Source organism: Oncorhynchus kisutch, linkage group LG22 (genome assembly GCF_002021735.2).
Source record: "Oncorhynchus kisutch isolate 150728-3 linkage group LG22, Okis_V2, whole genome shotgun sequence".
NCBI classification, from domain to species: Eukaryota; Metazoa; Chordata; class Actinopteri; order Salmoniformes; family Salmonidae; genus Oncorhynchus; species Oncorhynchus kisutch.
Genome location: NC_034195.2, coordinates 11799444 through 11871532, shown reverse-complemented (window position 1 = coordinate 11871532; position 72089 = coordinate 11799444). Strand labels below are relative to the sequence as shown.

The window sequence follows — 72089 nt, the reverse complement described above, 5'->3', positions numbered from 1 at the left end:
CGTCCATATATATGTGTGTGTGTGTGTGTGTGTGTGTCAACTATTTAACTGTACTAAAAGGCCGCAAAATATTTTAATATCGATATCAGTTTTTTTTGTCAAGGAAAATATTGGATATCGGATTCGGACAAAAATGTCATATCGGTGCATCACTAGAAATGTCTGCTCTACCCAAAAGTACAACCAACTAATTGCAGCATTACTGCAAAAGTGGAAGAGGCAAGTGGCAGGGGGAAAAGGTATGTTTTCAAACTCTTATTTTTTACAAGGGCTATTAGCAGGACAATAGACACGATGTTGTCCCAAAAACACCTGAAGTAGGGTCCAGCATATCTCTTGAAGATGTCATTGAATGTCTTGCCAGCTTTGTTTAAAGTGCGTGTGGGCCACCTCATGCAACCGCAAAATGTTAGATAAAGCAGTGTACAGAATTTCTTCATCAACATCTTTATGCTTTCGTTAATAAAATTATGGTAAAAAGACTCTTTTCAAAATGCAGATGTTTATTTCACTATGGATCCATAACGAATTACAATGCAGAATAAAGTAGGCTAATGAAAGTAACAAATTGTTGCTTACTGGAACACCCAAAGTCATCCAATTGTTATAAACTACAGAACAGTACAGAACAAGAGAACACACCATGGTTAATGTTCTGAATATATGTGTGTGTGTGTGTGTGTGTGTGTGTGTGTCATGGCTCCCGAGTAGCACAGCGGTCTAAGGCACTGCACAACTGGCCATGCGTCATCTGGGTTTGGACGCGGTAGGCCATATTAGAAAGATAAAATTGCAATAATAAGGTCTGAAGATACAAAACCCTTCAAGGAACCTTGGACCTCAAATGTAATTTCCATGTATGAGCGCACCAATAGACGATTTCAATAGACTCAATTTAAACACGTGTAACTATGTATTTTTGATATAGCACTGAATGAAAGCAAATTTAGTTAGTTGGGTAGCACTTTGTTTGACACCCACGTCATGTCATAACAGCTGGCATAACGTGTCATAATATGGTCATAACACTGTCATGACCCATATGTTTACACCTGTTGTGACATACAGTGCATTCAATAAGTATTCAGACCCCTTGACTTTTTCTACAACTTGAGTCAACTTTTTGGACAAGATGGATCCTATTATGTCTGGTAAACAGTCAGAACCTCATACCAACGGTCAAGCGTGGTGGTAGTGTGATGGTTTGGGGATGCTTGATGCCTTAGCACCGGGAATACCTGCCTTAATAGAGGAACCATGAATTGTGCTTTATATCAGATAATTGAGAATGTCAGACTTAATGTAAAGGAACTGGATTGTCTCGTTGTGGTTCCCTGACACACATAGGTTGATGGGGGGGGGGGGGGGGGAGTATTGTGGGTGACGCGGCCTATAGAGCACCCGTCCAGTGCTCCAACGTCCATGTGAATGGAGAGGGGCTGAGTGGGATAGACTGTCTATTCCACAAGTTACCACCGGCTAAATCTATGACGTTAAAATGCCTATTTACTCTGTTCCATCTGACTGCGCAATCCACTGTCTCATCAGCCCAGCCAGGCAATTTATAAACTTGATCTCCACTATAAAATGAAGCATCTAGACATTATCTCTAATTTCTTTTAGACTAACATTTTGTTTTCAACAGCGTATAAAACTTGCTGTCTGTCTCTCCGACATTTACATTGTTTCTATATTCAAAATCAATCTCCTGCTGTCCCATAGTAATGAACGTGTCAGGATGAGACAGGCACGCAGCGTTTCTCAGCCAGTCGAAATCATGAATCAGCTGGCATCATTTTTATTGCTATATATACACACAAATGTCAATATAAAAGGGGCAAAAAGAAACACAGCTAATTTGCAGTCTTTCCAGCTTCAGTTTGAAGTGATTGTGTTACTGTAGCTGTGTCGTTGGCTAGCTCCTCTGAATAACAGTGTCCTGACGAGAGAGCACATTTTCTATGCCAGGCGAAATCAAGCCTCATTAGCTCATTGTTATGGATGTATCCAAATAAATGTCTCTACAAGCTTATGCAAATGCCGCTACTTTTGCAGTTATTCTGGCTATACTAATTTACGTGACTGTAAGTTATCCGTAGTTGGCTAGCTAGCAAGGGATAAGAATGTTGACAGCCAGTATGGCAATAGAACATCTAGAATGAACGACTGAGTCGCATCCATAGATACAGAACAAAAAGACTAACCGACTGGGTCGTGTCCATAGATACTGAACGACTGGGTCGTGTCTCTAGCAACCCAACCCTATTTGTGTCGGGACTATATCTTGTGGAACGATGAAATAGTATGAAAACATTAATCAAAATAATGATTTGAATGAAAATACGTCTTTATTTGAATATGTTTGAAACCTGTTGTATAAAAGTGATAATTCCCTCGAAGCCAGTGTTTGGAGGAAATGTTGGCACGGTTTGCCGGCCCGAGACGAATATTTCTGAATATGTATTGCACCTTTAAATGATTATACCAAATTCTTGCTACCAACAGAATGTTGTATGCCCCATATACTGTGTGTATATATAACAATCTCAGCTCTGCAGATTTTTTCTGAGGAGAAACAATCATTTATTCTGCTATTGTCCCCATGCATCTTGTTTCTGGTCACAGGTTCAGGAATGGCTGAAAAATCACAACAATACCTTAAAATGAACCTTACAAATAGCAGTTTTGGAGTGATTTGGAAAGCCATAGTCAATCAATTAACAATATAATAATACTCTAGGAAAAATGTACGTTGAAGATTAATAATCTTTGGATACTGTTAGGTTCTAAATATCAGAGTAAGAACTCGACAGACACTACAAAAGCTTAAACCAAGTTTATTCACACCAAAGGATCGAACAGCTGGACAGACAAAATAAATATTCACACAAGCATTGATATTTCACCCTTTCTCTTATGCTGAGTCTCCCCCTACACATCTGAACAGGCAATGTATCTCTGTTGCTAGACAGAACCTTAGTGATATCTGTTCTTCCTCACTTCATCTGACTTGACCTCTGCCCCAAAGTGCTCACTCCTCCCCAACTCACAGCTGTCATGTTGACTCGTACCAGACGGTGTATTTCCTCCTCCCATTGGATCCCTGATAGCTAACCATAACGTCTCCTGACATGTAAATAATATAAATGACCCCCTCTCCCTCAGTGAAAGGAATACGTATATTTCATAAGTCTAGAAATCAGAACCCAACAATACTATGCGATTAGAAAGGTTCAAAATTAATGTAAGACATCACTGGACAGTTAAAATATATGGCACATGGAAATCAAAAGAGCGTGGTCTATGGAGATGGGTGTGATGTGCTAAGAGTAGCAAAAAACTCAGGATCAGTAATACTTAGTTGTGTTACTTAGTATGTTGTGTTTTCAGTAATGTCTATCCAAAATGTATATATTTGTTTTGTAACTACTGTGTATAAAAGTACAATATATGTAAAAATGTATATTTAACAAAAAAAGCTGTAAAAATATATAACAATGTTACTTTTGTTCTCCAAAGGTGGTGGATGGGCCAAAAAAGAAATACAAAATAAGTCCATGTTACCATGGAAATGGACTCCACTACATTTCTGCTGCAGCCGTCTTATGTCAGCTGTTTGTTCCACAACACAAAATTCTTAAACGGTCTAGTTTTGCCTCCTCTAGTTTCCTTATCAGCTGTCGGATGTAAACCAGACTACTTTGCTGCGTTTGGGGAACATTTGTTCACTTGAATATGAAGTTAATTTTAAAAAGCTTATGAAGGTCTTCGAGAAATAACCACTTTCCATTTACAGCTAGGAGAGATGAAAAAGGTTAAAGGAGGTTGTTTCTGCTTTGACGCATGTGTGTTTGTAGCATCTCCAAGCCCAGTGTGTCCTTTCAAGATAGCAGAGGTGATGCCAGAGGGACTCCATAGCTTGTAAGGATATTTTTATTTATTTGACCTTTATTTAACTAGGAAAGTCAGTTAAGAACAACTTCTTATTTTCAATGACAGACTAGGAACAGTGTGTTAACTGCCTTGTTCAGGGGCAGAACGACAGATTTGTACCTTGTCAGGTCAGGGATTTGAACTTGCAACCATTCGGTTATTAGCCCCACGCTCTAACAACTAGGCTACCCTGATTTATAACTGGATAGAAAGATACAAAATAATAAGAGTGCATTCTACAAGATACAAACAGTATTCTAAAGTAAGGGCTTCAGCCTGTCTTAATGTAAAGTTGTTTGAGTGAATAGCTCACTTTTGAATGTTTCTGTGTAATAGCTGCCTGGAGAAGCAAACTTGTTTGCGTATACTCTGTCTCTCACTTTTCTCACAGTAGAGCTTCACTGAGGTGTGATATCAGTTATGTCCAACACAGCCTCATTGACTGTTTTCTTGAGGGACTCTTTGTCTGTGTACGACTGTGTCTCTCTCTCTCTCTGTATGTGTGATTCCCACTATCTGTGTTTTTATGGAGGAGCAATCTGCCCAGTCTCTGTTGCCATAGTAAGCGTCCCTCCCTGATGTAAAATACTGGTTGTGCCCAATCGCCATCCATCCCCAGTCTGTTTATACCCATCAACACTGAGAGACCGTGGGCACTGGCTGTAGGTTCTGGAAGGCCTGTGCAACAAAACATAGTGCAGATGGCCCTCTGTGTCTGTGATGACATGGGATGGCCACAGAGTAATAGGCTTTTAATTGCAACACCAGATTACATTTTTGGACTTTTGACACAACAATGGGGTACAAAGGTTAACCGGCCTGGTATTAGTCGATCGGATTCAAGTCCGGGCTCTGGCTGAGCCACTCAAGGACATTTAGAGACTTGCCCCGAAGCCACTCATACATTGTCTTGGCTGTGAACTTAGGGTTGTTGTCCTGTTGGAAGGTGACAGTCATGAGAGCTCTGGAGCAGGTTTTCATCAAGGATCTCTCTTTACTTTGCTAGGTTCATCTTTCCCTCGATCCTGACTAGTCTCCCTGCCGCTGAGAAACATCCCCACTACATGATGCTCAAACCCCCATGCTTCACCGTAGGGTTGGTGCCAGGTTTCCTCCAGACATGACGCTTGACATTCAGGCCAAAGAGTTCAATCTTGGTTTCTCATGGGCTGAGAGTCCTTTAGGAGCCTTTTGGCAAACTCCAAGCGGGCTGTCATGTGCCTTTTACTGAGTGGCTTCTGTCTGGCCACTCTACCATAAAGGCCTGATTGGTGGAGTGCTGCAGAAATTGTTGTCCTTCTGGAAGGTTCTCCTATCTCCATAGAGGAACTTTGAGCTCTGTCAGAGTGACCATTGGGTTCTTGGTCACCTCCCTGACCAATGCCCTTCTCCCGATTGCTCAGTTTGACCGGGCGGCCAGCTCTAGGAAGAGTCTTGGTGGTTCCAAACTTCTTCCATTTAAGAATGGAGACCACTGTGTTCTTGGGGACCCTCAATGGTGCCTTCCCCAGATCTGTGCCTTGACACAGTCCTGTCTCGGAGCTCTACGGACAATTCCTTCGATCTCATGGGTTGGTTTTTGCACTGATGTACACTGTTAACTGTAGGACATTATATAGACAGGTGTGTGCCTTTCCAAATCATGTCCATTCAATTGAATTTACCTCCAGTCAAGTTCTAGAAACATCTCAATGACGATCAATGGAATCAGGGTGCACCTGAACTCAATTTCGGGTGTCATAGCAAAGGGTCTAAATACTTATGTAAATAAGATATTTCTGTTAAAATTTTTAATGCATTTGAGAATTTCTAAACCTGTTTTCACTTTCTCATCATGGGGTATTGTGTGTAGACTGTTGAGGGAAAACATTTAATCCATTTTAGTATAAGGCTGTAACGTGGAAAAGTCAAGGGGCCTGAATACGTTCCGAAGGCATTGTGTGACAGTAAAACAAAAACGCAGCAAAAAAATGTCCTCTCACTGTCAGCTGCGTTTATCTTCAGCAAACTTAACATGTGTAAATATTTGTATGAACATAAGATTCAACAACTGAGACATAAACTGAACAAGTTCCACAGACATGTGACTAGCAGAAATTGAATAATGTGTCCCTGAACAAAGGGGAGGTCAAAATCAAAAGAAACAGTCAGTATCTGGTGTGGCCACCAACTGCATTAAGTACTACAGTGCATCTCCTCTTCATCGACTGCACCATATTTACCAGTTCTTGCTGTGACATGTTGCCCCACTCTTCCACCAAGGCACCTGCAAGTTCCCGGACATTTCTGGGGGGAATGGCCCTAGCCCTCACCCTCCGATCCAACAGGTCCCAGGCGTGCTCAATGGGATTGAGATCCGGGCTCTTCGCTGACCATGACAGAACACTGACATTCCTGTCTTGCAGAAAACCACGCACAGAAAGAGCTGTATGACTGGTGGCATTGTCATGCTGGAGGGTCATGTCAGGATGAGACTGCAGGAAGGGTACCACATGAGGGAGGAGGATGTCTTCCCTTTAACTGCAGTGTTGAGATTGCCTGCAATGACAAGCTCAGTCCGATGAAGCTGTGACACACTGCCCCAGACCATGACGGACCCTCCACCTCCAAATCGGTCTCAATCCAGAGTACAGGCCTCGGTGTAATGCTCATTCTGTTGACGATAAACGTGAATCCGACCATCACCCCTGGTGAGACAAAACCGCGAATCGTTAGTGAGGGGCACTTTTTGCCAGTCCTGTCTGGTCCAGCATGGTGGGTTTGTGCCCATCGGCGACGTTGTTGCCAGTGATGTCTGGTGAGGACAAGCCCTCAGTCCAGCCTCTCTCAGCCTATTGCCGACAGAGTGAGAACTGATGGAGGGATTGTGCGTTCCTGGTGTAACTCGGGCAGTTGTTCTTGCCATCCTGTACCTGTCCTGCAGGTGTGATGTTCGGATGTACCAATCCTGTGCAGGTGTTACACATGGTCTGCCACTGCAAGGACGATCAGCTGTCCGTCCTGTCTCCCTGTAGCGCGTCTTAGGCGTCTCACAGTACAGACATTGCAATTTATTGCCCTGGCCACATCTGCAGTCCTCATGCCTCCTTGCAGCATGCCTAAGGCACATTCAAGCAGATGAGCAGAGACCCTGGGCATCTTTCTTTTAGTGTTTTTCAGTCAGGACACTAAAGAGGACTTTCTACTAAGTTTTCAGAACTGTGACGTTACTTGCCTACCGTCTGTAAGCTGTTAGTGTCTTAACGACCGTTCCACAGGTGCACGTTCATTGTTTATGGTTCATTTAACAAACATGTTAAACAGTGTTTAAACTCTTTACAATGAAGATCTGTGAAGTTAATTCGTAAAAATCCAATTATCTTTGAATGACAGGGTCCTGAAGGGATGTTTCTTTTTTTGCTGAGTTTGTGTCTTACTCACAAATCAGAATTTTCACTTCATTTTCATGACGTTCAGACAATATACTGATCAGTTCATGTGTAGGTCCTCATCCCTTGGGCCCATGCCTCTCTACCTTAAATTGATGGATTTTGATGGGGATTTATTTATGTAACTGACGCACCAGTGTGTCAATCGATTCTAAGAGGTTAAAGTATTTTATCCCCTTCTCAAATATAATTATTAGTGCAATATTTAATTCATGAGAAAATAAGCCGACTGTTTTAGTTTTCATTCTTATGGTTAATATCTGCCAGTTAATCACTAAACTACCCATGCTGCATAAATAATGAGCAGAGGCAATTATACCCCACATTAACACCAAGTCTCCTGTGCAGATTTTTCTGTCAAACACATAATCACTTCACCATTTACATTATCTCACATAGCATCCTATTTCAGAGTGCAGACAGCTCCTAATATCAAATGTGATGAAGTTTCACCCATTTCCTTTGGTAGATTAAACATTCAACATCCCCAGCAATTCCTCACTTATACATTAATTCCCCATCTCCTCACGTCCTCAGGCCAACACTGCAGGTATTTAGCCTCTGTGGAGAATGGTGATAAATAGGGGGAGGTGGGGTGAAACGTGAGGGAAAGTGTGATGAAATAGTTGGCTGTTGGTGTAACATACGCTGGGAGTCAGGAAGCAGGTCCAGGAGGTGAGCATAATAAAGAATCAATTCCGATGAACAAACATGAGAAGCATACAGAAAGAAAAGAAAGGAAACAATACTACCTAATGACTGATGTCAACTGAAGGCTAAATAAAGGGGGTGTAATCACAGAGTAAATTATGACCAGGTGTGCTTAATGATGGGGAGCAGGTTTTTGTAATAATAGTTGCCAGGGCTGGTGCTTAGCTCATTTTTTGTATCCTGAAAAACTCCCCAGTCCTTAACGATTTCAAGCATACCCATAACCTGATGCAGCCACCACTATGCTTGAAAATATGGAGAGTGGTACTCAGTAATGTGTTGTAATGTATTTGCCCCAAACATAACACTTGGTATTCAGGACAAAAAGTAGTGCTGAGTGGTTAACCGAAATGTTTATTTTTTTGTTCATGTAACCACTAATTGACCGACATTGGTTCAATTATTTGAATTCCATTTTGTTCGGTTTTCTTCTCTGAGCTCGATGTGCAGTTTCTGTAGAGGTGCAGTACCAGTCAAAAAGTTTGGACACACCTACACATTCAAGGGTTTCTCTTGAAATTTGACTATTGCCTACATTGTAGAATAATAGTGAAGACATCAAAACTATGAAATGACACATGGAATCATGTAGTAACCAAAAAGTTGTTAAACAAATTAAAATGATATATTTGAGATGATTCAAAGTAGCCCCTCTTTGCCTTGACAGGTTTGCACATTGTTGCCATTATCTCAACCAACATCACAAGGTAGTCACCTGGAATGCATTTCACTTAACAGGTGTTGTTTGTTAAAAGTTAATTTGTGGAATTTCCTTCCTCCTTAATGAGTTGTGACAAGGTAGGGGTGGTATACAGACAATAGCTCTCGATTTGGTGAAAGACCAAGTCCATATTATGGCAAGAAAACCTCAAATAAGCAAAGAGAAACAACAATAAATCATTACTTTAAGACATGAAGGTCAGTCAATCTGGAGAATTTCAAGAACTTTGGAGTTTCCGTCGCAAAGTGCAGTCGCAAAAACCATCAAGCGCTACGATGAAGCTGGCTGTCAGGAGGACCGCCACAGGAAAGGAAAACCCAGAGTTACCTCTGCTGCAGAGGAAACGTTCATTAGAGTTGCCAGCCTCGGATATTGCAGACACATCTCAACATCAACTGTTCAGAGGAGACTGTGAATCAGTCCTTCATGGTCGAATTGCTGCAACAACAAAAAAACACTACTAAAGGAAACCAATAAGAAAAGACTTGCTTGGGCCAAGAAACACGAGCAATGGACATTACACCGGTGGAAATCTGTCCTTTGGTCTAACTCCAAATTTAAGATTTTTGGTTCCAACTGCCGTGTCTTTGTGAGACGCAGAGTAGGTGAACGGATGACCTCTGCATGTGTGGTTCCCACCGTGAAGCATGGAAGAGGTGTGATGGTGTGGGAGTGATTTGCTGGTGACACTGTTGGTGATTTATTTAGAATTCAAGGCACACTTAACCAGATTGGCTACCACAGAATTCTGCAGCGATACGTCAACCCATCTGGTTTGTGCTTATTCCCACTATCATTTGTTTTTCAACAGGACAATGACCCAACACACCACCAGACTGTGTAAGGGCTATTTGACGAGGAAGGAGAGTGATGGAGTGCTGCATCAGATTACCTGGGCTCCACAATCACCTGACCTCAACCCAATTGAGATGGTTTGGGATGAGTTGGGCCTCAGTGAAGGAAAAGCAGACAAGTGCTCAGAAAATGTGACTCACCACCTGGCTTTTGTCTTGTGAAGAAACATTTGAATTATCTTATTTTTTTTTTACATTGGATAAAAGTAGAGACTCATAGCTACAAAATGGGATATCATACACTGCATTTTTGAGGAACAATGGGAAAGTGAATTTACTTTAAAAGTTGATAATTGTAAACTCACTTTTCAGAAAAGGGCCTTTAATTGTTTTGGTACCTACTAGAGAGCTCTACTTTGTCTACACCCATTCAGCATTGTTCACACCCTCTTAAGCCAGCCCCACCCATCTCTTTAAGGATTCACATGTGAGGTCATGTGCCTAACAGTGAGTAGTGTAGTAACGATTAAGACTAAGTGGTAGTTGCCTACAATAGGGCAACATTCCAGGTAAACAGAAAGTGTCCAGATAAAAATATTTCTAAAATAAATGGCACTTACTCAGATACACTTGTCTAAATTGATGGGTCAAGTGGAAAAATTATTCAATTGTCATACTTGAGTAAATGTATAAATAATTTCAAATTCCTTATATTAAACCAGATGGCACAATTGTATTTTTTTTTTTTTTTAAACAGCCAGGGGTACAATGTACTTAAGTATCAAAAGGAAAAATATAAACCACTTCAACTTCCTTTAATATTAAGCAAACCAAACAGCATAATTGTATTTTTCATTTTTATTGATTGATAGCCAGGTGCACACTCCAACACTCAGACATAATTTACAAAGGAAGCAATTGTGTTTAGTGAGTCTGCCAGATCAAAGGCAGTATGGATGACCAGGGATGTTCTCTTGATAAGTGTTTGAATTGGACAAGTACTTTTGGGTGTCAGGGAAAATGTATGGAGTTAAAAGTACATTATTTTCTTACGAGTGAAGTGAAGGTTGCCACAGATAGTAATGTACAGATACTACTTAAGTAGTACATTTAAAGTATTTTTACTTAAGTACTTTATATCACTGCCCAAATGCCTTCACACCAGTACATTACCATACTTTATATACTGTTACACATGCACTTATCACATAGTATTCCATAAGTGAGGTGCACATGTATAGTACATAAACGGATGCATGCGCCATATATTTAAGTGGTGGACACGGTCACATGATATTGTTGCGGTATGTCACAATATCATGTTATGACCACACATCTATATTAATTTGATATATCAATATTTTGCTATGTCTTGCTAAGTGGATGGTCTCTACATAAGGTGTAAACGGTCCAGCCAAATGGTTACTTGGATAGTAGCAATATCCGATAGTGTCAATATGAATAAAATATACAGTATGTACCAGAACAATAATGATATCTGTGATAGACATGGTATGCATACAATCAGGGGTAAAGTGGCTGAGCAGCAGGACAAAAGAAATGGTGTGTTAGGAGAGAGTCGTGAATCGGGGCACTGCAGATAGTGCTGATGACTGGTCCGTATAGCCACGCATGAACAAGAAATCTATATTCTGAGAGCCTGTTTCTGTCCTGCCCTTGACTTTGGTGCAGGGCATGTGATATCCATAGCTTCTTCATTGCAAAACTCCCTGATCTTGGACAAAAAAATAGTTTGTCTAGCTGTTTCCAGTCCACGTGCTGCTTTTACAGGCAGAGAGGAAGGATGTCAGCGTTGTGCAGCAGCTGAAACCTGGTCCCAACAGACCGAATGCTTCTTGGTGACAACACCAGGCTCCAGACCATCGACGCTGTAAAACAAGGAACAACAACACAAAGTCAGAAGACATTACAAACCTGCATAACATCAATTCACCTCCCAAATTTAGATTTAAAAAAATCTATGCAATAGAACCTCATGCAATACAAATGTTTTTCACCTGAAATGCTTGATCTGTGGCAGCTCTCTTTTTGATGGGGGATTAGAGTCAGGCGTGTTCTACTGATTCATGCTGAAAGACAAATTCCAGAGAAATATTTTAGCATTATTATACAATAGATGCGAAATGGCATTCTGAGATAACATCACCACACACAGTTCATACGTGTAATGTTAGCTACTGTAGCTAGCCAGCCATCTAACGTCAGCTGGCTAGCTAACAGCAAGCTTTAATTAGCAGTACAATCCGATCGTCATAGCTAACTAAAGTTAACCAAATAGGTTCAATTTTAGCTAGCTAACATTAGGCTATGACTAGCAATGCAAAATGGCATTCTGAGAGATCACAAACGTTACACACAATTCATACACATAAGTTAATGTTAGTTAGCAAAGCCAGCCATCTAACCTCAGCTAACGTTAACTAGCCAACAGCAAGCTTTAACTTGGTCTTTTGTTTAGACAGGTCACGTTAGCTAGGTAGTTGAAGGAACTATAATCCCAATCCATAGAGTAACGTTACTAGCAATACAAACCAATTGTCATAGCTAGTTAAAGCTAACAGCGAGCTTTAGCTTGCAATGAAAACAACTTTCTGACCAAATTAGAAATGTATAATATCTGTAGCTAGATTCTCACCTGTATACATGGATGAACGCTTCACGGCAGACTGCAACCTCTTTTATCAGACATCCTGTGTTTCCGTTTAGTTTGCACAGCTTGTTTGGCCCGTTGTGTTCCACGGATTTCAAAACGTGTTATGCAATGGGAGTCAGCATTGCATAGCACGATCGTCGTTCAGAATGTAGTCTATCACAACTTTTTCCCACTGTCCTTTGTCGATAGTGCCTGATAAATTCAGGGCAGCAATGCCATTTTTGTATTTTTTTATTTCACCTTTATTTAACCAGGTAGGCGAGTTGAGAACAAGTTCTCATTTACAATTGCAACCTGGCCAAGATAAAGCAAAGCAGTTCGACACATACAACGACAGAGTTACACATGGAGTAAAACAAACATACAGTCAATAATACTGTATAAACAAGTCTATATACGATGGGAGCAAATGATGTGAGATAAGGGAGGTAAAGGCAAAAAAAGGCCATGGTGGCAAAGTAAATACAATATAGCAAGTAAAACACTGGAATGGTAGATTTGCAATGGAAGAATGTGCAAAGTAGAAATAAAAATAATGGGGTGCAAAGGAGCAAAATAAATAAATGAAATACAGTAGGGAAATAGGTAGTTGTTTGGGCTAAATTATAGGTGGGCTATGTACAGGTGCAGTAATCTGTGAGCTGCTCTGACAGTTGGTGCTTAAAGCTAGTGAGGGAGATAAGTGTTTCCAGTTTCAGAGATTTTGTAGTTCGTTCCAGTCATTGGCAGCAGAGAACTGGAAGGAGAGGCGGCCAAAGAAAGAATTGGTTTTGGGGGTGACTAGAGAGATATACCTGCTGGAGCGTGTGCTACAGATGGGAGATGCTATGGTGACCAGCGAGCTGAGATAAGGGGGGACTTTACCTAGCAGGGTCTTGTAGATGACATGGAGCCAGTGGGTTTGGCAACGAGTATGAAGCGAGGGCCAGCCAACGAGAGGTCGCAGTGGTGGATAGTATATGGGGCTTTGGTGACAAAACGGATTGCACTGTGATAGACTGCATCCAATTTGTTGAGTAGGGTATTGGAGGCTATTTTGTAAATGACATCGCCAAAGTCGAGGATTGGTAGGATGGTCAGTTTTACAAGGGTATGTTTGGCAGCATGAGTGAAAGATGCTTTGTTGCAAAATAGGAAGCCAATTCTAGATTTAACTTTGGATTGGAGATGTTTGATATGGGTCTGGAAGGAGAGTTTACAGTCTAACCAGACACCTAAGTATTTGTAGTTGTCCACGTATTCTAAGTCGGAGCCGTCCAGAGTAGTGATGTTAGACAGACGGGCAGGTGCAGGTAGCGATCGGTTGAAGAGCATGCATTTAGTTTTACTTGTATTTAAGAGCAATTGGAGGCCACGGAAGGAGAGTTGTATGGCATTGAAGCTTGCCTGGAGGGTTGTTAACACAGTGTCCAAAGAAGGGCCAGAAGTATACAGAATGGTGTCATCTGTGTAGAGGTGGATCAGAGACTCACCAGCAGCAAAGAGCGACCTCATTGATGTATACAGAGAAGAGAGTCGGTCCAAGAATTGAACCCTGTGGCACCCCCATAGAGACTGCCAGAGGTCCGGACAGCAGACCCTCCGATTTGACACACTGAACTCTATCAGAGAAGTAGTTGGTGAACCAGGCGAGGCAATCATTTGAGAAATCAAGGCTGTCGAGTCTGCCGATGAGGAAGTGGTGATTGACAGAGTCGAAAGCCTTGGCCAGATCAATGAATACGGCTGCACAGTAATGTTTCTTATCGATGGCGGTTAAGATATCGTTTAGGACCTTGAGCGTGGCTGAGGTGCACCCATGACCAGCTCTGAAACCAGATTGCATAGCAGAGAAGGTATGGTGAGATTTGAAATGGTCGGTAATCTGTTTGTTGACTTGGCTTTCGAAGACCTTAGAAAGGCATGGTAGGATAGATATAGGTCTGTAGCAGTTTGAGAGCAGTAGCAACATGGTTGCATTTCTCCATGGCTATAATAACCTTTTAGGAAAAAAACTGCAGTACAAGCAGCTCAAAAATAAATGTTTACATTCAAAAAGGCTCTCCTGTGAAGTCTTGACTTGGCTAGTTTCCTGAATCGGTTCACATGTGAGAACTCCTTCAAGACTGTTGGAAAACCATTCCAGGTGAAGCTGGTTGAGAGATTGCCAAGAGTGTGCAAAGCTGTCAAGACAAAGGGTGGCTACTTTGAAGAATCTCAAATATGAAATATATTTTGATTTGTTTAACACTTTTTTTGGGTTACTACATAATTCCATATGTGTTATTTCATAGTTTTGATGTCTTCACTACTTATGTAGAAAATAGTGCAAATACAGAACCCCTTGAATGACTGAGTGTGTCCAAACTTTTGACTGGTACTGTAAATCAGATCAAGCCTGAACTATGCGATATAGGAGTTAGTTTCCAACATGCCAAAATTCAACATAGTTTCACGCAGAAAATGTGGTAATTGACTACAATGAACATAATCCATTGTGTGTCTGTTTAAACTTGTCTAGTCTGTGTGGCGCACTGATCTCGTCTGTCTAGTCGCACTGTCTAGTCTGTTTGGCGCAATGTTGCTTAACAAGCCTAAAGATACATGATGTAATGCCGTGTTCACATTGGTAGTTTGAAGTGACTCATCCTATTTATTTGCATATCCGATTAGAATCTGTTATTTTTCCTGCAGTCTGAACAGCCAAAAAGCACATGGAACCGGATATTCCAAGACAATTCAAATCACCTTCATAGGGGTGCTGGAAAAATGTATATTTCAGGGGATGCAGCAGCATCCTCAGCACCCCTTCTTCCCGTTGCTATGCCACCACCAATCAGCCTACACCACTGCGCACACACACTACGTTACTATGACAACTAGTGTAGCCTTGTCAGCAAATGACTGCTGTCTGAACACACACATCAGATTTGGTCACTTGTAACTGTTTGGACAATCAGTAGTCCAAAATGGATATGAAAAACGGATTTGAGCATTACGGCCTTCAATTTGAACAAGGCTTAAGTGATTGATAATTGGGGTTCAGCAGTCATAAAAGTATTCCTTTGAACTACTAAAATTGTGATTTTTGCTACACAGCATAGGCAGCAGCTCTATAGAGATGAGATGATGACTTGGAATGAAATAATAAAGTTATCAAATAAAACAAATATATATTTGGGGGGAGGTTCTACTAAGCTATATGGAATTGTTTTAAGAAGTTCATACCAAGGATCATTTTGCTATTTGATTTTTAATTTTAAGACTCATTGAAGTATCCCAAAAATTATCTAAACAAAATTTGATAAAATGTATTTGGCCTTATTGCTATTATCCCATACAAACACATAACAGAATAACAGATTCACTTCATGGAACAACAAATAGTCCCACCCCCCCAAAAAAAGTTTGTTTGTTCAGAAGTGTATGTTCTATATCTTAGAGATATAAGAAAGAAATGTATTTAAAAATGATTAATTATTAATTATTAATTATTTTTGCCATCAAACAGTCTCCATATATACAACATGGCCATTTAAAGTTTTCAACTGCTACCTGCGGACATTCAGACGATTCTTGCGAGGCCTGTGGGCATTATATTATTCTGTAGCCAAAACTCTTCGGACGCTACAGATAGAAGTTGGCAGATCGGCTGTATCAAGACACTTGTGGGGGTCGTAGAACAAAACAGAACACCATCGTGTTCATGGAGTCTCATCTTTCCATAAAGAGGTCATAATAGTGTGTTAGCCAAACTGTTAGGACGCTACAGATTTTGTGAGAAGACCAATTTTTGGGATATCTCATTGTCTGACAAACACTCCTCCAGCTCTGTCACCTTTCACTGCCGATGTGACATAGGGGGATGCAACAAGTGCGACATATGCAGATGCGGTGGATTGAGACGCATCTAATGCAAAAAAAAAACAGATTAAACTGACAGGTTTTTATGGGGATTTTTTAATGCTAATTCGATTTTCACGGGGGTGGAAATCGACCTTATGGCTTATGTACACTAGCACACAGTAAATTACCATGTGCCACTTTGGCCACCCAGCGTGCTGGCAAAATATGTCCAGCATATAGAAGCAGTTCGATTAAGCATCGAGAATTCAGCATGGCAAGTTTGTATGAAGGTCTTTTTTATTAACTTCTCTAGGGTAGGGGGCAGCATTGGGAATTTTGGATGAAAAGCATGCCCAAATAAAACTGCCTGCTACTCAGCTATAAAAGCCAGAATATACATATAATTAGTATATGTGGATAGAAAAAAAAAATCCAACCAGGAAGTGGGAAATCTGAGGTTTGTAGTTTTTCAACTCTTTTCCTATTGAATACACAGTGTCTATGGGGTCATATTGCACTTCCTAAGGCTTCCACTAGATGTCAACAGTCTTTAGAACCTTGTTTGAGGCTTCTACTGTGAAGTGGGGGCGAATGAGAAGGGAAGGAGTCAGGTCTGCCAGAGAGGCATGAGCTGACCATGTGCGTTCACGTGATAGTTAGCTTGCGTTCCATTGCAGTTCTACAGACAAAGGAAGTCTCCGGTTGGAACATTATTGAAGATTTATGTTAAAAACATCCTAAAGATTGATTCTATACATGGTTTGACATGTTTCTACGGACTATAACGGAACTTTTTGACTTTTCGTCTGCACCTAGTGATCGTGCCTCATGAATTTTGATTACTGGGCTAAACGCACGAACAAAAAGGAGGTGGACTTGTGTCGAACAAATCAAACATTTATTGTGGAACTGGGATTCCTGGGAGTGCATTCTGATGAAGATCATCAAAGTTAAGTGAATATTTATAATGCTATTTATGACTTCTGTTGACTACACAACATGGCGGATATCTGTTTGAGTTGTTTTGGTCTCGGAGCGCTGTACTCAGACTATTGCATGGTGAGCTTTTTCCGTAAAGTTTTGAAAAAATCTGACAAAACGGTTGCATTAAGGAGAAGTGAATCTAAAATTCCATGCATAACATGGATACATGATATAAATATGAACTTTACTGAACAAAACATACATGTATTGTGTAATATGAAGTCCTATGAGTGTCATCTGATGAAGTTCATCAAAGGTTAGTGATTCATTTTATCTCTATTTCTGATTTTTGTGGCTCCTCTCTTTGGCTGGAAAAATGGCAGTGTTTTTCTGTGACTTGGCTCTGACCTAACAATCCCACATACCCTAGTGAAGTTAAATTGTAAATAGTTTAATCCATTCTCTATTTCAGGAATTTATTCACAGGTAAATAACAATATGCTCTAAACTGCTCTGGTGACAAATTTGCTGCTCTTTTCCAATCGTCCACATCACTGGGAGATCCTGTTCAAGTATTTTTTTTAAATTATAATAATAATAATAACGATGTATTATTAGCTAACTAGCTACAGTGCAGGCTAACTCAAATGAGTGACTAACATAGCTAGCTAGCTATCCAGCCAATTTGACATACAGTATATATTTTATTGTATTTTTTATTGAACCTTTATTTAACTAGTCAAGTCAGTTTAGAACAAATTCTTATTTTACAACGATGGCATACCCCGGCCAAACCTTCCCCTACCGGACAACGCTGGGCCAATTGGGCCCCACCCTCACTCTAGCTAGCTAAGTGAATTAAATATGACCAGCTACCTAACTTCATATTAGCTACCTATCTTGATGTATTCATCATTGTAAAAAACAAACTCCAAATGCATTTGTAGGTAGGTAGCTAACAATGGAAGAGGATGAAAGGATAGCAGCTCATGTATAAATTCCTGGATATTTTACATTTCAATGAGTCTCTTCAATGGGTAAAAGTAATGTATAGCAACCCCAGGTGAAAAATAGTAAATAGCGGCTACTTCTCAGTTTTGAACTCTGAAGAGGAGTAAAAAAGGGTGTCCTCTGTAATCATATCTATTTGTTATGGCCATCGAAATGCTTGGTATTAAAATCAGATCAAATAACAACATTAGAGGATTAGAAATCCAAGGCTTAAAAACAAAGGTGTCCATGTATGCCGATGACTGAAGTTTTATATCAAGTCCACAAGCTAGATCCCTGCAATGTCTCATTGAAGATCTATAATTTTTTTCTGGCCTCAAGACCAAAACCTAATTTTGATAAGCGTGCCTATTTACATAATGAATATGAACTGGGTGGGTTGAGATTATTAAATATAAAAGCACTAAACCTCTCTAAAAGCTTCACTTATACAAAAGTTTTACTTAAACCCAAAATGGTTCTCCAGAAAAGCTCATCCATTGTCTCAATATTGCCTTTTTGCCTTTTGTGCAGATTGCCATGTGTCATTTTCGATTAATTGAAAATGAAACCTTGTTCAAAGTATCTCTCTTTTTCAAACAAGCATTGCAGAGCTGGTTACATTTTCATCCACAATAAAAGATCATATTTGTTCTATGGTTGAACTCAAATGTGCTGGTTGATAAATGTTTGAAAAGGATATTTTGTTTTTAAATTAAATTGGAATGGTACAGTTGTCTTTCATGGAGTTATCGGAATTGTATGGGAAGCTCTGCTCAATCCAAGATTACAACCAACCCCAAAAAATGGAGGCAGGTGGGAGGGGGAAGGGAACTGGTATGTTGTAAATGGCTATTGTAGCTGGAAATGACAGATTTTTTATGGAATATCTAAATAGGTGTACAGAGGCCCATTATCAGCAACCATCACTCCTGTGTTCCAATAGTACGTTGTTAGCTAATCCAAGTTCATCATTTTAAAATGCAAATTTATCATTAGAATATGCTTTTGCAATTATGTTAGCACAGTTAAACTGTTGGCCTGATTAAAGCAATTAAACTCGCCTTCTTGAGTAACTGGAGCATCAGCATTTGTAGGTTCTATTAAAGGCTCAAAATAGCCAGAAGCAAATAACTTTCTTCTGAAACTCATCAGTCTATTCTTGTTCTGAGAAATGAAGGCTATTCCATGCGAGAAATTGCCAAGAAACTGAAGACCTCGTACAAGGCTGTGTACTACACAGAACAGCGCAAACTTGCTCTAACAAGTATAGAAAGAGTAGGAGGCCCGGTGCACAACTGAGCAAGAGGACAAGTACATTAGAATGTCTAGTTTGAGAATGCCTCACAAGTCCTCAACTGGCAGCTTCATTAAATAGTACCCCCAAAACACCAGTCTCAATAGTGAAGAGGCGACTCCGGGATGCTGGCCTTTTAGGCAGAGTTGCAAAGAAAAAGCTATCTCAGACTGGCCAATAAAAATAAATGATTAAGTGTCATTGAAAAAGAACAGACACTGGACAGAGGAAGTGTAATGATGGGGCGGTGAGTCGGAAGCACGTGCAGGTGAAACATTTTAATTAAACATAACCAAGAACACGACACTAACATAAGGCAGAATGCCAATACACAATACCAATACCAACTGGTGAGTGAACATGGGAGAGTGACAAAAAAGGGGAGGAAATGGAGTCCAGGTGTGAATCATAATGATTAACAGGTGTGTGTACTGATTTATCCAAGGACCGGTGGTTAGTACTTTGGCGACGTTGTACACGGGGGAGAGGAGCAGGAGCAGATATGACAGTACCCCCCCCCCCCTCCCACTTTGACTTGGACTCCAGCTGATACTTATTTTCTAATTTCCACTACAACTCGCCCACGGATTGCTGTTTCATCATTGTCTCAATGAAGAGTTCCTCTTCGACTTTTCTGGGGGCATTTACAAGCCTCCCACTGGTTAAATAAAAAATGTCCAAGTCTTTTCAACAAAACAAATCCATGTGATGATGTTAGATCAATGTACAAAACTGATTGGATTTCTGAATAGACAAGGTATTTTTATTTTGTGGACCCCGGCCTGGCCCAAAACACACTGGAAGGGGGTCAACTCAGTGAGGAGTGACGGAGCGTTCTGGGCGAACTCTGCCCAAGGAAGGAAACGTGCCCACTCAGCCTGCCGGGGGGAGGTACAAGAGCAGACATGACAAAAAGATTGGAAAAAGGTGTTATGGACAAACAAATCTAAGTTTGAGGTGATCGGATCACAAAGAAGAACATTCTTGAGACGCAGAAAAAATGATGCCGGAGGAGTGCTTGACACATTCTGTCAAGCATGGTGGAGGCTATGTGATGGTCTGGGGGTGCTAAGGTGGTGGGAGATTTGTACAGGGTAAAATGGATCTTGAGGAAGGAAGGTTATCATTCCATTTTGCAACGCAATGCCATACCCTGTGGACGGTGCTTAATTGGAGCCAATTTACTCCTACAACAGGACAATGACCCAAAGAACAGCTCCAAACTATGCAATAACTATTTAGGGAAAAAGCAGTCAGCTGGTATTCTGTCTGTGCTGGCCACTCTATTATAATCACCGGATCTCAACCCTATTGAGCTGTTGTGGGAGCAGCTTGACCTTATGCTACGTAAGAAGTGCCCATCAAGCCAATCCAATTTGTGGGAGGTGCTTCATCAAGCATGGGGTGAAATCTCTTTAGATTACCTCAACAAATTGACAACTAGAATGCCAAAGGTCTGCAGGGCTGTAATTGCTGCAAATGGAGGATTCTTTGACAAATGCAAAGTTAAGGACACAATTATTATTTCAATAAAAATCATTATTTATAACCTTGTCAACATCTTGACTATATTTCCTGTTCATTTTGCAACTAATTTCGACTATGTTTTTAATGGAAACCAAGGACATTTCTAAGTGACCACAAACTGTTGAATGGTAGTGTATATACATTTTACAGACCCCGTACAGTTGAAGTCGGAAGTTTACCTACACCTTAGACAAATACATTTAAACTCAGTTTTTCACAATTCCTGACATTTAATCCTAGGAAAAATTCCCTGTCTTAGGTCAGTTAGGATCACCAATTTATTTTAAGAATGGGAAATGTCAGAATAATAGAGTAATTTATTTCAGCTTTAATTTATTTCATCACATTCCTAGTGGGTCAGAAGTTTACACACACTCAATTAGTATTTGGTAGCATTGCCTAAATTGTTTAACTTGGGTCAAATGGTTTGGGTAACGTTCCACAAACTTCCCACAATAAGTTGGGTGAATTTTGACCCATTCCTCCTGACAGAGCTGGTGTAACTGAGTCAGGTTTGTAGGCCTCCTTTCCTCTCACATGCTTTTTCAGTTCTGCCCACAAATGTTCTATAGGATTGAGGTCAGGGCTTTGATGGCCACTCCAATGCCCTGACTTTGTTGTCCTTAAGCCATTTTGCTACAACTTTGGAAGTATGATTGGGGTCATTGTCCATTTGGAAGACCTATTTGCGACCAAGCTTTAACTGATGTCTTGAGATGTTACTTCAATATATCCACAAACTTTTCCCGCCTCATGATGCCATCTATTTTGTGAAGTGCACCAGTCCATCCTGCAGCAAAGCACCACAACAACATGATGCTCCCACCCCCGTGCTTCACGGATAGGATGGTGTTCTTCGGCTTGCAAGCCTCCCCCTTTTTCTTCCAAACATAATGGCCAAACGGTTCCATTTTTCTTTCATCAGACCAGAGGACATTTCTCAAAAAAGTACGATCTTTGTCCCCATGTGCAGTTGCAAACCGTAGTCTGGCTGTTATATGGTGGTTTTGGAGCAGTGACTTCTTCCTTGCTGAGCAGCCTTTCAGGTTATGTCGATATAGGACTCGTTTCACTGTGGATATAGATACTTTTGTACCTGTTTCCTCCAGCATCTTCACCCGGTCCTTTGCTGTTGTTCTGGGATTGATTTGCACTTTTCGCATAAAATTATGTTCATCTCTAGGAGACAGAACGCGTCTCCTTCCTGAGCGGTATGACGGCTGCGTGGTCCATGGTGTTTATACTTGCGTACCATTGATTGTACAGATGAACATGGTACCTTCAGGCGTTTGGAAATTGCTCCCAAGGATGAACCAGACTTGCGGAGGTCTACATTTATTTTCTGAGGTCATGGCTGATTTCTTTTGATTTTCCCATGATGTCAAGCAAAGAGGCACTGAGTTTGAAGGTAGGCCTTGAAATACATCCACAGGGACACCTCCAATTGACTCAAATTAGCCTATCAGAAGCTTCTAAAGCATGGGTGTCAAACTCTGGCCCGTGGGCCAAATTTGGCCCACGGGGTAATTATATTTGGCCCGCGAGACAATACCAAATTACTACTAGAGCTGGCCCGCCGGTATTATACAGCGCATTCACCACTAATACTACGAATCCCATAATGCTCTGCTGTTTACGCGCGCCAATCAGGACAGGACCCAGAAACGCTCTCTCCTCTGTGACAGTAGTCATAGCAACATAGACGCTACAACTGTCAGCGAGCTAACCCTTCCCAAAAATGGCGAAAAGAAAGGCAGAAAACAGGAGCTTTCTGGACAAGTGGGAGGCAGAATATCTGTTTACATATGTAAAAGACAAACCTGTTTGTCTTGTTTGTGGAGTCAACGTGGCTGTAAGTAAGGAGTACAACATTAGACGACACTATGAAACGAAACACCATGACAAATACAAGGACCTGGACATGACTCAAAGGAGCCAGAAAGTAGAGGAGATGAAAAGAAGTTTGGTTTCACAACAGAATATGTTTAAAAAAGCCACATCACAAAGCGAGGCTGCTGTAAAGGCTAGTTATATAGTGGCAGCAGAGATCGCAAAATCAGCCCGGCCCTTTAATGAGGGAGAGTTCATGAAAAAGTGCATGATGAAGGTATGTGACCTCGTATGCCCAGACAAAAAACAAGCATTTTCAAACGTGAGCCTGAGCAGGAACACAGTAGCTGATCGCACATGTGATCTTGCCACCAATCTGTATGACCAGCTGATGGAAAAGGGAAAAGATTTTGTTGCGTTCTCCCTCGCTGTGGATGAGAGCTGCGACGCATCTGATACTGCTCAGCTGTCAGTCTTCATCCGTGGAGTGGACTCAAATCTGTGTGTTACGGAGGAGCTATTAGGATTCAAATCAATGCATGGCACAACCACAGGAAAGGAAATCTTTGAGGAGGTTTCCAAATGTGTAACTGAAATAAAGCTGCCGTGGGATAAACTCGTTGGATTAACGATAGATGGTGCGCCAGCGATGTGCGGTAAAAAGAGTGGACTGGTGGGCATGGTTCGGGAGAAGATGCGGGAAGAGAACTGTGCAGGTGAGCTAACTGTTTACCACTGCATCATACATCAGGAAGCACTGTGTGCCAAAGCCCTAAAGATGGAACATGTTATGACCACAGTAACACAGGTAGTTAACTTTATAAGAGCCAAAGGTCTAAATCACCGCCAGTTTAAATCTTTTCTGGAGGAGTGTGGTTCGGAATACGCAGACGTGCCGTATCACACAGAGGTGAGATGGCTAAAGCAGAGGAAAAGTACTGAACAGATGTTTCGAGCTGCGTGAGGAAATATGTCAATTCCTGGAAACCAAAGGGAAGGATACAGCAGAGCTCCAGGAGCAAAAGTTCCTGTGTGAGCTGGCCTTTCTCTGTGACATCTCGAGCCATCTCGATGCGCTGAACCTGCAGCTTCAGGGGCGGGGGCGCATCATCACAGACATGTACGCTGCAGTGAGGGCCTTCAAAACTAAACTGTGCCTGTGGGAGAATCAGATGCTGCAAGGAAACCCTTGCCATTTTCCCTGCTGCCAATCCATAAAAGCGCAGATCTCTACCGCCGTGTTCCCATGCGCACAGTTTGCTGAAAAACTCAGTGTTCTCGCCGCTGAGTTTAGCCGGCGATTTGCCGACTTCGATGCCCAGAAATGCAAGTTTGAACTGCTTAGTAATCCCTTCGCAGTTGATGTGGAAACCGACCAACATCCAAATGGAGCTGATTGAACTCCAGTGCAACGACACGCTGAAGTCAAAGTATGATGCTGTGGGCGCCGCACAGTTTCCACGGTTCATCCCTGACACAATGCCTCAGCTCCGCACCCAAGCTGCTCAGATGCTCTCCATGTTCGGCAGCACTTATCTATGCGAGCAACTTTTCTCCTCGATGAAGATGACCAAAACAACTCACAGGAGACGTCTGACTGATGAACATCTTCGCTCGATACTGAGGATTTCTTCAGCTCAGAGCTTGAGCCCAGACATTGATGAACTAGCATCCAAGAAGAGATGCCAGGTATCTGGCTTGGGCACATCAGATTAGACCAGTGTGCAATAATTAACGTTTTCTTTATGCACTTTTTATTGCTACAAGGCATGGGCTTGAATGGTTGATTGATTTATTATCATTTTATTTGTAAAATTATTAGCCAGTGGAAAAAGTTTATTTTGGTATTTAAATCAGAAGGCTGCAAATAGAAAAGAGGCATACAATTTTTATTTAAATTTTATTTATTTAATAAATGAATACCATTGATGTGTTTTTTCATTTGAAATTCAATTTTGCATGTCTCCACTATTAAATTATATATTGTATGGTAATAAGCGATGCTTGTTCCATATTCAATGTTAAAGCAAAACTTGTTTGGGTCCATATTAAAAGGTTAATTTGTTCAATGTTGGCCCGTGACTTTGTTCAGGTTTTACATTTTGGCCCACTGGGTATTTGAGTTTGGCACCCCTGTTCTAAAGCAATGACATACTTTTCTGGAATTTTATAAGCTGTTTAAAGGCACAGTCAATTTAGTATATGTAAACTTCTGACCCACTGGAATTGTGATGCAGTGAATTATAAGCGAAATAATCTGTCTGTTAACAATTGTTGGAAAAATGACTTGTGTCATGCACATTCATGCACACACTTTCGACTTCAACTGTATATATCACTAGGTCAGGATATTTAAGCCTCCGTATATCCACTAATTCTAATATGTCGATGACATTCGTGATTTCCTTAAGTGCCTGAGGGTGGTAGTTTGTAGTGTGATTTCCTTTTGAATCCGGTGTTGTTTTGCGTATCAATTCATAAGCCATGTGCCATGGAATGGGTACATTGAAAATCTCTTCCCAACTATTTTGCAATTCATATGGCACAGCTGTTACTTAAATGAAATTGGTATATGTTTTTACTTAACACACTTTTCTTTAACCATTTATGTTCTTTAATCGAGGGCCAACATACACGTTCCTTACTTTTTTCCCCTTCTACTTGCCTCTTCCATTTCTGTGGTAATTGGCTGTAATTTCGGGTGGAGCAGACATTTCCATATGTCTGCATTAGCTGTATGTGTGACATAACTCCACCGGTCCTATTTATGATATCATTCACTAAAATTATACCTTTTTTTTAAATTCTTTGAAAAAAAAGCTTTTTTATCAATTAGTATTTTTGAGTTTAACCACAATTTTTGGTGTATTATTTGTTCTGTCTTTTCAGGTGGATTAAACTGAATTTACAACCAACTTTCTAAGGCTTGTTTAAAAAATAACAATATTTCGGAGATTATTTCCTTTTCAAACAACCAAAAGTGAGCAGGTGTAATCTGAATAAAGGGAAAAAGGCCCTTCTTGAACATAGGATGAGACATTCTTATCAATTTACTAGAGAACCAATTTGGATTTAAGTATAACTGTTGTATGACTTATGCCTTTGGTGATAGGTGTAATGCTTTAATATTTAATCATTTCTGCCCCCCAGAATTCATATTCGTTATATAAATAGGCCCTTTTAATTTTGCAAATAGATGAACTGTGATATGACTAAAGAGTTAATCAGGGTGATTTTTCCACAAATAGAGAGGTATTTTCCTTTCCATGGTAGCAAGATCTTATCTATTTTTGCTAACTTTCTATACAAATTTATTGAAGTGAGATAATTTCTTTCTTTTGGGATTTGTGTACTGAGTATCTCCACATCTCCATCAGACCATTTAATTGGTAAACTACATGGTAATGTAAAATTAGCATTTTTTGGGTGAGCGAATATGTAATATAGTAAGTACACTTATCATAATTTGGTTTTAATCCAGAGAGGATAGCAAAAGTATCTAGATCCTCTATGAGGCCGTGGAGAGATTCTAATTGTGGTTTTAAAAGAAAACTTGAATCATCAGCATACAATGACACCTTAGGTTTTAAGCCACAGAATTCTAATCCCTTAATATTATTGTTTAATCTAATTTTAACAGCTAACATTTCGATGGAAATAATAAATAGATATGCCGACAGTGGACAACCTTGTTATACTCCTCTAGATAGTTTAAAACTTTCTGAGATGTAGCCAATATTTAAAATGTTACACCTAGGTTTACTATACATAATTTTAACCCATTTTATAAGCAATTTCCCCAAATTAAAATATTCTAGGCATTTATGTATAAACTCCAGTCATACTTTATCAAAAGCCTTTTCAAAATCAGCTATATAAACCAGGCCTGGTGTCCCCGATATTTCATAGTATTCTATTGTTTCCAGTACTTGTCTTATATTATCTCCAATGTATCGTCCATGTAAAAAACCTGTCTGATTAGGATGAAGAATATCTGACAATACTTTTTAAATTCTATGCGCCAAGCATTATGCTAGGATTTTTGCATCAAAACACTGAAGTGTAAGAGGTCTCCAATTTTTTAAATGGACTGGATCTTTATATATTTCATTTGGGTCCTGTTTCAGTAATAATGATATCAGACCTTGTTGCGTGTCTGAGAATCTACCATTTATATAGGAGTGGTTAAAACATGCTAATAATTGTATACTTCCACTGGTATGCCATCCAGCCATGGAGTTGTCCCATCCTTAAAGGCCCCAATTGCATGAAGAAGTTCCTCCTCTGTAATTTTGTCTTCACATGAGTCTTTCTGTACAGATGTTAATTTGACATTATTATTAGGAAAACAATCCATACAATTAATTTCAGTTAGTGGAGATGGAGGAGACTGAAACGAAAACATATTCTTAAAGTACTTTACTTCCTCTTTCAGAATATAATTCGGTGAATCATGTGACTCCATCATTTGTAACAAGTTTTAATACATTTGTTTTGGTAGCATTTCAATATTGAAGATTGAAAAATAATTTGGTGCATTTCTCCCCATATTCCCTCCAGTTCGCTTTATTTTTATAATATATTACACTGGATCTTTCTTGAATAAGTTCCTCCATTTTTTTTTCCCTCAAACTTATTCTATGCCTCTATGGTACCGTTTTTATTGCTATCTAACTGCACTGTTAGTCCTTCAATTTCCTTTGTTAATATGGACTCTTTTGATCTAAATTTCTTTTGTTTTATAGATGAGTACTGAATTGCATGGCCTCTAATATATATGCCAATTACGTGATGATCCAACCGCATTCTTTCCCCTATCAACACTTTTTAAACTTTTGGTGCCAGAGAGAATGGCATAAGAAAGTAGTCAAGACGACTAGCTAGATTAAGACTCCGCCATGTTTTTCTCACTAGATCAGGGTATTTAAGTCTCCATATATCCCCTAATTCCAATATATCCATGACATTCATGATTTCCTTAAGTGCCTGAGGGTGATAGTTTGTAGTGTGATTTCCTTTCTGGTCCATAGAGGTATTTAAGACTGTATTCAAATCTCCCACCATTATAATATAGTCTAGTGTTGCTTGTAGAGTTGATAAATGATTTTATATATTGTCAAAGAAGCTTGGATCATAATTATTTGGACCGTATAGGTTAATACGCCATATCTGTTTATTGTCCAATAACATATTTAAAATAATCCATCTACCTTGAAGATCTGTTTGGACAATTTGCACATTTGGATCAAAATTACTGTTAATTGACACCATCACCCCTTTTGAATTGTTTTGCCCATGGGAGAAATATATTTCACCGCCAGTCCTTTTTCCACAAAACTTCATCTAAAATTGTTGAATGGGTTTCCTGTAAACGATATATATTATATTCCTTCTCTTTTAGCCAGGTAAATACTGATCGCCTTTTCTTATTATCTGCTAGGCCATTACAATTGTAACTGGCTATACTTATTTCACCTCTCACTATAATGAGACAACTTTCAATTCTCTTTATCAAAATATATGTTTGTAAACTTACCATTAAAAAGTAACATGATGATTGAGTGTCTATATAGCTGTACCATGATATTTGCATTGCTACTAAGTAAACCTCCAATTGGGTCCCCAGTATTCCAACCTCTAAAAGCCCTCCTCATCCCGAGTTGGGTTGTCATCCCAATGCCTGGCAGACCACCCCCGATCCCTGTATCCCATAGCCCTGAAAAGACTGGGATCCATCCCCCGAAACAGAACAGAAGTAGATCAGAACAGAAGTAGATCAAGAACAGAACAGAAGTAGATCAACTGCCAAATGCATTTCCATCGCCCTCGATTTGTATTATATATATATATATCCATAAAAAATATATTTTAAGAATCCTGTTTCTTATTTTCCATAATTAGCTATTAATATTTGTAGTAATGCAGGCAGTTTATGAAAAGGATTTGACCTCTCACCAGTCTCGCCGTCAAAATTACATTATTACAAGCAATTATTATATTAGCAAACAGTTGTTGTGAATCATCCTCTATTGTCCCTAACATCTTTCACTCCTTCGCAACAGTTGTGGGATACGCACATACACACACACACTCATACACACTCAACCCTTTCCCCCCACAAACTATAGGCTCACATTCTCAACAGTTGTACCATCCCAGAGCCCAACTCAAGAAAGGTCTTGATTTACAAATGCATTTACAGTTGCAGCTGTATGAGAAGGCCTGCAAGACCGTGCAAAAAAATGGGCAGACATGGAGAGATTTTATTAACCATTGTCACGCCCTAGATGGAGGTCAAATTTACCCCTTTTCCCTGAAACTCCCACAACATGATCCCCTGTATTGACCATATTTCCAAGCATCTCCATGCAGTCAGACTTTTGATTTTGTGACACCAGGGCCACAATAATATACCCCCTCTCTAAATGTCTGAGTGTGACCCCCTCCCCATGGGTTACTGCAGCTAGTAATACCAGCACTGCCACTGCCTGGGTGGGGGCACCCCACCGGTATCCCCACTGGCTAGGTACAAGGTCATCAAGGATCTCATTAGCAGCTTTGAGAATTTCCATGTATAGTATGCTCTCCCTTTAGGGGGCGTTGGCTTTGCAGGACCAACCCTGTCAAGCAGGCTCAGAATCTTGAGGGGGCAGTGCTGCTCTTGGTCTCTGACCTCATTTTGGCTGCATACAGACCGCTTACAGCAGGCACATAAAACAATTAGGGACTTCTCCTTAGTATCTGGGTCATTCAGGTGGGTGTCTAGGGTATAGGGTTGTGGACCATTCCATCAATATAGGGTCATAAATAAATACATTAGATATAATTGATTTTTAAAATGTAGTTCCCCATGATAGGACAATAAATAAATAAATAAATAAGACGTATAATTCATTATAAAAAGTATATCTATCATCTGAACATTGAATGCTCTCTCATACCCCCGTTCACAGCAATACATTGGTTCTGGGATATGCAACCATTTCATTTCTCACTCAACACCACACTTTCCCAAACATAACAAAAAATAAATAATAAACACACACCACACCATCCACACATTCTGTGCCTTCTGCTTACTGAGTTTTTATCTTCACCATGTTGAATTAGTGCTTGTGTGTTCCAATTAGTTATACACTGCCCCCAAAAAATTAAGGGAACACTTAAACAACACAATGTAACTCCAAGTCAATCACACTACTGTGAAATCAAACTGTCCACTTAGGAAGCAACACTGATTGACAATAAATTGCACATGCTGTTGTGCAAATGGTATAGACAACAGGTGGACATTATAGGCAATTAGGAAGACACCCCCAATAAAGGAATGGTTCTGCAGGTGGGGACCACAAACCACTTCTCAGTTCCTATGCTTCCTGGCTGATGTTTTGGTCACTTTTGAATGCTGGTGGTGCTTTCACTCTAGTGGTAGCATGAGACGGAGTCTACAACCCACACAAGTGGCTCAGGTAGTGCAGCTCATCCAGGATGGCACATCAGTGCGAGCTGTGGCAACAAGGTTTGCTGTGTCTGTCAGCGTAGTGTCCAGAGCATGGAGGCGCTACCAGGAGACAGGCCAGTACATCAGGAGATGTGGAGGAGGCCGTAGGAGGGCGACAACCCAGCAGCAGGACCGCTACCTCCGCCTTTGTGCAAGGAGGAGCACTGCCAGAGCCCTGCAAAATGACCTCCAGCAGGCCACAAATGTGCATGTGTCTGCTCAAACGGTCAGAAACAGACTCCATGAGGGTGGTATGAGGGCCCAACGTCCACAGGTGGGGGTTGTGCTTACAGCCTAACACCGTGCAGGACGTTTGGCATTTGCCAGAGAACACCAAGATTGGCGATTTCGCCACTGGCGCCCTGTGCTCTTCACAGATGAAAGCAGGTTCACACTGAGCACGTGACACATGTGACAGAGTCTGGAGACACCGTGGAGAACGTTCTATTGCCTGCAACATCCTCCAGGATGACCGGTTTGGTGGTGGGTCAGTCATGGTGTGGGGTGGCATTTCTTTGGGGGGCCGCACAGCCCTCCATGTGCTCGCCAGAGGTAGCGTGACTGCCATTAGGTACCGAGATGAGATCCTCAGACCCCTTGTGAGACCATATGCTGTTGCGGTTGGCCCTGGGTTCCTCCCAATGCAAGACAATGCTAGACCTCATGTGGCTGGAGTGTCAGCAGTCCCTGCAAGAGGAAGGCATTGATGCTATGGACTGGCCCGCCCGTTCCCCAGACCTGAATCCAATTGAGCACATCTGGGACATCATGTCTCGCTCCATCCACCAATGCCACGTTGCACCACAGACTGTCCAGGAGTTGGTGGATGCTTTAGTCCAGGTCTGGGAGGAGATCCCTCAGGAGACCATCCGCCACCTCATCAGGAGCATGCCTAGGCATTGTAGGGAGGTCATACAGGCACGTGGAGGCCACACACACTACTGAGCCTCATTTTGACATCTTTTAAGGACATTACATCAAAGTTGGATCAGCCTGTAGTGTGGTTTTCCACTTTAATTTTGAGTGTGACTCCAAATCCAGACCTCAATGGGTTGATACATTTGATTTCCATGGATCATTTTTGTGTGATTTTGTTGTCAGCACATTCAACTATGTAAAGAAAAAAGTATTTAATAATAATATTTCATTCATTCAGATCTATGATGTTATTTTAGTGTTATTTTCCTCGTCTATGAGGACATTGTAATTTAAAAAATAGCCATGGAGTAGTCTTTGTGTCTCTGAACAACTGGTTATCAATATATAGTTTATCGACGCCGAGAGCTACTCGTTTCCCTTTTAATCTATTTTCTTTGAAAATTGGATACAGAACTTTACGCCGTTCTGCAATTTCCTTCGGGAACTAATCATCCATGCCGATTTTGGTCCTAGCAAGTATTTTACCCAGGCTTTTAACCATTATTTTATCTTTAAAGGAAGCAAATCTGCCAACGATTGGGCGTTCATATCTTTGCCCTCTCTGTCCAAAGCGGTGTACAGAGATCTTCGTTGCACATTTTACATCTAACTAAGATGCTTGGTGCAGTATTTCTCAAGTGAAAAAAATGACAAAATTATTTGGCTCTTGTTGAATGACAACAAACACTTAATTGAACAATTCATACTATTGAAGAATCCCTACTGTTGACCAATCACCAAGGAAGGGGCGTAAGACTTTGGCTTGACTCAAGAATTCTTGAGGTGTGCACAAACAAACAAAAACTTGCCGAAGACCAAATGAACAAAAACGTCCCAAAATGTTGTCATAATATATGCATGAACTGTTCCTACCTCTTTCGGATGGGAAGCATGCGGATGCCTTAATGGTCTGGCAGTGGACCAATGACATTTGGAATTGGTGTGTGTGCATGCGTGCATGTGTGTGTGTTAACCCTTACTAATGATTTAACTCCAGCAGCATCTGTTGACAGGTTAACTCCCCTCCCTCCTTGCTGTTCTCTTCATAGTCAATCCTGATGGGTTTTAAAGCCCAAATAACAGCCAGTTCATGTTGTTTGAGCTGACCATCAATAAAGATAAACACGACAGATGGTTTTAACACAGATTAACCAAGCATATCAACTCTTTAGAGACAGCAGGAGCGGTAGAGATACTCTGAATGATTGGCTATGAAAAGCCAACTGACATTTAATCCTGAAGTGCTGACCTGTTGCACCCTCTACAACCACTGTGATTATTATTATTTGACCCTGCTGGTCATTTATGAACATTTTAACATCTTAGCCATGTTCTGTTATAATCTCCACCCGGCACAGCCAGAAGAGGACTGGCCACCCCACATAGCCTGGTTCCTCTCTAGGTTTCTTCCTAGGTTCCTGCCTTTCTAGGGAGTTTTTCCTAGCCACCAAGCTTCTACACTTGCATTGCTTGCTGTTTGGGGTTTTAGGCTGGGTTTCTGTACAGCACTTTGTGACATCAGCTGATGTAAAAAGGGCTTTATAAATACATTTAATTGATTCACCAATAATCTGAACAGATGAGAAACAAATAGCTGTTAAGGCTTCAAGAAAGACCAATAGTCTCATGCCAAGTGCTTCAATTCAGATTAAGTGGAGCTACATCTTTAGAACTTCACTTCTGAAAGGTTTGTGAATATTTATTAAGACTTTAAAGTAACAATTTATTTACAGGTTCAAATCTATTGTGTTTCATTCAAATGTAATGTTATATAGTACAATATACTGTACATCATACACACACAAAAACACAAACATATGCCAGACATACATTCAGGGACTTCAACATTCCCTGTTTTATAGCTATACTGTAAATAATTACTGACATAACAGTTAAAAATGATTGCAAGATACAGTAAGGGTTTATATATTTAAAGGGGTGCTGAACTTTTGGCCTCGTTATTCAGCTTGGACATTAAGAAATGCAGCAGTCATGACTGAAGCCAAACGAGTTGTTTTGGAGTGGTGGTTTAACGTGGGTGTCTCATGTGTGTATAATCACTCTGCCACAACAGTACACAGTCACTCAACCTTCTAGATAACTTGAAACAGTCGAAACAGGTCTCGAGTCTTGAAGTCTAGGCTAGCTAGTACAAGCAAACTTATTTCACCAATTAGCTACAGCCCACTGGTGTAACACAGTGACAAAGTTTGTTTGACATTGTATAGCCTATCTCTGGCTCTAGTTAGGGACAAATAAATGACACAACGTATGTTTCAATATTGTCATGTTGCACATCCTTTAGCTTTCAATATTTGTATATGAATTTCTCTAATTTATAGTTGGTTTGAGATTTTTAAGTCATTGAAATGTGGAGCTTTTGACCTTTTAAAATATTGTCCCAGGTACATTGTGTCATTTACTGATGGTCCCTAACCAGCCCCATAGGGATATTGAATGTCAATCCAAATTGAACATTGCATCAGGTTGCGTGCAGCTGCGCTCCAAATTGATGATTACTTGGGTGCTGCCAGCTGTGGGCAGGATTTAAATAAACCCAACCCAAGGAAAACTCTTATGGTACCCTTCATTATGTGACATACAAGCTTTCCTATAATCTTGCAAATCTCCCTTTTGGACAAGACTGACTTTATGACCAAAATTATCCCATTTACACTTGGTAAACAATAAATGTTTCGGACTCATATCGACGCCATGAGAATTAGCTTTTTACGGGTCTTTAAGGCAATACTAGACCAATGTGGGGGTACATAACATGTTTATTAAATACAGGATGTAAAATAAAATAACAAAGTAATATCAAAAGTATAGTAATTTAATATATCTTTACCACTGGTTGTGCCACTACTTCAGTTACCACAAAGTTATAGTACAGGGACATGACAGAATAGAATAGGAGGAGGAATAGAGAAGCAACCATAAAACCCAAGGAAAATAGAGATAGAAACAGATGTTGTTCTTGCTGTCAATGAATACAAAGTATGTAGACTCCACTCTTTTGAAATGCTCTGTTGGACAATGGAGTGTAATTGCGAATGTATTGGGTTGTATTATTTTCTGCCTCAGTACCAAATGCACCACAAGGGAGTCCGCTCTGCTTCAATTATGATGACAGAGTGCATAACTAGCATATGGCATACAGGCCGTGTTCAAGAGCATCAAAATTTTGATGTTCCATGGGTAAATCGTGACTGACTGATCTACAAATAATATTGTGTAGTTATTTATGATGGTGATTTGTAGATCAGTCTCGACCTGCCTTTAAATTCAACTGCAATGTCGAATGCGCCCATAGACACTGTCCCCCTGATATTATCCTTTGCTCTGAGTCTCTTCAATTGCCAGTGATGACGGGTGTTGGGGGAGGTGGTCATCATGGTCTCTGTGGCTGTCCCGCCTTGATGACATAAGTAGGGGTACTGCTTCTGTCTCTTCCCAGCGAAGCAGGCCATCCAGGTGCATAACATCATGGTCTCTGTGGCTGTCCCGCCTTGATGACATCAGTAGGGGTACTGCTTCTGTCTCTTCCCAGCAAAGCAGGCCATCCAGGTGCATAACATCATGGCTGCTGATGCCCCTGCTCCGGTACAGTAGAACGCCCAGCCAATCTCACAAGAACCTGGACGCAGACACAGACACACACACAGCGAATTTGAATCTGAGCCAACATACCATAATATGAGCAGTGAGCAATTTGAATGACTTGTTGATTATCAACTTGTGACTTGAATATGATGGTGTTCTTGTGTGGATGTTGACCCATACCAAGCTCAAACTGGTTGGATCTATTGCTGCAGGTCTGTCGAACTTCGTCACTGTCCCAACCTAGAGGGTAGAGCGCACACCCCGACCCAATCAGCAACGCTGTACAGAGAGAGAGAGGGAGAAAATCATTAGAAATGCTTTACAGCATACATGTGCTAAGCTAAGTCATAAACTCATACAGTACATAATACAGTGAACAGTGCAGCTTGCATTATTCAAAACCACTTTTGATGTACTGAAGCTATAAAAGATACCACAAAAGATAACATTCCTGAGATGGCACTTTCAAGAAGAGCTTACATATGTCATCTCATTTTATCACCCTTCATTTTGTAATGAGACACCCGAGCACCATCAGACACACGTACACACACACACTGGGTTCCCGTCATCATCCCTCTCCCCTGGGAACTCTCTCGCTCATATTGATCTCATTCACTGACCTGAAACCTTAAGTTAATCATGTTTTAAACTTTCCATCTCAAAGCTGACTGTCCCTTTCCCCCTCACTTCATGCAGTAACATTTGGCTTCTAAATTTCATCTCAGACGTCTGTTAGCTCTCAGAAGAAACGCTGACCAGGTATTCTCAGACGTCTATGTTAGCTCTCAGAAGAAACGTTGACCAGGTATTCTCAGACGTCTATATAACACATCTAAGATGTCTATGTTAGCTCTCAGAAGAAATGACCAGGTATTCTCAGGCGTCTATAATAGACATCTTAGAAGTCTATGTTAGCTCTCAGAAGAAACGCTGACCAGGTATTCTCAGACTTCTATAGACTTCTAAGATGTCTATGTTAGCTCTCAGAAGAAATGACCAGGTATTCTCAGGCGTCTATAATAGACATCTTAGAAGTCTATGTTAGCTCTCAGAAGAAATGTTGACCAGGTATTCTCAGACCTGTTGCGCAGCATCTCACTGCCTTCCTGAAGACAAACAATGTATACGAAATGCTTCAGTCTGGTTTTATACCCCATCATAGCACTGAGACTGCACTTGTGAAGGTGGTAAATGACCTTTTAATGGCATCAGACCGAGGCTCTGCATCTGTCCTCGTGCTCCTAGACCTTAGTGCTGCTTTTGATACCATCGATCACCACATTCTTTTGGAGAGATTGGAAACCCAAATTGGTCTACACGGACAAGTTCTGGCCTGGTTTAGATCTTATCTGTCGGAAAGATATCAGTTTGTCTCTGTGAATGGTTTGTCCTCTGACAAATCAACTGTAAATGTCGGTGTTCCTCAAGGTTCCATTTTAGGACCACTATTGTTTTCACTATATATTTTACCTCTTGGGGATGTCATTCGAAAATATGTTAACTTTCCCTGCTATGCAGATGACACACAGCTGTACATTTCAATGAAACATGGTGAAGCCCCAAAATTGCCCTCGCTAGAAGCCTGTGTTTCAGACATAAGGAAGTGGATGGCTGCAAACGTTCTACTTTTAAACTCGGACAAAACAGAGATGCTTGTTCTAGGTCCCAAGAATCATTGAGATCTTCTGTTGAAACTGACAATTAATCTTAATGGTTGTACAGTTGTCTCAAATAAAACTGTGAAGGACCTTGGCGTTACTCTGGACCCTGATCTCTCCTTTGACGAACATATCAAGACTGTTTCAAGGACAGCAGTTTTGTAACAAAACATTGCCACAGATGTCTCAAGTTTTCAGGGAGCCTGCAATTGGCATTGTGACTGCAGGAATGTCAACCAGAGCTTTTGCCAGATTATTGATTGGTCATTTTTCTACCATCTACCAATGTTGTTTTAAAGAATTTGGCAGTACGTCCAACCGGCCTCACAACCGCAGACCACGTTTATGGCGTCGTGTGGGTGAGCAGTTTGCTGATGTCAATGTTGTGAACAGAGTGCCACATGGTGGCGTTGGGGTTATGGTTTGGGCAGGCATAAGCTACAGACAACGAACACAATTGCATTTTATTTATGAAATTTGAAATCACAGAAATACCGTGACTGTAAGGAATGCGTACTGGCAGCAGAGAAGTCAGGCGCAGGAGAGCAAAGACTGTTACAACAGCGCAGTTTAATAATCAAAATCATTGTGAACAAAACTATATATAATGGGACAAAAACCCTTCGCATGCCAGACATAACGTGCATAAGCACTTACAACAAACAATTCCGGACAAAGACATGGTGGAAACAGGGGGTTAAATACACATGTAATTATGGAATTGGAACCAGGTGTGTGGGAAGACAAGACAAAACAAATGGAAAATTAAAAGGTGGATCGGCGATGGCTAGAAGGCCGGCGACACCGACCGCCGCCCGACCTCGGCGGAAGTCGTGACAGCGACGAGATCCTGAGGTATCTGTGACCAGCATATCTGTATTCCCAGTCATATGAAATCCATAGGTTAGGGACGAATTTATTTAAATTGACTGATTCCCTCATGAACTGTAACAGTCAAATCTTTGAAATTGTTGCGTTTATATTTTTGTTCATAGATCTACAGTGCTTTCAGAAAGTTTTCATAAAACATTGTTGTGTTACAGCCTGAATTCAAAATGGATTCAATTCACCCATCTACACACAATATCCCATAATGACAAAGTGAAAACATGTTTAGACATTTTTGTACATCTATTGAAAATGAAATACAGAAATCTCGTTTACATAAGTGTTCATACCACTGAGTCAATACTTTGTAGAAGAGCCTTTGGCAGCGAATATAGTTTTGAGTCTTTCTGAGTAATTCTCTAAGAGCTTTCCATACCTGGATTGTGCCATTTATTATTTTCAGAAATCTTCAAGCTCTGTCTAATTGGTTGTTGATCATTGCTAGACAACCCTTTTTTGGTCTTGCCATAGATTTTCATGTAGATTTAAGTCAAAACTGTTACTCGGCCACTCAGGAACATTCACTGTTGGTAAGCAACTCCAGCGTAGATTTAGCTTTGCGTTTTAGATTATTGTCCTGCTGAAAGGTGAATTATTTGCAATATCTTACGGAAAGCAGACTGAACCAGGTTTTCCTCTAGGATTTTGCCTGTGCTTAGCTCCATTCCATTTCTTTATACTGAAAAACTCCCCAGTCCTCCGATTACAAGTATACCCATAACATGACGCAGCCACCACTATGCTTGAAAAAACGAATTAATGTGTTGTATTGGATTTTCCCCAAACATAACATTTTGTATTCAGGACAAAGACTGAATTGCTTTGCCACATTCTTTTAAGTAGTATTGCCTTTAGTGTTTTAAAATAAGTTTTATTCTTCTTTTCACTCTGTCAATTAGGTTAGTATTGTGGAGTAACTACAATTTTGTTGACTCATTCTCAGTTTTCTCCTATCACAGCCATTAAAAACTTGAACTGTTTTAAAGTCACCACTGTCCTCATGGTGTTAATCCCTGAGCGGTTTCCTTCCTCTCCGGCAACTGAGTTAGGAAGGACACCTGTATCTTTGAAGTGATGGGGTGCATTTATAGACCATAAAAACTTCACCATGCTCAAAGGGATATTCAATGTCTGCTTTGAAAAACCTCCCTGGTCTTCCAATTCATTACTCGACTGAGAGACCTTACAAATCATAGTATGTGTCATAATCATAATATTAAACACAATTTTTGCACACAGACCATGTCCATGCAATTTATGCGACTTGTTAAGCAAATTGTACCCCTGAACGTATTAGGCTTAACATAACAAAAGGGGTTGAATACTTATTGACTCAAGACATTTAAGATTTTATTTTGATTAACTTGTAAAAATGTCTAAAACATAATTCCACTTTGACATTGTGGGGTATTGTGTGTAGGCCAGAGACCCCAAATCTTAATTTAATCTAGATAGATGTAGGCTTGATTCATGAATTCTATTTTGCAAACACCAAGACAAAACAGTTCTCTCATCTACGGTATGGTCTTGGTTATCTTGGAGCTTACCTCTCTGCTGCAGTAGTCAGAGCATGCCAAGCGCTCCTCGTCTATCTCCTGACTGTGGATGCAGGCCCCACATCCTAACCCTGCTGGCCTGACTGCGCAGGAAGCAGAGGACCGGGGGAAAGAGACCGGCTCAGATACATTTTAATCCCCCCTCGCCTCGTCAGTGTTGAGGCATGAAAGAGACAGCAAGGGAGCAGGCAGGCCATATGGTCACAGAGGAGCAGCCAGCAGAGGTTCTATTGCCTGCCACATGAACACCCTATTCCCTTTATTCCCTAAATAGAGGGCCATTTGGGACGAGCCCAGGGACTCACGACTTCAACACCTATAACACTAGAGAGACTATACTCTGCACTCTACCGCAGCTCTGTGAAGAGAGGTGCAGAGAGGGGGTTTAATCCTACAAATCCGACTATTGCAGACATCAACAGTATAGTAGTCAGTGTGCTAGCTGTATTTATGTTATGTTTATTTATGTTATATTCATTTGATCCCGGTGTATGTAAACGTGTTCACTACCAAACCACAATGGAGATATGTGAAAAAAAAGATGAAAAATAAAAAAATAAAGAGTGTGTCCTTGTTCTACTGGAAAGGCCAAAAACAGTGGTCAGAGAGAGGGGACGAGTTGGAGATAACTTCAGTATGTACTGCTAATATGGTGTTTATAGAGTAGGAGTTGAGCGAGTGAGTGACAGGGGTGTGTAATGATGCAGGAAAGGAATGTAGTGTGAAGTTATACGGATTACAGTGAGGCTGTGACTATGGTAATAGAGGCTGAGCTGGATTCGATACGTGTGAGTGGGAATGGGGAAATTAGGTCAAGACTGACTGAACTTCTGAGCAGCAGCAGCACTATAGAGCACAGCATGTGTTGATGTCCTATATACTACAAATCTCTGAAGTGCCATAGGCCACAAAACAACAGATGAAATATTGCCAGGAGCATATTCCGTGCTTCGATCTGGCACTGTATAAGACTTCTTATACTATCATATGGTGATGGTATCCGTTCTACTAAAGCAAGAGCATTGCTTACGGTATAAATCTTGCTTTCTCTCTCTGTGTACACAACACTGACCTAACACTGAGGCCAGGATTCAATACGATCGTGCATTGTCAACAATAAAAGGCAATGTTCCTGTGTTTGGGGAGATTGCATTCAAGGGAAATGTTGCAGATGTCGACTCCAACGGTGCGGTCATATATAATCCCGGCCTAAATACCTACCACTGAATAAGATGTTGCAGGTTTAATAGTGGTGGAGTATAATAGAAGTTGTGCTTCAGTCGGTCTGGTATTCCTAACTCCTCTCACTCAGCTCCCACAGATGCTTTATTCAAGACACCCTCTGCAAGAACTATTCATTATTTTTCCTCTGGATATGCATCTTAGTCTTATTATTATTTATTTCCCCTTGTCTGAATTGACATATCACCCATCGCGGTGCCTTTCTCCCCCATCGTGGTACCTTTCTTTAGTAGCAGCAATCCCTATACTCATTTGACATTGGTATTGTCTCCACTGAGTATTTTGTCTGCAGTTCCAGCTGGGGTTATAATCACACCAAAGGCTTAGCGAACAATATATCAAAAACCTTACATTCTCCCTCTCCCACATCCACTCCTTTGCCTTGGAGACACTGAACAACACACTGCTGATTCCCTGGATTCTGTGATCACAGATTGCTTTTCTCTAAGTATGGCCAATTATAACAAAGGGAAATCTTTGAGTTATAATTGGTCTCCTCCTATTTTGGATGAAATCAAATCAAAGTTTATTGGGCACAGATTTGCAGATTTTACTGCAGGTGCAGCGATCTAAAACAATGCACAAATAATCCCCCAAAATGCAAATGATATTAAGAAATATGAGGACGAGCAATGCCAGAATCCAGAATATATAAATATATATACACTACCGTTCAAAGGTTTGGGGGTCACTTAAAAATGTCCTTGTTATTGAAAGAAAAGAAAACATTTGGTCCATTCAAATAGATTAGAAATACAGTGTAGCCATTGGTAATGTTGTAAATGACTATTGTAGCTGGAAATTGATTATTTTTAATCAAATATCTACATAGGCGTACAGAGGCCCATTATCAGCAACCATCACTCCTGTGTTCCAATGGAACGTTGTGTTAGCTAATCCAAATGTATCATTTTAAAAAGGCAAATTCATCATTAGAAAACCATTTTGCAATTATGTTACCACAGTTGAAAACTGTGGTCCTTCTTTTGACTAGTTGAGTATCTGGAGCATCAGCATTTATGGGTTCGATTACAGGCTCAAAATGGCCAGAAACAAAGTACTTTCTTCTGAAACTCGTCAGACGATTCTTGTTCCGAGAAATGAAGGCTATTCCATGTGAGAAATTGCCAATAAACTGAAGGTCTTCATACAACGCTGTGTACTACTCTCTTCACAGAACAGTGAAAACTGGCTCTAACTAGAATAGAAAGAGGAGTGGGAGGCCCCGGTGCACAACTGAGCAAGGGGACAAGTACATTAGTGTCTAGTTTGAGAAACAGAAGGCTCACAAAACCTCAACTGGCAGCGTCACCCACAAAGCACCAGTCTCAAAGTCAACAGTGAAGAGGCGACTCCGGGATGCGGGCCTTCTAGGCAGAGTTGCAAAGAAAAAGTCATATCTCAGACTGGCCAATAAAAATAAAAGATTAAGATGGTCAAAAGAACACAGACACTGGACAGATGAAGATTGGAAAAAAGTGTTATGGACAGACGAAGCTAAGTTTGAGGTGTTTGGGATCAAAGAAAAATTGTGAGAAGCAGAAAAAGAAAAAAAAAGATGGCGTGCTTGACGCCATCTGTCAAGCATGGTGGAAGCAATTTTATGGCCATGTGATTTTATGGGGGTGCTTTGGTGGTGGTAAAGTGGGAGATTTGAACAGGGTCAAAGGGATCTTGAAGAAGGAAGGCTATCACTCACTATCATTTGCAAACGCCATGCTCTGTGGAAGGCGCATAATTGGAGCTGCAACCCCTTGCCTGATGCCGTTTTCCTCTCTGCTACAGTTCTGCCTGCTCTGACTTTGGCCCCCGTCTCCAGTCCCACCACTCTGTCCTGGACCCTCCACTCAGTCCTTGGATTCCTTTCCGGACCTGCTTAACCAGTCCCAACTCTCCTCGCTCCAGCCTCAACACCTGGCTTCCTGCAACCTGCCCGACCTTCCCCTGGCCTGCACCCCATCTTCCACCTTTGTTTCAATAAATACCTTGGTTACCTCATCCCAGTCTCCTCATCTGCTCTTGGGTTCACCAGTTCTGCTCCGCGTGACACCCTATTGAGCTGTTGTGGGAGCAGCTTGACCTTATGCTACGTAAGAAGTGCCCATCAAGCCAATCCAACTTGTGGGAAGTGCTTCAGGAGGCATGAAGTGAAGTCTCTTCAGATTACCTCAACAAATTGACAACTAGAATGCCAAAAGGTCTGCAAGGCTGTAATTGCTACAAAATGGAGGATTCTTTGATGAAAGCAAAGTTTGAAGGACACAATTATAATTTCAATTAAAAATCATTATTTATAACCTTGTCAATGTCTTGACTATATTTCCTATTCATTTTGCAACTAATTTCATATATTCTGTATACCACCCCTATCTTGTCACAACACAGCTGATTGGCTCAAATGCATTAAGAAGGAAAGAAATTCCAGAAATTAACTTTTAACAAGGCACACCTGTTCATTGAAATGCATTCAATGAAGCTGGTTAAGATAATGACAAGTGTGCAAAGCTGTAATCAAGGCAAAGTTAGGATATTTCGAAGAATCTCAAAATAATGTCTGCATTTGTTTACAACTTTTTTAGTTACATTATTTCATACATATTAATTCATAGTTTTGATGTCTTCACTATTCCCTACTGAGTGCATAGAACATAAAAATCATCTGTCCTCAGTTGCAACACTCACTACAGAGTTCAAAACTGCCTCTGGAAGCAACGAAAGCACAAGAACTGTTCGTTGGGAGCTTCATGGTATGGGTTTCCATGGCCGAGCAACCGCACACAAGTCTAAGATCACCATGCCAAGCGTCGGCTGGAGTGGTGTAAAGCTCGCTGCAATTGGACTCTGAAAACAGTGGAAATTATTCCTCTGGAGTGATGAATCATGCTTCACCATCTGGCAGGACAATGGACAAATCTTGGTTTGGCGGATGCCAGGAGAACGCTACCTGCCCCCATGCATAGCGCAGTTGTTGAATAATAATGGAGCTGCAGGGGATGGCTGCTGTTTTACAAGCTCCTAACCTAACGCATTTCAGGTAAGACCTAGATGCAGACAATGTCGAAGTAACAACAGTTTATTAATCCAAAAGGGGCAGGCAAAGGACAGGTCAAGGGCAGGCAGGGGGTCAATAATCCAGATAGGTGGGGCAAAGGTAAAGGACGGCAGGCAGGCTCAGAGGTCAGTAATCCGGATAGGTGGTGAAAAGGTACAGGACAGCAGCCCAGCTCGGGGCAGGCGTAAAAGGTCAACACCGGGAAAACTAGAAAACAGGAACAATCGAGAGACAGAAACAGAGGAGGAAATGCTGGTAGGCTTGACAAAACAAAACGAACTGGCAATAGAAAAACAGAGCGCACAGGTATAAATACACAGGGGATAATGGGGGATACCTGGAGGGGGGTGGAGACAATCACAAAGACAGGTGAAACAGATCAGGGAGTGATAACCAACTTTGCTATTTTGTTAGTTTTTTTCACATAGTTTGTAACGCATTTTGTACATAATGTTGTTGCTACCGTCTCTTATGACGGAAAAGAGCTTCTGGACATCAGAACAGCGATTACTCCCCTCGAACTGGACGAAGATTTTTTATTTCATGAGTCCAACGCAAAGGGTATACTGCTTCCCGGAGTCTAGGCCCAAATCCCCTCCATTCACGTGAAGAAAAGACAAAAATACAGGAGGCAGCGATCTGGGTGACTTGTGAGAATTTGTCGGTATGACTAAACCACCACTACCCTCTGTATTATTGGCCAACGTGCAATCATTGGAAAACAAACTGGACAATCTACGATTAAAACTATCCTAACAACGGGACATTAAAAACTGTAATCTCTTATGTTTCACTGACACTTTCCCGAACGACGACAGGGATTATATAGAGCTGGCTAGCTTATTCGTGTTTTGGCAGGACAGAGCTGCTAAGTCTGGTAAAATGTGGGGCGGGGGTGTTTGTCTATTTGTCAATAACTGCTGGAGCGTGATGTCTAATATTTAAATACTTAAGTCTCGAGGTATTGCTCACCTGAGGTAGAATACCTCATGATAAGCTGTGGAACACATTATCAACCAAGAAAGTTCACATGTATATTATTCGTAGCTGTCTATTTACCACCACAAACCGATGCTGGCACTAAGACCACAATCAATGAGCTGTATAAGGCCATAAGCAAACTAGAAAATGCTATTCCAGAAGCAGGGCTCCTAGTAGCCAGGGACTTTAATGCAGGCAAACTTAAATCCTTTTTACCTAAAATGTCACATGTGCAACCAGAGGGGGGAAAAAATATACAAAAATAATAAAAACTCTAGACCACCGTTACTCACACAGAGACGCATACAAAGCTCTCCCTCGCCCTCCATTTGGCAAATATGACCATAATTATATACTCCTGATTCCTGAATACAAGCAAAAACTAAAGCAGGAAGTAACAGTGACTCACTCAGTACAGAAGTGGTCATATGAAGCGGATGCTACGCTACAGGACAGTTGTGCTAGCACAGACTGGAATATGTTCCGGGATTCATCCAACAGCATTGAGTGTACCACCTCAGTCACCAGCTTCATTAATAAGTCCATTGACGACGTCGTCCCCACAGTGACCGTACATACATTTCCCGACCAGAAGCCATGGATTACAGGCAACATCCGCATCGAAGTAAAGGCTAGAGCTGCCGCTTTCAAGGAGCGGTATACTAATCTGGTAGCGTAAAAGAAATACCGCTATGCCCTCAGTAGAACCATGAAACAGGACAAGCGTCAGTACAAGACTAAGGCTGAATCCTACTACACCGGCTCTTGACACTCGAACGTGGCAGGGCTTGTAAACTATTACGAACCACAAAGGGAAACCCAGCCACGAGCTGCCCAGTGATGCAACCTACCAGACGAGCTAAATGCCTTTTATGCTCACTTTGAGGCAAGCAACACTGAAGCATGCACGAGAGCACCAGCTCAGTTCCGGATGACTGTGTGATTACGCTCTCCGCAGCTGATGTGAGCAAGACCTTTAAAAACAGGTCAACATTCACAAAGCCTCAGGGACAGATGGATTACCAGGACGTGTACTCAAAGCATGTGTGGACACACTGGCAAGTTTTTTCACTGACATTTTCAACCTCTCCCTGAGTCTGTAATACCTTCATGTTTCAAACAGACCACCATAGTCCCTGTGGCCAAGAAAGCAAAGGTAACCTGCCTAAAAGATTACCGCCCCGTAGCACTCACGTTGGTAGCCATGAAGTCCTTTAAAAAGGCTGGTCATGGCTCATATCAACACCCTAGACCCACTCCAATTCACAAACCGCCCCAACAGATCCACAGATGACTCAATTGCACTCCACACTGCCCTTTCCCACCTGGACAAAAGAAACACCTACGTGAGAATGCTATTCATTGACTACAACTCACCGTTTAACACCATAGTGCCCTCAAAGCTCATCACTAAGCTAAGGACCCTGGGACTAAACACCTCCCTCTGCAACTGGATCCTGTACATCCTGGATGGGCCACTCCCAGGTGGTAAGAGTAGGCAACACCACAGCTGCCACGCTGATTCACAACACTGGAGCCCCTCAGGGGTGCATGCTTGGCCCACTACTGTACTCCCTGTTCACCCACGACTGCGTGGCCAAGCATGCCTTCAACACCATCATCAAGTTTGCTGATGACAACAGTGGTAGGCCTGATCGTGGACAACAATGAGACTATAGGGATGAGGTCAGTGACCTGGTGGTGTTGTGCCAGGACAACCTCTCAATGTGAGCAAGGCAAAAAGGAGCTGATCATGGACTATAGTAAAATGAGGGTCGAACAGGCCACCATTAACATCAATGGGACTGAAGTGGAGCGAGAGTTAAGTTCCCTGGTGTCTGCATCACCAACAAACTATCATCAGAACTGCAACACTGCTGGGTTTTTCACACTCGACAGTTTCCAGTGTGTATCAAGAATGGTCCAACACCCAAAGGACATCCAGCCAACTTGACACAAGTGCAGGAAGCGTTGGAGTCAACATGGGCCAGCATCCCTGTGGAACACTTCCGACACCTTGTAGACTCCATGCCTCTGCTCTTCCATAACAATCATCCAATATTCCCTGCATGGTCAGGGGAGTTCAGTGAAGGAGAGGCGATGGACACAAACAGGATCGGGGGAGTGTCACCACACCACTGCAGCTGGGTTACAGTGTTGTGGTAACATATACAGTATAAGAACAGGGAGACCTAGTTAGCAATCTGTAATGCAGAGTGAAAAAGAAAGAAAGAAAAAGATTGGTGTAAAAAAAAAAAAAAAAAGTTAATTTCAGTGACATGATATTGCGTCTGTTCATGTTGTGGAAAGTTATTGGTTCTCTTTATTTATGATCATGATTCGACTTAAGCATGCAATATGTAGCTGACAAGTTACAGCTTCATATGTTGATTGTAAGATCAACGTTCAGTCCATTATAATTTCGCTTGGAGGAGAAAGTCTTGAGCTGCACAAGCACGGCACATGTAATAAAAGAGGAGCGACTAAGAAAAAGTGAGTGGTTGACTTATGTTTGTAGGTTTGAGAGTGAGTGGTTGACTTATGGTTGTAGGTTTGAGAGTGAGTGAGGGGTATAAATTGTGTGGGATTATAACGACTGCAAAAGAAGAGCTTTAGAGGAATCAGAAGTGGGAGAAGCAACAATAGGAAGACACAGAGCAAGTGTGTGCCATGTTTGTGTTAACGTCTGCGTTGTTTGTGGTGACTGTGTGGGTTCAGAGCCATATGTTCTGCCAGGTTGTCATGGTGGCACCATTCCATTTGGCCTTCTAGAGCACCTAAACCAATGGCCACACAGAACAGCACAGTAGTCGACCGTCCCACCCCTACACCACCTACAGAACCCTGACCACACAGTAAAGAACAGCAGACAGCCACCAACCCAGCAGTTATAACCAAGGAGAAGAAAACATCTACCCGGGTTGGCTTCTAAACTCAGGACAGTATGTGCAGCAGCAGTGTTGACAGACAGGCAGGCAAGTAGACTCACAGGCAGATAGACAAGATGAACATTAGGAAATAGGCAATTTACAGCTGTTAATTATGCATCGAACCTGCTCTGCATATTTAACCACCTGACCGAGAGTCAGTGATTTACTTACTACAGATTGGATATGTATCCATGTCTAAATTACTGTTCTACTGTGTGTGTGTGCCTGCGAGTGTGTGTTTGGGGACAGGATTATGAATGATGTCTGAGACTAACCTCGCTTTCTGAGACTAATTTTGGCAGCTAGTGATCAACTGACGTAAAATGTTGTCTGTATCTGTAAGCTATAATGAAAGCCAATTAATTTTCCGTAGGCGGTTGGTCAGACGAGGCAATACCTCTGTCACGTCTGTGAGGCTGGAGAACAAAGGAGACCGTTGCAGAGCTTTCAAAGGTCTCTGGGCTGCATCCAGCCTGCCTGTAGTGCCCCTGAACTCAACAGGCTGGCACCAATTTTGTACACATTTGTCATTCTCTCTGGAATGAACCCTTTTACTGTGTATTTTACTTGTTAAGATTGTTCTAAACTTCAAGTTGTGATGTTTGTTTTACTATCTACAAAAAACTGGAATTTATGCAAATTGTGATGATGCAATATAAGAAAATCTGAGAATCTCCCATTTCCATGATTGCTACAAGTTGGCCTCATTGGTGATGTTTTCATATAAAGACTTGATAAAAGGGTGGATTGGAATCTAAACCTTGGGTATTTGTGTTGCGGTGATATTTTCAAACAGTAATGCTACAGTAATTAAGCTCAGGAATGTGGGTATTAGCAAATGCAAGATGTTGTCTGTGGGATATGTTCAGATTAAACAGATCCACAATGGCTAAATCACAGGGATATAAAAACCTGTAATGGAAGATCTTATCATCACAGCAGATCCGTTTGTTCTTGCCAGCTGAACTGCAAAGCTGAATATTTTCTGGATGTGGTATTGTGAGTGTACCCATAGCTACATCAGCTTTCCTTGCACACATTAATGAATTGACAAGATCTCACGTCAGATAGTGAAAATGAGAGCAAGCCAACCAACCAGACCAGCATACTGAAGCTCACCCTAAACACTTGAGCATGGCCTGCCCTCACTTCCTCACAGCTTAGGAAGCAAAAAAAAGAGAGAAACAAATCACAGCAAAATATCTACTTACTTCAAACCAAAATAGACAGTTATGTAGAATATTTTGTATAACAAAAATACACTTTTTTTTCCAAAGCAGAATCCACATTAATACTAAGTGCATATTTATATACATTTTTCATCGAAAAAATATTTTGGGGAGAATACACACAATATAGCACTATGTGCACATTCAGATGGTAGCTGGTTTCTGTATTACAGTTCTAATGACTTATACCACATGACCTATAAGGTCAAGATCACTCCACCCTCTGAGGATACCATAAATCATAGTTGGTGGCAGCATCACGCTGTGGAGATGTTTTTCAGTGGCAGGGACTGGGAGACTAGTCAGGTATGAAGGAAAGACGAACGGCGCAAAGTAGAGAGATCCTTGATGAAAACCTGCTCTGGAGCAGTCAGCACCTCAAACTGGGGTGAAGGTTCACCTTCCAACAGTACAACAACCCTAAGCACACAGCCTAGACAACACAGAAGTGGCTTCGGGACAAGTCTCTGAATGTACTTGAGTGGTCCAGCCAGAACCCGAACTCGATTCAACATCTCTGGAAAGACCTTTAAATAGCTGTGCAGCAGGACTCCCCATCCAACCTGACAGAGCTTGAGAGGATATGCAGAGAAGAATAGGAGAAACACCCCAAATACAGGTGTGCTGAGCTTGTAGCGTCATACCAAAGAAGACTCGAGGCTGCAATCGCTGGCAAAGGTGTTTCCACAAAGTATTGAGTATGCACTGTAATGTATTAAGAACAAGTTGATTGACAACATCATGAAAGATTGGAAGAATTGAATAAATCACCTTTGGGCTATGATAAAAAAAATATTCCTCTTGGTTCAAAATGACCCCAGTCGGTAGTTTGAACATTAATGCATAGGGTCAGCATACGCAGCTCTTCTTTGCCTAGCTTGAAGTAACTTCATTCGAGCCGACTTCATATTTTGCGCATGCTTATTGCCTAGACATGTGTGGGTATTGCCCTGGGGTAAACTGTGTACATTTGGGTGTCTCCATAACTTGGTGGGCCCTTTGAACTGAACAAAGCTAGATAGTGAGCAAAAAAACAACATGTTACCTGATAAATGGACACTTTTGCACCTGAAACAATTTTCCAAGTTTAAATAACATAACACCTCGTTTGCAACATCAGAGTGGAAGAGTAACGGTGGGTGGCGAGAATGAGAAGGAAAGGAATTGTATTCTTTCTGAAGTGGATCGGGAGAACCGAGTGGTTGCAATTTGCAAACGACCAGGGGACCTAGAGAAAGTGAGTTCCCACATTTCACATTCTACTGACAATTCAAGGTTGAATGACATTTGAATCACATATTGTTCAGGAGTGGCATGGAAGGGTTCGTAAGGAATTGATGTTGAGTTGAAACCGTATCTTAGCACATTGATAATGATGACCGCTGGTTTGGGATATAGCCTGGCTATTGATAAAGCATCATCTCGTCATGTTGAAAAGGTGTGTGTCCAGTAGGAGAGTGGTATTGTTTTTCTGACTACTTCATGACAGAATACATCCAAATGTCCATCGACTCGGCGCTTGTTCGAGGTCAATACGGCTGTGTACTCGCCTCACGGACAAATAACAGGCAAGAGCACCTGTCAAGCTGCACTCAGCTCTGCTCACCCTGTTATATAGACAAACAGGACATTTGAATTACACGGTGGAGAGGGTCAATTAACCAAACACTGGCACTGGAAACATTTGATCCGTTGCCACAGCACATTGGGCATATAAATTATTTAAACTATTTCCTCGAATAGGCTATTAGGCCTTGTATAAAAAATAAATACAAATAAATGATCTATAGCTTTTACTATAGCTATTCCTGGGATTTCACAAAAAAAAGAAATGGCCTATTGCAGAGAGGCTTGCATAGTCTATAGCCCGGGGGTAGGGAACACTGTTCCTGAAGTGCCACAGGTCCTGCAGGATTTTGTTCCAACTAGGCACCACACCTGAGCTACAGAGCTAATTGATCAGTTCAGTGATTGACTGAATTCAACACACCTGGTCTTCCAGGTTGGTTACCAGGGCTGCCTACCCTTGACATAGCCAGTTGTGCAAGGGAACATCTGGAAGAGAGTCTTGTGATGTGTAGCCAAAGTAAGAAGTTAAAAATGAGCTAGATATTTGGGATAAATATCAATATTTGCCAGTCAAAATGCAAGAAACATAGTGAACAGATTATGAAATGGCAGTGCGTTCCTCCAGGTGCGTGGTCCCCGGGCACTCAAAGCTCTACTATTGATTAGACCTAGGGCTAGGTTTTTTTAATCTGGGTTATAACAATGATGAATGTATTATTGTTGTCAAGTGAGTACGCAATTATTGTCCATAGGCTGTATAATGCAGTGATATAGGCTAATTTGAGTAACCGCTCAAACATCCTGTTTTGTATCATGCCGAATGAACTACATAGGCCGACAACCTAGGCCTGATTATGCAACCATTTGGATCAGTTTGGGTCTGTTCGACATTTAAATTTTTTTTTTTTTTTAAATCCAGAAAGGTACATTAGCAGGCCACTCATATGATGTATTCTGTCTGGCTGTAGCCCAGTGTTAAGATTGACATATGAAAATAAGGGCTTCTCCTTTCCAACTCCCTGCCTGTTCTTAATGCTGTAGACTATTTTACGTTCAGCAAGCAAGAGGAAGTGTGCATCTCTCGTCCAATAGGATATTAGTAGACTAAAGAAAATATGTCTAAATAAGTGTCCAACAAACTTTAGCATTTTCCTGGAATTTTCCTGGAAGACAGACAGGCTCGAGATGTAGCCTTATAGCCTAGAAGAGTGTGCATATAAGGACATAATTTACAAGCTCAATGTTAGGCTTAATACTGCAGTGAATGTATCCAGTCTATTTTAAACAGTGAAATTATTAATATTTTTTTATCAGATAAGGAAATCATAGCTAGCCTACACTATGTGCACTCCCGAGGCTGCGCTGAGCCTGCTCCCTCCCGGTCCCCAGGTACCAGCTGAAAAGCTACCCTATTGTTCCAGGTTTTTATTCCCAAGAAATGTATCCTACCTAGGCTACAATAACACATTGTACTGAAGAATATTATTGTTTGTAGCCTACAAGGTCAAGGCACAGCAGGCCAGTAATATGGTGTATTTGTTCAGGATGTATCAGCAAACAAAAACACGCCAATATAGGGATTTCTAGTTGCATTATCAGCGAGATAGCGGAGGAAGTTGTATCCATAGTTCCCGCGTTTGACTTCCTTGCTTTAAAAGCGTTTAAAATGAGGTGGATAGGTTTCTTCTTGTGGAAGAAATACGACAGTTTACTCCCCACCTCATTTTCAAACAACTAGAAATCCCTATATTAGCATGTTTCTTAGCTGATTCATCCTGAAAAAAATGCCCAATCAGGCAGGCTATATGCTGTAATGCATAGGCTGTCATTTGCATGGAATAAAATTGACTTTTTAGAGCTACTCTGAGTGTATTTGTGAGTAAATCTGGCCTCAACGCACATCACTGGCATGTGATGTGAGAACCAGTGCATGGACCATAGAATAGAATTTCGAAAAGACCAGAGAACAGAATTTAGGATGACAAACAGTCTCCCAGCAGCAACTTCAATTTTCACTGAGGTGTGAATTTCCTTGAATACAATAATGGCAGCAGAGCACCAAAAGCCTGCTTCCCCCTCTCAAAGGATGAGGCCTCACACCACTATGCAGAGGCCATCAAAGTACAGTTACCCGCTGTCAAGAGAGAGGGTATTAACCCAGAACACTGGACATTTAGGACACCAGGACAGACTGTGTCAACCTGTACAAGTCTGGAACAGTAATGTGAAGGGAAACCTCAGACCTTTATTTTCAGCAGGCTTTTCACAGGATCAGAGAGAGAGAGTGCTACCTATCCCCCCAATAGAATCCCCATACTTTAATGACGACAGTTTCTACAACCTAGAGGGGAGATCAACCATCTCCAGACCCAGGGACATGTACCAGTCTGTGGTGATCTAAATGCAAAAACTGGACAAGAACCTGACACTCTGTAAACAGTGGTATAGAAACCTACCTGGGAGGTGACAGCATTTCCTCCCCAATATGTCACAACTATGAAAAAATAAAAACGGTCACAACTCCTGCAGCTCTGTCGCACGATGGGTCTGTACATCGTCAATGGTAGGCGTCGAGGGGACTCCTACGGTAGGTACACCTATAGCTCATCTCTTTGCCTTAGTACTGTAGACTACTTTATCACCGACCACAACTCAGTCTCTCAGGGCGTTCACATTTAGCCAACGAACACCCCTATCAGACCACAATACTATATAGTAATAAATATATAAACTATAATAATCACAATCTACTTGAACAGAGCAATACTTATGAAGCATCAAAGCCGAAAACAAACTGCATGCTGCTAAGAAATGCTATAGATGGAAGGAGGGTATTGTAGAAGCCTACCAAAAAATTATTGGCCAACAACAAATCCAATTCCTCCTAGACAACTTCCTGGGCAAAATATTTCATTGTAATAGTTAAGGTGTAAACTTAGCAGTAGGAAGCATGAACAGTATATTTGACCTAACAGCTAACATATCAAATTGAAATTCAAGCATAAAACCTAAGAAAACTAAACAATGCCAAATGGTAGAAAGAGGAGGAAGGCAAGCGCTGCTAAGGTACATAATAGTACATTTTGGTAGATAGAAGGTGCCTTTTGGTAAAAGGGGTAAATTGGTCATCAAAAAGAAGGGAGGACCAAGGCACTCTTCATATAATTAATTATTCGTACGGCAAGTTCAATAGAAACAACTTTTTTTTTTACCGGCGCGTTTCGGTTGCATGGCCTTCGTCAGGGAGTACAAAAAAAAAAAGAAAGACAATGTCCTCTTTTGAACAGCTTTTCCAATTAGCCCTAATTGAAAGAGGGAGTGGTTACAAAATTGATTGGACACACCTAGTAAGCAATACTATACAGGTTAAAATGTGAAATACTGTAGCTGTCTTATCATAAAAATACAACTCCAAGCTAGAAGTATCAGAACACTAAAAGGTAGTTCGAACCTTAAATATGACTGGGAGAAATGTCAAGAATAAGAAAGCTAAATAGTCCATAGTACACTAGAACACAGCAAAACATGAACAGCAGTCTAAATTGAGCAAAATGTCCACTAGATGACAGAAAATGGACCCATCATGACCCTATAGGAAGGGAGAGAAATCCATATCTTCATTTAAACCTGGGTACTTAGTGGCCTGTAGTTTGTAAATCCAAACACTTTCCCTTTGGTTTAATTGTTTAAGATGGTCCCCTTTTCTAATAGAGGCCAGAATATGATCAATACCCCCCCCCCCCAAAAAAAAAAGATTTCATACATTTTGAAGGCTGAAACAACTAAATGTGGAATAAATCAAGGGATATGAATACTTTGATGGCACTGTATGTACCAAAGACATGTTAAATCAGCTTTGTGTTTTTCTTCCATGTGTAATAAAAAAAAGGCTATGTTTTGTACAACGGCACAATCATTATTTAAATTATATCTTTTTTTTAAGAGCAGATCATGACTGCCGGTGTGACATTAATACTGTCACCTCAACACTCCAGGGTTCCTCCAGAAACACATTGCTACATTGAACCATTAAAGGATCCACCAAGAACCCCTCAACTAACTGAAGGTGCAAATATGACCCATTAACTGGCAATGGCTCCTTGAGGATCTCCAGGGTTTCTTGAGTCGACACTAATTCTAAGAGGGTACTCATTCTTTCAGCAAAACAAAAAAATCCCATGACTGAAATTCATGTTAACCTCCCCTTTCATGTAAAAAAAAGTAATGACCATCATGCTTTTAGGGAAAGATTAACATTTTGTACATGTACTTAACTACTAGTTTGATGAATTCCAGTCCTTTTACATTTTAAAATGTAACAAAAACCTATTTGGAGAACTTTAACCCGCCTTCATCCATCCATCCATCTATCCCCGACCCACCCACCCACCCATTCCTCCACCAATCCATCCATCGTTCCATCACTATCCAATTTTCAAATCACTTAAAAAGCAACAGCAGGCTGTGACTTGATGATTTTAACTTACCCCCAAAAAACTGTATGCCCCCAGCCACGCGTCCAATGGTCCTGGAGATGAGATCAGACAAACAGAATCCCATGAGGGCCGTGAGTGCCACCAGGAGCAACAGGCCACAGCCCAACCCGATTATCACCGTACAAATCCTCCATTCCAGACTAGGGATGCCCTGGAACGAGGCGTAGCGTCCACACTGCTCCAGCATCACCGTGGCCTGGCGAGCCTCATCACGCACCGGGTACGAGCACCTCCGGAAGGTCCCGAAGGAGACCGGTTTACCCATCTGGGACCCTAGGAGCCAGTAGGGCATGAAGAAACCCACGCAAGAGGCTGCCGCACACAGGAAGGAGAGCAGGGCCCACACCACGCCCACACTTGTTAGGCTAGAAGCCATATCTCAGAATCTCAGTGACCAGCCACAACCACCCAATTTGTACTTTTTTTTTTTCCTTCAAAGAAGTTTATTGCTTTTTATATGGACATCAGCAGCTCTGTTGTTGATGGATAATATCCAGGTTAACACCAGCAGTGTTCCTCGTCCCACCTCTTCTCTGTGTGGTGATCCCTGGTGAGAAAGCAAAAGATTGAGAGAAAAGAAATGGAGTTGGTGAAAGAGTGAGAGGGAAAGAGAGAACGAGAGAGAGAGAGAGAAGAGAGAAGACAGTTGAATATTTGAGGTTCAGACAGGAATGACAACTGTACTGCCACTGGATACATGCAGGCCCACGGTGTCCGGTTTGGAGCGTGAAGTAATGAACTCTGCTGGTCGAATACTGCGTAGCAACCGAGCAGTGCCAAAAGCCCTGGTCTGCCCTAGAAAATATTTGTAAATAAATTAAGATCACCCGAACAATTTTGGGCTCTAAAATTAGTTCATTATGATTAAATTCAATCCCCACTGAATTATTTTAACATTCGCTACAAATGTAGATTAATAAATAGGGATCCATTAAGAACTACAACATTTGTTGTCACACGGGACCGCGTGCTGACAGGCCAACCAGATATGAATTGTATCAGCTTTAACATTTTAAGTAACGCCCCCGCAAAGACAATATAATTTCCCAGTGAGAGGCTAGTTAAGGATCATATCACCTCCACCCACACAGACATTGTCGTGAAGAAGCTGCAACAGCGCCTTTTCAACCTAAGGAAGCTGAATACATTTGGCTTGGCCCCTAAGACCCTCGTACAGATGCACCATTAAGAGCATCCTGTCAGGCTGTATCGCCGCCTGGTACGGCAACTGCACCGCCCGCAACCGCAGGGCACTCCAGAGGGTGGTGCGGTCTGCCCAACGCATCACCGGGGGCACACTGCCTGCCCTACAGGACACCTACAGCACCCGATGTCAAAGAAATGCCAAAACGATCACCAAGGACATCAACCACCCGAGCCACAGCCTGTTCACCCCGATATCATCCAGAAGGCGAGGTCAGTACAGGTGCATCAAAGCTGGGACCGAGAGACTGAAAAACAGCTTTAATCTGAAGGCCATCAGACTGTGAAATAGCCATCGCTAGCCGGCCTCCTCCCAGTACCCTGCCCTGAACTTAGTCACCGTCACTAGCTGGCTACCACCCAGCTACTCAACCCTGCACCTTAGAGGCTGATGTCCTACGTACATAGAATCACTGGTCACTTTAATGTTTACATAGTGTTTTAGTGTTTTACTCATTTCCTACTCTTCCATCCTACATATTCTACAGATAGAATATTTAGTATATCCGCATACTGTCCATAATGTGTATAAATCATCACGTGTATATATATTTATACTCCGGAAACCAACATTGATCGTCCTAATATTTCTATATTTCTTAATTCCATCCTTTAACTTTTAGATCTGTGTGTATTGCTGTGAATTGTTAGGTATTACTGCACTGCTGGAGCTAGGAACACAAGCAATTTGCTGCACCCACAATATCATCTGCTAAATATGTGTATGTGACCAATACAACTTGATTTGATTTGCATTGCCATTTCGATGTAAATGTAGAGTTACCACCCATGACTGCATTTGTTAGTGACAGAGACACGACTGTTGAATTCGTAAATGTTCAGTTCTGGACATAGTAGGTGGTGAACTTGACACTAATGGCGGTAAAAGCAAGAAAGATTGTCCAATGTAAGTAAATTGAACTCAATGTGTCTCACCTTAGATATCTCCCTGGACTCATACGGGAGATTTTGAAAATATATGAAATCAAGGACATGTCTACTTCTTATATCTAAATTGATTTGTAATTGTATTTCACCTTTATTTAACCAGGTAGGCTAGTTGAGAACAAGTTCTCATTTACAACTGCGACCTGGCCAAGATAAAGCAAAGCAGTGCATCAAACAACGACACAGAGTTACACATGGAATAAACAAACATACAGTCAATAATATAATAGAAAATGTCTATATACATTGTGTGCAAATGAGGTAGGATAAGGGAGGTAAGGCAATAAATTAGGCCATAGCGGCGAAATAATTACAATATGGCAATTAAACACTGGAGTGATGGATGTGCAGAAGATGAATGTGCAAGTAGAGATGCTGGGGTGCAAAGGATAAAAATAAAAATACAAGTATGGGGATGAGGTAGTTGGATGGGCTATTTACAGATGGCCTATGTACAGGTGCAGTTCTGTGAGCTGCTCTTACAGCTGGTGCTTAAAGTTAGTGAGGGAGATAAAATGTTAGATTTCCGGAATTAATCTAGATAAAGATATACCCTGATATTGATCCCTTTCACCCAATGAGGGGAGGATGAACGGCTCACTGGCCAGACACAGATTTTATTTAATTTTTTTATTTTACCTTTATTTAACTAGGCAAGTCAGTTAAGAACAAATTCTTATTTTCAATGACGGCCTAGGAACAGTGGGTTAACTGCCTGTTCAGGGGCAGAACGACAGATTTGTACCTTGTCAGCTTGGGGGTTTGAACTTGCAACCTTCCGGTTACTAGTCCAACGCTCTAACCACTAGGCTACCCTGCCGCCCCAGATGACAACTTTTCCTGAAAAAAAGAACATGCAGTTGTGAAAAAGTGCTTAAGAACGAGAGGGCTGAAAATCCACCGTACCAAAATGGGCAGTTTAGCACCCCAACAACGGGTGACAAGCACAAGGCAAGACCTTGGTGAGATGGCGAAGGAACCAAACCAGGACACAAACCACAGAGTTAGAAACGGTTGAAGGAATCACAGAGAGGGCCAGTGAACAGAGGCCGATCAGAAAGCATTCAACAGCAGGAAATTACAAAGAGGATATAGTGGCCCAAGAGAGTGAACAAGAACAGCTGGACACAGTTTGACAGTGACACAGACATGGTGCATGAGACAACACTTTCCAGGAGCGGAGAAAGCAAGTTGGAAGCCCTTGCTGCGATCATGTGCAACATGGGGCAAGGTAGATTTGGGACCCATGCCAAAAAATGACATGCACAGCGAAACAACCAAACAGGCAAGAGAGGGAGATAGCGGCAATAATAGAATACCTGAGGAGACTAAAGAAAAGGTAAACAGCAGCAGAGGAAAAAGAGAGTGCAGAGCTACAAGGGACTACAAGACACACTATGACAGCAACGATGCAGCCTGAGGTGTGCTGAAAACCACTGCAGGAACACGAGGGAGAGAGCTCAGAGAAGGGCAGAAATGTAACCCCTACAAGTTCAAACAAACAAACTACTAGGGGACAAGAAGAGTAGAAGACTGCAATTCCCCAAGAGGTAGGTGGAAGACCACCTGAAGAAAACATACAGCGACCCACTCCAAGAACAGGATTTGGAAGAATACAACTTCTCAACCCTCCCGAACACCAGGAGGAATTTGACATGATGGAACCTAGACTGATAGAAGTGAAAGACATCAGGAAGGCACGGGCAGAGTCAGCACCAGGACTAGGACTAGGAGGGATCCCATACCAAGTGTACAAGAACTGCCCAAGACTTCCAACAAGGCTCTGTAAGCTGTTGAGGGTTGTGTGGAAGAAGGAAAGAGGCAGAGGGCTTGAAGTCAGCAGAGGGATGATTCATCCCAAAGGAGGAGTCCACACAAATCTCACAGCTTCTCTCTTGAATGTGGAGGGAAATATTTTCTTTGCCATCGTAGGAAGAAGAATGACCAAGTTCATGCTGGACAACAAGTACCAGGATACATCAGTGCAGAAGGGAGGAATCCTGGGAATATAAGGGTGCCTAGAACACACAAGCGCACTAACACTGATCATCACAGAGGCATTAGAGAACAAAGGAAGCCTACAAGTAGCTGTCCTGTGGCTTGATCTTTCAAATTAAATCACATTTTATTTGTCACTTTTTTCATAAACAACAGGTGTTGACTAACAATGCAGTGACAGAACTGGTCAGGAGCCCGCAACATGGCTGCTATCCACTACATTGCCATCTGTACCAACACATGTGGCATTGTTTGTAACTTCTTTTTTAAACTTCTTTTGTACCCAATGTTGCTGCTACCGTCTCTTATGACCAAAAATAACATCAGAACAGCGATTACTCACCAGGAACTGGCAGAAACTTTTTTCCCCCCAATTTTTCCCGTCTGACGAGCTTGACGTGAAGGACATACTGCTTTCCCCGGAACCGGTGCAAATCCCCATCATTTGCGTGAAGAGAAGACGGAGAAAAAGAGGACGAAGGAAGATTAAACTACCAACAGGGCATAAAAAATTGTAATATCTTATGCTTCACGTGGTTGAACGATGACGCATCAGCAGGATAGAACAGCGGAGTCTGGTAAGACAAGGGGGGCAGACTATCTATATTTGTAAACAGCTGGTGCACGATATCTAAGGAAGTGTCTAGGTTTTGCTCGACTTATCATAGAGTTTCTCATGATAAGCTGTGGACCACACTATCACCTAGAGAGTTTTCATCTGTATTTATCAAAGCTTTCTACATACCACCACAGACAGATGCTGGCACTAAGACCGCACTCAATGAGCTGAAATCCGCGATAAGCAAACAGGAAAATGCACATCCAGAGGCGGTGCTCCTAGTGGCCGGGGACATGAATGCAGGGAAAATAAATCAGTTAACAAATTTCTATCAGCATGTTAAATGTGCAACTAGAGGGGGAAAAAAACTCTACCACCAACTCTCTCCACACACAGAGACGCATACAAAACTCTCCCTTGCCCTCCATAATTATATCCTCCTGATTCCTGCTTACAAGCAAAAATTAAAGCAGGAAGCACCAGCACTAAAAAAAAGTGCTCAGATCAAAAGCTACAGGACTGTTTTGCTAGCACAGACTAGAATATGTTCCAGGATTTTTCCTTGGAAAAATGAGGAGTATAACACATCAGTCATTGGCTTCACCAATAAGTGCCTCGATGACGTCGTACCCACAGTGACTGTATGTACATACCTTAACCAGAAGCCATGGATTACAGGCAATATCCGCACTGAGCTAAAGGTTAGAGCTGCTTTCAAGGAGCGGGACTCTAACCCGGAAGCTTATAAGAAATCCCGATACGCCCTCTGACCAACCTTCAAATAGGCAAAGCGTCAATACAGGGCTCAGATTGAATCGTACTACACTGGCTGCGACGCTCGTCGGATGAAGCAGGGCTTGTAAACCATTACAGACTATAAAAGGAAGCACAGCCAAGAGCTGCCCAGTTACACGAGCCTACCAGACGAGCAAAGGTACTTCTATGCTCGCGTCGAGGCAAATAACACTGAAACAAGCATGAGCATTAGCTGTTCCGGACGACTGTGTGATCACGCTCTCCTCAGGCGAGTAAAACCTTTAAACAGGTCAACATTCACAAGGCCAGACGGATTACCAGGATGTGAGGAGCTGACCAACTGGCAAGTGTCTTCACTGATATTTTCAACCTCTCCTTGTCCGAGTCTGTAATACCAGCATGTTTTAAGCAGAACACCATAGTGTTCTTGGGCACAGGGACTAAGGTAACCTGCCTAAATGAAGTGCTTTTGAAAGGCTGGTCATGGCTCACATCAACACCATTACCCTAGAAAACCTAGACCCACTCCAATTTGCATGCCGCCCTAACAGATCCACAGATGATCTCTATTGCAGTTCACACCGCCCTTTTCTACCTGGACAAAAGGAACACCTACGTGAGAATGCTATTCATTGACTACAGCTCAGCGTTCAACACCATAGTGCCCTCAAAGCTCATCAATAAGCTAAGGATCCTGGGACTAAACACCTCCCTCTGCAACTGGATCCTGGACTTCCTAACGGGCCACCCCCAGGTGGTAAGGGTAGGTAACAACAAATCCGCCACACTGATCCTCAACACAGGAGCCCCTCATTGGTGCGTGCGCAGTCCCCTCCTGTACATACTGTTCACTCATGACTGCATGGCCAGGCACAATTCCAACACCATCATTAAGTTTGCAGATGACAACAGTGGTAAGCCTGATCAACAACGAGACATCCTATAGGGAGGAGGTCAGAGACCTGGCTGTGTGATGCCAGGACAACAACCTCTCCCTCACCATGATAAAGACAAAGGAGATGATCGTGGACTACAGGAGAAGGAGGACCGAGCACGCCCCCACTCATCGATAGGGCTGTAGTGGAGCAAGTTAAGAGCTTCAATTTCCTTGCTGTCCACATCACCAACAAACTAACATTGTCCAAGCACACCAAGACAGTTGTGAAGAGGGCACAACAAAACCTATTCCCCCTCAGGAGACTGATAAGATTTGGCATGGGTCCTCAGATCCTCAAAAAGTTATACAGCTGTACCATCGAGAGCATCCTGACTGGTTGCATCGATGCCTGGTATGCAACTACACTACAGAGTGTAGTGCGTACAGCCCAGTACATCACTGGGGCCAAACTTCCTGCCATCCAGGACCTATATACCAGGCAATGTCAGAGGAATGCCCTAAAAATGTTCAAAGACACCAGCAACCCTAGTCATAGACTTCTCTCTGCTACCGCACAGCAAGTGGTACCGGAGCACCAAGTCTAGGTCCAAGTGGCTTCTAAACAGCTTCTACCCCCACGCCATGTGACTCCTGAACATATAATCAAATGGCTACCCAGACTAGCCTCTTTTACACTGCTGCTACTCTGTTATCTATGCATAGTCACTTTAATAACTCTCACATTGACTCTGTACCGGTATCCCCTGTGTATAGTCTCACTATTGTTATTTTACTGCTGCTCTCGAATTACTTGTTACTTTTATTTCTTATTCATATTTTTTAAACTTCATTGTTGGTTAGGGGCTTGTAAGTAAGCATTTCACTATAAGGTCTACTACACCAGTTGTATTCGTGTGACTAATACAATTTGATTTGAAATAGGGAACTATAACAACGCAAAAATACCCCGTGCCTTAGAAGTGCTCCTACAGGACGACTTTGACGAGTTCATGATGAGACTCATTGTCGGGGACTACACCCCCAATTTGCAGAGGTTGGAGGTGGGGATTGTCACCAGGTGTACAATATCTGTTCATTTTTGCTGCAGCAATCCATTTCCTTGTGAAGTCAGCTGAAAGACCAAGCAGAGGACCCACCATGAAGTCCAAGGTACGGCAACCAAGATGGATGCTTGAAGATCCGAAAAAAAAAACTCATCACGTGGGCTAGGATGACCTTTAAACCAAGCAAATCACAAAGCCTGGTACTGAAAAAAGGCAAAGTGGACGACAGCAGCGGTTCAAGGTGGAATGGCAGCGAATTCCACCGCTGACAGAAAAACTAGTCATGAGCCTAGGGAAGTGCTTTGACAACTCTGTGACACAGAAAGTGTTGAAAGGCCAACTGACCAGGTGAATGATTGGATGCAGAGGGTGGGAAAAGCCCAGCTGCCCGTTCGAGGCCTGCCGGTGGAATTGCAGGTGACCAAAGCAAGGCAGGTCCTAATGCTACGGGAATGCAAGGACGAGAAAGTAAGGAAAGCTGGGATTGAGGGCCGCACTGGGAGGAAGTGGTCAGCAACATCAGCAATGAAGAGTTGGAAGCAAGACTACACCACAAAGACATTGTCGGAACCGTGGCCTTAGGATGCCTGGGTATTGGCTGTGTGAAACAGGTGTCCTGGACTAGAGCAAGTACATGGAAGAGAAGGGACCTCAGGCTGACGGAGATACGGTACATGGTGGAGGAGGGAGGGAAAACCATTGCAGTTGGGCTGAGGCAGCAGGGCAAGTTGACATGCGGAGAAGGAGCCAGGGAGAGGAAAATAATAAGGGCTGACATCTAGATGATAGGACCAGCAGAATAAAGTTAGTTTTCCGCAGCATGTACGATGTACTCCCAAGCCTGACAAACCTTGTTGTGTGGGTACTAAAACAAGACCCAAACTGCGCTTTGTGTGGAAGATCAGCCAACCTCGAGCACATACTATAATCCTGTAGGAAAGCACTGATGGAAGGTACAGGTGGAGACACGACAAGGTCCTGACAGCAATAACATCCCAGCTGGAGGACACAGCCAAAAAGATCAGGCCAAAACAGAAAGGACCAGGCTGCATCCATTTTGTCAGTAGTGAGGAACAATCAGCTGGCACCCCATGAAAGTTGCAGGCTGACCTCAGAAGACACCTAATCTTCCACCAGAACATCATTAACACATCACTCAGACCAGACCTGCTGATCTGGTTGAGGAGCACAAAGAACACCATCATGCCCGAGCTGACAGATCCATGGGAGGGAGAGGATTGAGGAAGTCTAAGAGTAAGAGAGGAAGCTGTTGAAGTACCAGGTAGTGGACGAATGCAGACAAGTGGTTACCCGTGGAGGTTGGGGCAAGAGGCTTCCCAGGCCAGTCTCAGTGCAAGTCACTAAGTATCTTCAGAGGAAAGGGAGCACAGAGAAATATGATATGTTGCACAATTGGGCAGGAGGCAGAGAGGACATCACAATGGGTGTGGCTGAAGAGGGAGGAGCAGTGGTTAAACCAACCTGGCTCAGATCAGGCCTGATCAACCCGATCGTGTCGGACAGTGTAGTGAGAAGCGCCAAAACACCTAATGAAGAGGGGACCTTACCTGAGGATGAGCAGCATACTCGCTGTCTGCAGGTAAAATATTAGTGTTTAGGTAAATTTTTTAAGTGTTTCACTTTTGCCTTCCACTTTTGACATGAGTATTTTGTGTAGATACATTTTTTATACTACTAAATCCATTTCAACCCCACTTTAACACTACAAAATGAATTAAAAGTCATGGGGTGTGAATACTTTCTGAAGGCAGAATATAGCGCTATTTAATAATGCAAGTAGCAAATCTTGACAAAGTCAATGTGCCCTTCATTTCAAAGGGTGATGAATTTTATGAGATGTAATTAACGTTAATGTAATTAACAAGTAATAATTATAATACATTACTACATAATTATAATACTGCATATGGGCTATACAATTTAGACGAGCTAAGCATTACTAATAATAACCCAAGGCAATCATATCGGATATTATTTTTATGTAATGGCCTGACAAGTCTGCAGTGTTTGATTCCTTATCAGAAGTTGATAAATATGACTATCAGTACCCCTCACGCATAGGCGCTTATTTTCGAGGCTAACAGACATTGTGTTTGGCATTCTGTTCAAGTAATGCAAGGTAAAAACATTTTTTTGAAATCTTACGTTTAAATTCCTCAACGTTATCCCAAACGGCTGATGATAGCTGAATGTAAAAGTTCAATGGAGTTGAAGAGCCGAGCAAAAATAAAGCTCTCCTTTATCGCAAAAATATCCATGACAAACTCCCTCAGTTAGACGTATGGAGTTAGGATAGGGACCCATAACGGAAAACACCTTTATCGTAACATTCGGAATGACGAAGGCTTGATAAAAACAATTCTGTAAGGAGTGGGGGAGAGAGGAACCTTCAATATGCGAATCTCCGCCCATTGGGTTGGTTCAGGTGATATTTATAAACCCTGAATTGCTTATTATGTAATGTCCAATGAGAGGCTTTCAAGCCACTGGCCGCCATATTGGTACTCCCCAGGAAGCGCAGTCCTCAATAGGACTGAAAGGAATTCTAAATTATTTAAATAAAAACAAACGTATTTAGGTATGTATTTGTTGTAGTTTGGAGAGTAACATTAGTACTCTGTAAAAATAAGTACTTTAAGGAATATGTTTTTTTATTTTTATGTATTTAAAATGTTTATGTTTAGTTCACATAATATAAATTAAAAGTGTGCATTAAGGTGTCTGTAAAAGAATATATCTGGCAAAACGAATGTAGACATTAATAAATGCATTTCTATAGCTTCCAAAATCTTTTTTACTACAGAGGAGGTGAATCAAAATGGCTGCATGGTGGCTTCAATACAGCGCCCCTGTATGTATTCTATGGTTAATACATATCAGTCTTTTAAAGTGCGCAAATTCTCTGCCTGGCTGTAATCTAACCACGGAATAGGGGTTTGTAAAACCATGGTGCACATTCTGCTTGGGTAAATACACTGCTACAGATGTAGGATCTTAATTTGACCACCCCATTGCAGGATAACTTTCCTGTAGCCCTGTTTAAAACGTGTAGTGTGTTTGAGGTATAAAAAAGCCTCGGGAAGTTTGTAATTTTCACTTAGAAATATTAGACATGTTTTTGCCTTGAGAAAAATGTATCAACCCCTATAAAATGTCCATTAATTATAATCTACATAATTCACAATTCTTGTTGCTGCAGGATTATTTTTCTGCTGTAGCAAACTGGCTCAAATTAAGATCCTACAGCTGCACTTGTTCTTAGAATAATAATAATAATAATAATAATAAGACCTCTTATAATAACATGTTCTTATGAATTACAAAGAGCCTTCCACTCCCCGCAATAACCATAGTTTTATATTGGCTCAATGAATGCAAAATATTTTTGCAAGCTAACGTTAGAATTTACCTTAAATTGATGTAGCCAAGGTAGTATAAATTAGTATAACTTGCTAGTTTCCAGTGCTTGAAAAAGTACTTAATGACTTGAACAGTGGTGGGAAAAGTACTCAATTGTCATACTTGAGTAAAAGTAAAGATACCTTAATAGAAAATGACTCAACTAAAAGTGAAAGTCACCCAGTAAAATTAGTCAAAGTCAAAAAAGTATTTGGTTTTAAATATACTTGAGTATCAAAAGTAAATGTAATTTCTAAAATGTACAAAAGTAAAAGTACAAGTATAAACCATTTCATATTCCTTATATTAAGCAAACCAGACGGCACAATTTTATTCTTTGTATTTATTGGCGGATGGCCAGGGGCACACCAACACTCAGACATAATTTACAAACAAAGAATTTGTGTTTAGTGAGTCCGCCAGATCAGAGGCAGTAGGGATGACAAGGGATGTTTCTTTATAGCATAACAGTAATTCAATACCAATACAAATTAAACAAGTCTATGAATGTTTGAATGTTCAGTAGGGCTGAGCGAATAGAGTCCAGACGATTAACGGCTAGTAATGCCTCTGCCGAGTCGCTTGATTACTTCCCCACCCCGTGTCTGGAAGAAACTTAACTCAACGCAAAGGACCACAAACCACTGAAGTGAACAGCTGTGAGTATTTGTTTTGCACTAAGGGATTGTGCTGCATAAAGATGTAACAATTCACCGGTCCTTATACTCCCCGATTGAAATGTTGAAGGTAGGAGTGCATCGCTTCACAAACACCAAATATAGTATGCATCTTATTTAAATGACATAATGTTGTCTTTACAAAAAACACCTTGCATCTTACGTGACAGCTTACGCATACTCTCCTCTCCTTCTATCATAGGTTGTCTAGTCAAGCTGCACACTACCCAGCTTTACATGCTGACCAACCTGAGTTTGACAACTTTTTATTTTAGGCTTTATTAGTTTGATAATTTGCCAGGTTATTGTTATCTATGCCCTCTGGAAAGATAGCGCCGGAGGGAATGGCTTCCGTTTTATTGGCTCTTAACCAACCGTGCTATTTTGTTTGTTTTTTCGCATTGTTTGTAACTTATTTTGTACATAATGTTGCTACTACCGTCTCTTATGACTGAAAAGAGCTTCTGGACATCAGAACAGCGATTACACAACTTGAATTGGACAAATCATTTTTCTTTAATGAGTCGGACAAGAGGGATTTACTCCAGACACCCGAACAGGCCCTAATTCCTGTCATTCCGGGGAGAAAGAGACAGAGGTTTCACGGAAGGAGATCGGGGTGCCTGGTGAGGATCCGGTGACGAGTGGCTAATCTGCCTTTGCCATCGGTACTATTGGCCAATGTACAATCTCTGGATAATAAAGTGGACAAATTAAAAGCACGTAAATACTACCAACGGGACATTAAAAACTGTAATATCTTATGTTTCAATGGGTCGTGGCTGAATAACAACATGAAAAACATACAGCTGGTGGGTTATACACTATATCGGCAGGATAGAACAGCAGCCTCTGGTAAGACAAGGTGTGGCAGTCTATGTATATTTCTAAACAACAGCTGGTGCACGAAATCTAAGGACGTCTCGAGGTTTTGCTCGCCTGAGGTAGTATCTCATGATATGCTGTAGACCACACTATCTACCTAGAGAGATTTAATCTGTATTCTTCATAACTGTCAATTTACCACCACAAACCGATACTGGCACTAAGACACGCACTCAATGGGCTGTATACGGCCGTAAGCTGACGGGAAAATGTGACCTTGTTTTAAAACAATATGTGAACAGTGTTAGCTGTGTTGCCACTGCAGACCTTTAATGTTATGTATCAATGCACTGGTATGCATTGGTGTATGATTGAGTAAGCTAACATGCACAAACTACACCTTAGTACATTACAGTATAGCACAATAAAGTACAGTATACATTACTGCATGCTAATTTAATGTACTTTATTATGCTTACAAATTAAAAGACCATTTCAGTATTTAGGACCCTAATCATATAAATGCCATGTTATAGAAGGATGAAGACCCTTTTTTTGAAATATCACTAGGTTTTGAGTAACTTATCTGCAGCAGCAGTTGTCTTCCTGAGCATCTTCCTGGGATGGAAATAGCAACAAAGGCTCCAAAAACACACAAATACCTACTTTTACAAGCTGCAAAGTTCTCGTTACCATGGTGCAGGTCTGTAGATCTTGTAGAAATTAACATCTTGTAATTCTAAACATAATCTGCATTGATCTGTGGCGGTGAGTGTTTGAATGAGGCATTGATGCGAGAAAGCAGTCTTGTTCAGGTCATTTAAATACATCCGGGTACCGCAAGCACACTGATAAAAACACTGGAGTTGCAGTAATTAACATTTACCAAGAGATGGCATCACTGTGCCATAACACTATGCCTTTTATAAAATAGGACCGGAGCTGTCAATTCACTAACTAAACAAACCTAGTCATAATTTCCAACATGAAGACTTGAGCTTTTCTTCACATATCAACTTAACACATTTTGACAGTCTCTTCATTTCCCCCCATTTTTTTATATCTATATGTCTGTCAAAAATGCCTAATGGGAAACCTACAGATGAAGTTTTTTCGGTGGCTGAGATAAGACGCCTGCAGCGTGAAAACACAGGGGGCTTGTCTGCGAGGACTGTGAGTTCCCACACAGGCGTGTCACCTGACACTCTAAGGGGAGTACTGATGGGCGAGGGCGCGGCCGACCTGTAATCCCCTGGCTCTTCGCCCAGTGCCTCATGTGACTTGCTGGGGTTCCGTCCTTTGTCCTGCGACCATCAGGGCCTGCGACAGGTCAACCCTGTCACAACGTTACAGGGATCCATTCACTTTGACCAAGCAGGAGCGTGGTGCAACTTTCTGTACACAGGATCCGAGTCTCCAGAGGCCCGTCCGGTCCCCTGGTAGTGGCTTCATCCGCCCTGAGCTCAGGTAAGTATTTTGCTGATTTGTCGTAGATGAACTTGGAGACCTGTCTTCTGTGATGTAGCTTCACCAGCACGTCTGTCACCACACAGGGCCCCAGGAGAGTGTTGGCTACTGGCAGAGCTGCTAGCCATGCCTTCTGTTGGGGTATTGCGCCACTGCAGGATTGCTTTCCAGGCATCTTTGTCCTTTTTTTGCAGAGGTTCTTTGCGATTTTGACTGCTAACTCCGCCTTCCCATTAGCTTTTGGGTGTCGTGGCGATGAGGTGACTTGCACAAATTCTCATTCTACAGCAAATGTTTGGAACTCATATCCAGAGAATTGGGCTCCATTATCTGAAATTAGACTATCTGGCTGGCCATAGTGGGCAAACTGAGCCTTGCAGCGTTTGATTGTTATCTCTGCTGAGAAGTTGGGGAAGAGGTCAATCTCCCAGAAGTCTGAGTAATGATCAACTACCAGCAGAAAGTCTTTGCCACTGTGCTGGAAGAGATCGAGACTTACCATCTTACCATCAGGCACATTCACTACAGATATTGACATAGTCTTTGATTTCCCTCTGCATTCCTGGCCAATACAGTGTGTCACATGCTTGTCTGTAACAGGCCTCACCCCCTATGTGACTTGAGTGCACGCAGACGCCAACATCTCAGGGTGCAGAGACCAGGGAATAACGACTCTCTGACCCTTCAATATTACTCAGTTTTGAACACTGAGCTCCTCTTTGACTGGCCAATAGACTGGCCAATATTCTCTGACGACTAGAGCATTTTCTAATCTGTTGTCGGGCCAGCCCATCAGAATCACAGACCTCAATTGCCTGGAGGTGCTCGTCCCTGTCTGTGTGCTGTCTGATTTGTATAAGGCGCTGGTCCGTAACGTTGAGGTAGTCAGCCTGGTTGATGTGTTCAACATCCACTTGCTCTGTTTGTAAGCTGCACACTGTGTGTTGTTCAGACATGACACGTGTGTGTGTGCCTGATGCAGTAGCCCTGCTGAGCGTGTCACTCACATACATCTTTGGCCCTGGCTAATACACCACCTTCAGGTTGTAGCTTTGTAGGGCCTGCTCTGCAGTTGTTTCGGGGCATTCAGGAGAGGCTTGCTGAATATAGCAATAAGGGGCTTGTGATCTGTCTCTGCGGTAATATTGTCACGCCCGCACAGGTAGTGGAGGAAGCGTTGGCATGCAAACACAATGCTGAGGCACTCTTTCTCTATCTGGGGTAGTTCTGCTCCGAGTGAGTGCCCTAGAGGCGAATGCCACAGGCTGGCCCTCCTGACAGGTTTTCATGTCAGATGGGAGGTTGCATTGCCAAGACAGCGTTCACTTTCTCAGGATCCGGCTTCAATCCGGTGGAGGACAAGATGTGCCCATGAAAGTGACTCAAATTGCAGTTCCTATGCGTTCCACTAGATGTCAACAGTCTTTAGAAATAGTTTCAGGCTTGTATTCTGATAAATGAGGGAGTAAGACCAGTCTGAATGAGTGGACCCTTGTCGTGTCACAGAGCTTTTTCATGCGCAATCCCAAGAGAGTGCATTTCTTGTTTACCTTTTATATTGACAACGTTATTGTCCGGTTGAAATATTATAGATCATTTAGGCTAAAAACAACCTGAGGATTGATTATAAACATCGTTTGACATGTTTCTGCTGGGCTATGTTCACAAATAATCGTAAGGTATGCTTTCGCCATAAAGCATTTTTAAAATCAGCCACCGTGGTTGGATTCACAAGAAGTTAATCTGTAAAATATGTTTTGTTTTCTGAATTTTTATAATGAGTATTTCTGTATTTGAATTTTGCTCTCTGCAATCTCACTGGATGTTGGCCAGGTGGGACGCTAGAGTGGGACGCTAGAGTGGGACGCTAGAGTGGGACGCTAGTTGGGACGCTAGTTTCAGCTTGGTGCTACTCTGAGTGAGTTTGTCTCTGGGCGCGAGCCTCCTTTTGTCTTTAAGGCTCATAACGTTACACGTGGCCCCCAAATCTAGCTGTGGTCTATTATTAAGTAGTATATTGACAAACCACTTTTTTCCTTGTGCCCCTATGCACTCGCTAGCATATACTGTACAGCCTTAGTGCTGTTGTTGCCTTCATCTGTATTTGTTTCAATTGAGTGCACTTTACCCTCTTTTCTCTTGCTTTTCATGCAGACCATTGCGAAGTGATTAGCTGTACCACAGAATTAGCATATTTTCCCATAGGCTGGGCAGTGTTCTTTTCCCCGTCCATGAGAAATACCATAATATCTGCACGTATTGGGGTTGTCTACTGCAGAGTTGACTGTATTATTAGCAGTAGCTGTGTCAAAGGGGAATTTCTTTACTGGCAATGTAGCATTGACATTGTCAATATGTTGCCTTTCTAGCTCTATGGACCTTATCCGTATATCAGTAAGCTCTGCTGCACAGCATGTCTCCACTGCCAAGACCAGTCCAAGACCAGTCTCAGGTCCCGTTCTCTCAGCAAACGTCTGCGCGTGCCATCATCAGCTATACCAAGCACTATCTTATCTCTGATCAGTTCATCTCTTAAAGCACCATATTCACATGTAGCTGACTTTTCCCCTAGCCTGGTGACGAAGCTGTCAATGGACTCCCGGTCCTCAAGGTTTGCAACAACCGAAAACATAACGCTCGTAGATAACGGCTTAAAGTAATGTTGAAGAGCATCAAGAATAGCTGTTGCGTTACCTTGCTGAGCTGCTGTTAGGTTCAGGATGTGTTTGTATTCGACTCCCATTATAGACCTCAAAGTGACAGCCACTACATCATCGTCCTTTTCCAGAAGTCCTGTTGCATTGTCCTCCTATTCACCTCTAAACGTATCCCAGTTTGTGCTCCAAACTCCACTGAGCTTCATAACGGCTCGAGGGGGAATGTTCGCTGCCATGACTAACCGGTGCTAACAACACTGAATCTAACTGCAAACTAAGCTCAGCCCCAAAAAATGTGGCCCTTTTTCAGGACCCAATTAACTGAACAGATCTTCATTGTAAAGGGTTTAATAAACACTGTTTCCCATGCTTGTTCAATTAACCATAAACAATTAATGAACATGCACCTGTGGAACGGTCGTTAAGACACTAACAGCTTACAGAAGGGAATCCTAATTAGAGCATGACAGACATAGGTTTACCATGTTGAGAAATAAGGTGATCAAAGAAATCAGACGGGCCAAGGCAAACTTTTTTATTAACATAATTGGTGAAGCAAAGGGAAATTCTAAATTGATCTGGGAGAATCTAAAAAAGTTAAAAGGGAAAGACCATAGTAACACTGCAAAAAGACTAGAAATCATGGTGATTAACAATCTAACACAGGATGCAGTCGAAATAGCAATAGCCTTCAATTCCTACTTCATTGACTCTGTCAGGGTACTGACACAGAACCCCTCCGCTGGTTTCTTGGGCTCAGTGCTAGTAAATTATGCTCAACCTGTCTTCATCATAAGGGAGGTTTCTGAGTCAAAGGTGAACAAGGTGATTAGCTCACTAAAGAACTCTAAAGCCAAAGATGTGTTTGGGCTGGACTCTACCTTTCTTAAAACTACAAAGAGTCACTCATTGCCCCCATTACTAAGGTCACCAACACATCTGTTGGTCTGGGTGTGTTTCCAAGGGTATGGAAGTCAGCCATAATAAAGGCCATCTTTAAATCGGGCGACCCTGCTGACGTGAGTAACTACAGGCCCATTAGTATACTACCTGTGGTGTCAAAGGATGTTGAAAAGTGTGTAGCAGAACAAATGATTGCCCACCTCAACAACAGCCCCTTCACATTACACTCCATGCAATTTGGCTTCAGAGCGAAACACTCCACAGAAACGGCCAACTGCTTTCTTCTGGAAAATGTGAAGTCCAAGATGGACAAAGGGGGCATTGTTGGGGCCGTTACATCCTCAGAAAGCATGATCTCCTGAGTTGGGAAAATCTTGTGCAATACACCGACGCATGTCTTGTATTCAAGATCCTAAATGGCCTGGCTCCCCCTCCACTCAGTATTTTTGTTC

The 72089-nt window shown here is 41.8% G+C and overlaps 1 protein-coding gene and 1 pseudogene across 3 annotated transcripts; one reads left to right on the top strand and one right to left on the bottom strand.

The window, feature by feature from the left end:
* Positions 1 to 22468: 22468 nt before the first annotated feature.
* Positions 22469 to 24404, top strand: LOC109867517 (general transcription factor II-I repeat domain-containing protein 2-like; annotated as a pseudogene).
* An 8298-nt stretch (positions 24405 to 32702) lies between these two features.
* On the bottom strand, positions 32703 to 71037 carry LOC109866782 (LHFPL tetraspan subfamily member 6 protein-like). Of its 3 annotated transcripts, XM_031802060.1 has the most exons (5): positions 63855 to 64132; positions 63257 to 63282; positions 54275 to 54830; positions 34860 to 34958; positions 32703 to 34713 (listed from the first exon to the last, which is right to left on the bottom strand). In XM_031802060.1, exons 3-5 carry the CDS (start codon positions 54657 to 54659, stop codon positions 34595 to 34597), a joined length of 603 nt encoding a protein of 200 aa, XP_031657920.1. In that variant the 5' UTR covers positions 54660 to 54830; positions 63257 to 63282; positions 63855 to 64132; the 3' UTR covers positions 32703 to 34594. The 3 variants fall into 3 exon arrangements, with proteins under 3 accessions (XP_031657920.1, XP_031657921.1, XP_020311206.1); XM_031802061.1 differs by lacking the exons at positions 63257 to 63282; positions 63855 to 64132 and adding an exon at positions 70772 to 71037; XM_020455617.2 differs by lacking the exon at positions 63257 to 63282.
* Positions 71038 to 72089: the final 1052 nt, after the last annotated feature.

Coding starts and splice junctions, on each gene's coding strand:
- LOC109866782 (XM_031802061.1), bottom strand. CDS start 54,659: ATGGCTTCTAGCCTAACAAGTGTGGGCGTGGTGTGGGCCCTGCTCTCC. Junction 34,959..54,274: donor GGGCATACAGTTTTTTGGGG/GTAAGTTAAAAT, acceptor CTCTCTGTACAG/CGTTGCTGATTGGGTCGGGG. Junction 34,714..34,859: donor ATCCAACCAGTTTGAGCTTG/GTATGGGTCAAC, acceptor GTCTGCGTCCAG/GTTCTTGTGAGATTGGCTGG.